Here is a 72,089-nt window from a genome sequence, read left to right as displayed (position 1 = left end):
CCACTTTCCTGCAGCTTCATGCCTTGGCTCCATGGTGACGAGGTCTTAAAATAAAAGAACTTCAGAACTAGGGGTGACCTATACTTTTAGACCAGACATTTTTACAGATGGAAGAACTGAGGGCTAAAGAAGTTAAGGACTTGCCCAAGGATATATTTGGTAACAAAGTTGATCTTGGCTTCTGAGATTCCCACTTCTCCGGTCTGGGTCATTCTACTATGCCACACTGCCAGCTAGGATTAGTTATTTCATGCATGTTTGTTGCCAATATGTGTATTCATTGATCTCAGACGTTACCATGAAATCACGTACCTGCATTATAATTATATATTATGGTGCCAGTTGCTGTCATTTCCAAAGAAGACATCAAACCTAGACCCATGTCTTTTTGTCATGTCATTGTGTTGCTACTTTTGGCCGTGAATATTATTGGACTCCAGGTTTCTATTGGTAGTAAAATGATATGTTGTGTCTTAACAGCTGAGAAAACAATGTTCATTGCTACTAGAGCTGAATATGAAAATATAATTTTGCTAAATTAGGGCCAGCTGGCCAAATCAATTCTGGTGCTGTCCTAAATATGACAAAGAATATGATTGGGCCTTTTTATATTTTACAAAATGTTGACTGATATATTTTTTTAACGTACCGCTATTTTGCTAGCAGTGTTTTTATAGTATATATTTAAGGTAACTTTTTGTTCTTCCTTCTAATAAATGTATACTTTCATAAACAATAGAGAAAATCTTTATAAATAAAATAAGTTACAGTATAAAAATTAATTACATTTTAAATATTGGTATTTGATTGGATTTCTACTCCTTCAGTTTCCCAAAATTCACTTTAATAAATTTTTATTACCAACTTTATTACTAAGCTCTGATAATTATTACTGAAAGTAGTAGTGAAATATGAACAAAATTATCTTTGTCTCAGCATATACAATAGTTTTACAGTTTGTCTACACTCAATTTCTATTCATTATCTAAGAATTCTTCCCCATCTCGTGACTCTTTAAAACTACTCATCCTAGGGGCTAGCCCCGTGGCCGAGTGATTAACTTCATACGCTCCGCTGCAGGTGGCCCCGTGTTTCATTGGTTTGAATCCTGGGCACAGACATGGCACTGCTCATCAAACCATACTGAGGCAGCATCCCACATACCACAACTAGAAGGACCCACAGGGAAGAATATACAACTATATACTGGGGGGCTTTGAGGGGAAAAGGAAAAAAATAAAATCTTTAAAATAAATAAATAAATAAATAAAACTACTCATCCTCAACATCGGCATTCTTTACCAGCCTGAACATAAAGGGTATAACAGTCAGCTTTAGGATGGCCTTTGAATTGTGTGTTGAAACAACGGAGGAAGCCTTGGTAGTAGAGAGATCAGCACGTACAAGACTCAGAAAGGTGAAATCGCATTGAATTCAGGGAACTGCATTGGTGGGATGGAGATCCAGGCAGAGACGCCTATAGCCAATTGGATAAATACGTCTGAAGCATATGAGAGAGGTCTAGGCTAAAGATGAAGATTTGACACTTAAGCTGTCATTAAAATCATGAAAGTACGTACAATCACCAAAGGAGAATGACAAGAAAAGAGACCAAAGACAGAAGCCTGAAAATCACCACCCTACTAGGTGAAAAGAAGAGAAGGATCTATGAAGAATGATTGCAGGAGAAATACCAGGCCTGGTGTGTCTCTGTGTAGAACTGAGAAGTATGGCCAGTACTTATCTGGAATGCTGCATCCTAGCAACAAAAGGAGGAAAGTGGAGGCCAAAGATCTCCCCTCCAAGGCAAGAGGAAAACTGGGAGCACTGACTCAGCTATCACAGATAGTTCTGGAGAGGATAGCAGAGTGTGTTAAACATAGTGCATGGAGAATACAATATACTCTATGCTAATTCTGGAAATGGTGTTTAATCTGTGGGATCAGTAAAGATAGAAAAACATCTTGACGTCAGTCAATATTTGGGAATGAAGTGACCTAGTAACCATCCTTGAGAATTTCACGCACGTGTGGCAAAACCCTAGCAGAGAACCAGGGACACAGGAACAGGCTGTATCTCTGGTAACTTGGCAAAAATTAGGCAGTACTCCAGCACGTCAGCCAATGAACCAGGGCTCCTGAAAGAGACTCAACTGTGGAGTAGAGACGGAGGAATATCACAGGGCAAATGATCAGCATTAAAAGATCTGAGACAGGGTCTGAAGCCCTGTTTTAACAACCAGGTCTGTGCGGGAAAAGGAAGGCCAAGATTTTGTTCTCTGGATGCTCAATGTGAGTGACAACATGAACATTTACTTAATGTGGACTCCACCAGTAAGCTTTTAAAAAACTAATTTAGGGGCCGGCCTGGTGGCGCAGTGGTTAAGTTTACACGTTCTGCTACTCGGCCGCCTGGGGTTTGCCGGTTCGGACCCCCGGTGTGGACATGGCACCACTTGGCACGCCATGCTGTGGTATGCGTCCCATGTATAAAGTAGAGGAAGATGGGCATGGATGTTAGCTCAGGGCCAGGCTTCCTCAGCAAAAAGAGGAGGACTGTCAGTAGTTAGCTCAGGGCTAATCTTCCTCAAAATAAAAAATAAATAAATAACTAATTTAATGCAATCAGGTAATTAACAAATTGATAACACTACTATTACCAAATTTGCAGAAGTATGATGTTTATACTCCTTTAGCTCAAAAACTGCTTTCTTTAAAATAAACACATGGAAAGGAAATAAGCTGGAGGGCTTAAATAAAATTATTGGATCCATGAAGGGAAAAAGTCTTGCACATTACTTATTTTAGGTGAATTTTCTTAATTATTCTCAGAAATACCGGGTTTATACTCAAAAGAAAAGCTTTAGTTTTAGTGAAAATGTAAAATTATGTTTTAAAATATAGCCTATTGAATGAATTCAAGTGGAATAGGTATATTTATTTAAGGCAAGTCATTTTGATTAAAAATTTCGAAGATTAAAATCAGAAATATTGGGGGCAGGGAGGAAATGAGCTCTTTAAAAAGTCAAATAAACAAAAGGCTACTCTTTTAGCAAGGGAAGTTTCTGGTACAAAGAGGACATTTTGAAGCCAACCTGTTTCATCAGAAGTGTTGGTCAGGTTTGTCCTAGAAGGTAGGAGAAAATTGCTGATTTTATCTTGCCTGCTACACTCCCAGTAAATACAAATATGATCAACATGTCTCCTAAGTGGGCTAAGAAAAGTATGAATGTGTATTTAAATTCCAAATATCATCCAGCGCCCCCGCCATCAGCCGATCCTTTGACTTCCAAAATAAGCAAAACAAGTGGTGTATGAGGAGATATACTAATAGGTATGGCAATGGGAATCATTAAAACAATCTATGAAACGTTGACATATAGTTTGTAAAGATTTTTTATTTTATAGAATTTAAAGCACACCTATAAATATCATTTTTGAGATATAAAGATGAAGTCTGTGAAGCAGATACCTCCCTTACCTGTTATCTGTCTGCTTTCAGTCTTATTGTACTCGTGTCTGCTATGTACTCATGGGAAAAACCCCCTTTGAGCCACATTTTACCTTATATGTCAGGTTCAAAATAAGGAAAAAGAAGTTATTAACAACTGATTAGATGGGAAGATCTGAACTATTTTATTGTAGCAAAGCTCACTTGTGTATTAATGGCTCGAGTACCAATGGTGCTTCGGTCAGAAAATTCTGTATTTTTTGGTAAGTGTTGAACTCGGCAATGATACTTTGCTTTAACTTCCTTCAGAATTTAAAACCCAACAATCATACAAGTGGTATCCTCAAATCTTGAAAATTAACATTACTTTTAAATCATTTTTCAGTGATATGAGATCTAACATATAAATCTATGCATTTATGGTACTAAATTAAGAATTTAAAACAATATCATTCTCTATTGTTGGCAACATCTTCATTCACTCATGCATGTACTTATTTAATGAATGTCTTCTAGGCACCAAGGATTTCGGCAGTGAACAAATAAGAAAAAAATCCCTGTGATGACAGAGTTTACCTCTTAGGGAGAGGGAAGATAAATAATAAACAAAAGAAATTTTAAAATATATTAGAAGGTGATAAGTGCTTGGAAAGAACGAAAATGGGAGTGAAAGAGGGAGTACTTAGAGACAGTGAGGGTCTGGGGTTTCACTCCAGTTTTAAAGAGACACTTGAGAAAAGGCATGACTGAGAAGACCTACTTAAAGAAACAGATAAGGGAGCAAAGCATGCAGACATCTGGAAGAAGAGCACCACTCACACAATGAGTGTTCCTGATGTGTTTGAAAAACAGCTAGTCAGCCAGGGTGACTGGAATGGAGTTTTGAGGAAGTGGAAGAGTAGAAGGGGACCATGTCAGAGAAATAAGACAGATCATGCATGGTATTACTCTGAGTGCATATTAATAGGTTGGAGGGACAATGATGAAAGCAGGAAAGCTAGTTAGGTGGCTATTGTAACCATGTAGGTGGCAGATGATGGTGCTAGCAAGAGAGGTGGTGAGAAGTGATCGGATAAAGAATATATTTGATAGTAGAGCCAATAGGATTTCCTGAATGATCAGATGCAGGATAAAGCAAGGCATGTAGCATAAGCGACTGGAAGAATGAAGTTGCCACTCATTAAAGTGAGGGAAACAGAATGGAGCAGTTTGGAAAGGTGAGAGGTATCAGGGATTTTATTTTGGGGCATGTTAAGTTTGAACTCTCTATTAAACTTACAAATAGAGATGTGGAGTATTCGTTTGGATATATACCTCTGGAGTTCAAGGGTTCAGATCAAGGTGGGTCATGGAAATTGGGAATTATCAATATTTGCGTGATATTTCAAGCAATAATATTGGATGAGACAATCAAAGAAGTGGATTTAGATGTAGAGAAGAGGTCCAAGAACCAGGACACTCCGTCATTTCGATAATAGGTCGACAGAAGCAAAGGGGGCTAAAAAGAAGTGGCCAGTGAAGTAGAAGGTAAATACGCAAGCCAAGTGAAGAGGGTGTGATCAACCTGTCAAGTGCTACCAAGAGCTCATGTAAAGTGAGAATGGAGAACTGACTATTAAATTTAGCAACATGTGGTAGAAATTTCTACTTGACAACGATTGCTCCAGATCTTGAATACCAGATGTTATTTAAACAACCCTATTTAGCCATTCTCAGGTTGCCGTGGCATTGAATGCTGTGGTGGTATGTTACAGGAACAATTAGAGTTTTACAAGTTGCACATGGGAAGAACTTATTTCCTCAAGGTTAACTATTTCATTGTAAATTTCTCCTTTCATTTTTGTTACAGCTTCATGAGGTATAACTGATGTACAAAAAACTGTTCCATTGATCTATGTGTCTATTTTTATGCCAGTACCATACTATTTTGATTACTATAGCTTTGTAATACAGTTTGAAGTCAGGAAGTGTGATGCCTCCAGCTTTGGCTTTTCTCAAGATGCTTTGGCTTTTGGGGTTCCATATAAATGTTAAGATTGTTTTCTCTGTTTCTGTGAAAAGTGCCATTGGAATTTTCACAGGGATTGCGTTGAATCCATAGATCACTTTGGGTAGTATGGACATTTTAATAATATTGTCTTCCAATTTATGAAGATAGGATATCTATTTATTTGCATCTTCTTCAATTTCTTCTATCAATGTTTTATAGTTTTCAGTGTACAGATCTTTCACTTCCTTGGTTAAATTTATTGCTAAGTATTTTATTCTTTTTTATGCTACTGTATTGGGATTGTTTCCTTAATTTCTTTTTTGGATAATTCATCGTTAGTGTATAGAAATGCTATGTATGCTATATGTTCATTTTGCTTCCTACAACTTTACTGAATTCTCTTAGTTTTAACAGTTTTTTTTTTTTGGTGGAGTCTTTAGGGTGTTCTCTATACAAAATCATGCCGTCTGCAAACAGTGACAATTTAACTTCTTTCTTTCCAGTCTGAATGCCTTTTATTTATTTTTCTTTCCTGATTGCTCTGGCTAGGACTTCTAGTACTATGTTGAATAAAAGTGGTGAGAGTGGGCACACTTGTCTTGTTCCTGATCTTAGACAGAAAACTTTCAGCTTTTCACCATTGAGTATGTTATTAGCTGTAGGCTTGCATATATGACCTTTATTATGTTGTGGTACATTCCTTCTATACCTAATTTGTTGAGAATTTTTATCACGAAAAGATGTTGAATTTTGTCAAATGCTTTTTCTGTATCTGCTGGCACACACATATGATTTTTATTCTTCATTCTATTAATGTGGTGTATTATGTTTATTGATTTGTGTATGTTGAACCATCCTTGTATCCCATGGATAAATCCCACTTGATCATGGTGAATGGTCTTTTTAATGTGCTGTTGAACTTCGTTTGCTAGTATTTTGTTTACCCAACCATTTACCATTTCCTGAGATCATAGTTCCTTTGTATTGATCTGAATTTTCATCTGATATTACTTTCTTTTAGCCTGGAGAACTTCCTTGAACATTCCTTATAGTGCTTGCCTGTTGGTGCCACATTATCTCAGCTTTTGTTTCTCTGAAAGACTCCTCTTAACTTTGTTGAAGAATACTTTCACTGGGTATTGAATTCTAGGTTTGCAGTTTTATTTTTCTTTTAGAACTTTAAAGACTCCATTCTGTTGTATTGTGGCTTAAACTGTCTTTCAGAAGGCTATAATCATTCCTATCTGTATTCATTCCTCTCTATATAACATGTCTTTTTTCTTTGACTCTTCTTAAGATTTTCTCTTTATTCATGGATTTCAGCAATTTGATCATGATGTGCTTTGTTGTGGATCTTTTGGTGTTTATCCTGCTTAGAAATTTTGAGCTTCTTATACCTGTGGATTTTTATTTCTCACCACATTTAGAAAGATTTCTTTCAGTATTTCTCAAAGTATTTTGCTTATTCTCCGTTTTGGGGACTAAAATTACATGTATATTAGAATGCTTGATGTTATCCCACATGTCACTGATACTCTGCTCATTTTGTATATCTTTTTTCCTCTCTATTCTATTTCTCTCATTCTATTGCTATGCATTCAAGTTTACTGATCTTTTCTTCTGTAGTATGTAACCCGCTCTTTGTCTCATTCAGTGATTTTTAAAATTTGAGACATTGTTTTTTAATCTCCAGAAGTTCTAATTAGTTCCTTTTATATAGGTTTAATGTATCTCCTCATTATGTTAATGTTTTCCTGTAAATCCTTAGACATATTTATAATAGCTATTTAATGTCTTTATTAGTTCCATCTGATCTATCCTGTCTGGGTCTGATTCTATTGATTGATTGTTTTCCCCCTGATTATAGGACACTTTTATGTTCCTTTGCATATCTAGATTTTTTTAATTGGATGCTATATGTTCTGAATATCAGGTTTTAGTGCACCTGAATTTTATTGTCTTCCTTTAAAAATGTGGAAGTTTGTATTTATAGTCACTTAAGTTTCTTATAAAATGGTGTAATCTTTTTTTTAGGCTTATTTAGGATGGGACTCTAGTAGCCTACTATAGGGCTAGTTTAGCCACATTTCTAAAGTATGACTGCTATGAATCTTTCCTGAGAGTCTTGGTGGTTTAGTGAAATCTCTCTTCTCTGACTGGTCTAAACTCAAATGTCTTCCAGCCTTGTGTAAATTTGAGGAATTGTTAAGCTTATCTTTGTCAGGCCTTATGGAGTTTCCACCTACACACACACAGCTTAGAGTTCAGTACCAGGCTCATAGGAGCTCTATGTTTGTTTATGAAGTTCTTTCTCTGTGTAGCTCCCTCATTTCCATTATTTTGTTCTGCTTCAGACTCCTCAAACTCTGATCAATCTCAACTCAGTGATCCTGTTTTACTCTTCTTGAGTGCCTTCTTCTTGCACTGTGATTCAGAAAGTGCACGTAGGCAGAGACTCAGGACAATCTTAGCATTTAGCTCCTTTGCCTTTTTTCTTTCTAGGATCACAGACCTGCTCTGCCTGTAGTCTAATGTCTGAAAATAGTTCTTTCTGCATATTTTGTTTACTTTTCTATTTGTTTATGGTGAGAAAGCAAGTCTAGTAGCAGTTGATTTACATCAACAGAAGTGGAAATTTCATTTGTCTCTCTTTTAAAATAAATGATGGCATTTAATTTAAATTTCACCATTGAAACTAAAATAAATCTCATCACTAGAATATCATTCCCCTTCTAACATCTCAGTTCAAGTTGTAATCCATTTTTTAAAAAAATTGATAGACAATTTTTTAGAGCCATTTTAGGTTTATAGAAATATTGAGCAGAAAATGCAGAGTTCTTATATATCCCCTCCCCTCTCCCCAGTTTCCCCCATTATTAACATCTTGCATTAGTTTGAGCACATCTTTTACAATTTATAAGCCAGTATTGATGCATTGGTATTAGCTAAAGTCCGTAGTTTACATTAGGGTTCACAGTTTGTGTTGGACAGTTCAATGAGCTTTGACAAATGCATAATGTCATGGATCCATCATTACATTATCATACAGAATAGTTTCAGTGTCCTAAAACTCCTCCTTGCTCCACCTATTCATCCCTCCTTTCCTACCCCCAAACCCCTTGGCAACCACTAATTATTTTATTGTCTTTATAGCTTTGTGTTTCCAGAATATCGTATAGTTAGAATCATACAGTATGTAGCTTTTTCAGATTGGATTCTTTCACTTTGTAATGCATTTAAGTTTCTTTCATGTCTTTTCATGGCTTGATAGCTCATTTCTTTTTAATTCTGAGTGATACTGCATTGTATGGATGTGCTACAGTTTATTTATCCATTTTCCTGCTGAAGGATATCTTGGCTGCTTCCAAGTTTTGGCAATTATGAATAAAGCTGCTGTAAATATCCATATGCAAATATTTGTGTGGACATAATTTTTCAACCCATTTGGGCAAATACCAAGGATAGAAATTGCTGGATTATATGGTAAGACTATGTTTACCTTTGTAAAAAACTGCTAAACTGTATTCCAAAGTGATTGTTCCATTTGTTTTCCCACCAGCAATGAATGAGGGCTCCAATACTCTACATACTTACCAGCATTTGATGTTGTCAGTGTTTTGAATTTTAGCCATCCTAGTAGATAGGAAGTGATATCTCATTTTTATTTTAATGTAAAATTCCCTAATGACATATGATGTTGAGCATTTCTTCATATGTTTATCTGCCATGTGTTCATCTTCTTTGATGAGATGTGTGTTCACATCTTTTGCCCATTTTTTACTTGTATTGCTTGTTTTCTTATTATTGAGTTTTAAGAGTTCTTGTATATTTTGGATGTAAGCCTTTATTATTTGTGTTTTGCAAATATTTTTCTTCTAGCCTGTATTTTCATTTTTATTCTTTTAACAATGTCTTTCACAGAGCATAAGTTTTTAATTTTAACGATGTAGAACTTTAAATATTTTCTTTCATGTATTGCTTTTGGTGTTGTATCTAGAAAGTTATCACCAGGCCCAAGATCACTTAGATTTTCTCCCATGTTATTACCTAGAAGTTTTATAGTTTTACATTTACATTTAGATCTATGATCTCTTTTGAGTTAATTTTTTGAAAGAGTTAATGTCTGTGTCTACATTCATATTTTTTAATGTTGTTCCATTAAATGATGCCCAGTTTTTCCAGCAACATTTGTTGAAAAGACTATTCTTTCTCAATTGTATTGCTTTTGCTCCTTTTTCAAAGATCAGTTGACTATATTTGTGTAGGTCTATTTCTAACCTATTTATTCTGTTCCATTGATCTATTTGTCTATTCTTTTACCAACACATTATCTTGATTACTTTAACTTTATATTACTTATATATATATATACAGAGAAGGAGAGAGAGTAAGAGTCAGGTAGTGCCAATTGTGTTGGCTATTCTGGGCTTTTTTCCTTTCCATATAAACCTTAGAATCAGTTAACCCACAAAATAACTTGCTGAGATCATGTTGAATCTGTAGATCAAGTTGGGAAGAACTGATATCTTAACAATATTGAGTCCTCCTATCCATGAACATGGAATATCTCTGCATTTATTTAGATGTTTGATTTCTTTTATCAAAATTTTGTAGTTTTTATTACATAACTCTGGAACATATTTTTTTAGATTTATACCTAAGTATTTTTTTTTGTGGTAATATAATTGGTGTTGTATTTTGTATTTCAAAATCCAGTCATCCATTGCTGGCATATAGGAAAGCAATTACCTTTTGCATATTTACTTTTTATCCTGAAGTATTGCTCTAATCATTTGTTAGTTCAGGAGTATTTTTGTTGATTCTTTGGGATTTTCTACATAAACAATCATATCATCTGTGAACAAAGACAGCTTTGTTTCTTCCTTCCCAATCTGTATACCTTTTATTTCCTTTTCTCATCTATTGCATTAAATGAATGTCAAATAAGAGAGGTGAGAGAACTATCCTTGCCTTGTTCTTATTATTAGGAGAAAAATATCTTTTCTTACCATTAAGTATGATATTAGCTGTAGATTTCTTTGTAGATGTTCTTTATCAAGTTGAGGAAATTCCTCTATATTCCTAGTTTGCTAAGAGTTTTTATCATGAATGGGTGTTAAGTTTGTCAAATGCTTTTTCTGCATCTGTTGGTATGATTATATGATTTTTCTTCTTTAGCCTGTTGTTGTGATGGATTACACTAGCTGATTTAATTAATCTAGTTTTCACACATGGAGCTTTGATTTTCTCACCTGCTTTGGAAATTAATCCTTACTCTGTAGTCAATTATCTTTCACATTTGAATTTTAAATTGCTTTTTATGTGAATGAGTATATTTTATATCATTTTAGTGGGTACATAGTAATACACCATAATTTAAGCAGTACTTTATTATTGGATTTTTAGGACTTTTTTCCTAAATTTTATTTATTATTAACAATAATGAACTGAACATCTTTACACATTTTTATTTTTGCCATTGTGTGTTAATTTTCCTGAATACATTTATAATATATAATTTTTACACAAAGGATGGAAATAATTTTAAGTTTTGAGTCATATTGCCAGAAATTTTCTTCCAGAAATGATATTTGAATTTCAATCTCATGAGCTAAAGTCTTTTGTAAGGAATTAATTGAACATTCCAGTTATTTTTTCTAACCAAACTTCTCTGTCTATCTCCTAACCATATGGCCACTAACAAACACTTTAAGTATCTACTGTATGGACAGCAGTGTGGTAAATTCAAATTTGTATAAGATATAATCCTTGTCTTCCAATGGCTTACATTTTCTTGGAGAAGATATATACATACATAGCAAGGTATACCAACAAAGATACCCAGAGCTCTTTGAATGTAGAACTATTGTAATAATCAGAATATGACCATTTACTAAAGAAGTAGGGATGTCTAACATTGTTATGCAGAATATTGCACTCCTCTGGAAACAGCTTACTCCAAGTATTTACAAAGGGGATTCAGGAAAGCTGATCTTAGTGGCCTGTGTGAGACTGGTCCAGGGCCCTGAGACTCACCCCCAGTAGATGTGCAGTGGGGTTTTACATGGCAATAATGAAGGAAGAGGCAAAGACATGCCTGGTTTATACAATCAAACTTGTTGACATGAGTTCTAGGAGTTAGGAAAGGGTAAGATATCTACAGCCACAGTCATCTTAGGTAATGTGCAAAACTTAAGTTATAAAATGTATTCATTGAATTATGAATTAATACAAAGATTGTCAAAATAGAAGCATTTCTTTGCTAAATGATTTTGCTTGTGCGGTTTGTTATAAGCTTCTAATGATAACTAAATTTACCTGTAAACTGAAAATTGCATTGCATTAAACCTACAACTCCGTGAGTTAAATGTACTTCATTTATAACTGCTCAGTGAGCAAGGAAAGACCCAGGGGCATTTAGGAGGCAGAGAACCTGCCTTTCTCCTGGATGTCATAATAGTAACTGCAGTACAAAGAGTAAATGATAAATGAGACAATGATAGATGAATATGGTATGAATTATATTTAGAAACTCAAATATAAACACATCATATTATTTTGTGCCAGGATTTTTTTTTTTCCAGCCCAGAGAAGGAAGCCTATTCTTATAAAGCAAATTGAAGAAGAAAAATTGAAGACACTCACAAATGAATAAAAATGCGTGTGGAATTCAAATATGCAAATGACAACTATTCCTTTTGTACACACAGGAGATGGAAGCACAGAGTACATGATCACAGCTGGAATTCAGGCTGAGAGATCTTATACAATGTAATATTAGCAGCCACCTTCAGATCAGGCACACCCCAGCTGTTCACTTTACAGAACTACCTGCTCCTTTTCCTCTCCCTTCCTCTCCAGGAGCTTTCCTTACTTTTTAAAAAGGGCAGAAATGAAGCCAAAACCTTTTGTGTAAAGAATAAACACTACAAAACAGAAAGTAAACCCTAAGCAGTTATTTAAAAAAAATGATTTTGCTTTAATAATTAGAAATTCTTTCCCTCCAAACCACTACTACTTCAAAACACTTATTCTGCATTTCAAAGGCAGTCATTGTCTTCTGTGCATGCTGGAGCAGTTGATAGGAACCTAATGTTGTAGTGGATGAATAACAGGATAAAACTTTTGCATTGTTTAATCTCCACTCTTTTGTGCTTGATTTTTGCATTTTGTTTGAATAAATGTATATCTAATTATGCTGTCACATGAGTATTATGCTTTGCATAATTTACAAAAACTATCTAGTACAGAAAAATCCTTCCACTGCCTAACATATAATTGGTTTGTGACTACAAGCAAAATTATTTTTTCCATGGTGTAGTGAGGTGAATGATACCCTCCCAAAAGATATGTCCAGGTAGTAACTTCTAGATTTCTGAATATTAACATATATGGCAAAGGACGTGGTTAAGTTAAGGATCTTGAGAGGAGTTTATCCTGGATTATGCAGGTGCGTTCTAACTGCTACCACGTGTATCTTCATAAAGAGAGAGGCAGAAGGATTTTTGAAGAGAAGGAGGCAATGTGACCATGGAAGCAAAGATTAGAGTGATGTGGCTACAAGTCAAGAAGCTCTTGAAGCCACCAGAAGCTGGAAGAGGCAAGGAAGAGATTTTTCCCTAGAGCCATCGGAGGGAGTGTAATCTTGCTGACACATCGATTTTGGGTTTCTGGCCTCCAGAGCTAGGAGAGAATAAATTTCTTCTGTTTTAAGACACCCAGTTTGCGGTAATTTGTTAAAGCAGCCACGGGAAACTAAATCATTTGGATTTCTAAAAATAAATGCTATTAGTTAGCTAAAGTTTTGTGTCTTAGCCTGGATTCTCCAGAAAACAGTTCTTGAGGTAAGAATTAAAATGTGGATGCTTTTGTAGGACATACAAGCAGAGTAAGGAAAAAATGAAGTGGAGGAACGTGAAGCAATGTAATGTGATGTGTTACTATAGTGGCTACTGCTTATGACTGGATTGTAGGAGAGAAACTATGTGGCTCAGCAGTTGTATCAACCACATTTGGACTTCTCTGGAAAGCTGCAAGGAGGAACCTTGTAGTAGTTCATGGAAAGGTGAAAGGAAGGAAAAATTATCTGCCTGGCTCCATACTATCTCCTGTTTCCTATGGTCAAAGTTCCCTGACAACAACTCAGTTCTGAGACAAGTGAACCAGCCCCTCAGTGATGGCTCAGGAAACCAAATCCTGCACGATGGGATGTGGTATCTCACACACGTCGAGAAGCATACGCGCAAATCAACATAGATAGGCTTGGCATGTGGGGCACAAAAGCCATTCAGGCTGGAGGTTTCAATTTGGAGAGATGGTGGCCATGGGTGGCTGGTGGCCGTGGTGGAGGGACAGAGGAAGAAATCTGAGGAGCACACAAGGTTTGTGCCTGATCTCTCTCTGACACCTGGGACGAACCGCTGGAACTCATAATCATCACGGAAAGTGATAGAAACACAATTGTGATCTATTTGACGTTTAGATTGAGATTTGAGAAAGGTATATTTTAGGATGCTTTCCAGCATGAAAGGGCATTAAATAAAAATAAAGTCATTATTTGATAGAAGTCATCACTCAACATGCATTGTTTTCCCGTTTATTTTGTCTATCTAAATGTTACTGTGTTATTGTCAGTAAATGATGGTGGTGTGCCAATAAATGTTTAACAACTGGCTCTTTTCTGAAATGTGTGGATATCTATACATACGTGACTTTATAATAAATTTTACTTATATAGAGGATGCATAGCCCATAACTTACAAATAATAATTATATATACCCTTTATTATAAATTCCATCTAGCCAATTAATTCTCACAGAATGCTTTCTTTGATTTTTGCCAATTTTTGTAGAGTAGCCAATCTATGGTTGCAGTTGACGAATGAGCATAGTTCTGACATGAAATGTTAGTTGATATTTTCTTTTACATCAATGAGTAAGACAAAAAAGAAACAATGCAGACATACGTTGGAACTTCACTCATTTATCAATGACGAGTGACTGTTTCACTGAATGGGATAATAGCTTTCAAATATTGGAAGAGTATTTATTCAACTTTATTGTGCTATTCACAGCCTAATGGCTATAGATGCGGCACTCATTTAAGCTTAATCTTCCTTATTAGCATTTTCTCTATCATTTTCTAAGTCTAGACAATCAACACAACAATAAATCAAGCCATGGTTTGTAGTGTTTTCCAATTTTAGTGGTCTAAATACTCCCATTGTAGCTGATTTCAAGCTACCAACATGATGTCATTGCATGCGGAGTTCGTAGCACACTATTATGTAATATTTTCACTACAGAGATTCAACAGGCATAAATAAACCAGAGAACATATATAGTAAAATGTAATAAAATAATTAGGAAGTGATGAATTTTGAGTATTTCTAACAATTTTGATAAAATTTATTTAATTATATCTAGGTTATACATATGATTTATCTAAGTTTTTAATATTGTCTGTGCTTTACAACTAGCTTGTAAAATTCCAAAAGAATTTACAGTTGGCTCTTGCTGGCTGGTAAGAGCTGGTTCTGGTAGACTACTGGGGATGTCAATGAATTAAAGGAAAACTGCTAATGGCACCTCCCTGGGTGGTTGTGAGAATCAATTAAGAGATTTTAAGTGAAAATATTTTGACACATATAGAGGTGCTAAATAAATGCAATATATTCTTACTGAAAATAATGACCAAAAGGCCCAATTCAAGTATGCTAAGAAGCAACTATTTGGTTTTGGCTCTTCAGGAAAATAGGTATGGATCAAATTGAAATGAAAATTTGAATTCTACTTGTTCCATACACACAGAGAAAATTTGATGCCCAAAATTCCCCTTACTACTGAAAAACAGAATGTTAGGTGTTTTTAGGTTTCCTAAAAGTAATTGTAAGTTTTTGTTCACTAAGTTTACTAAGAGTGATCATTTATTATAGAATGGGCAGAAAAGGATGGGAAGATCAAATCATAGCTTTTGGTTTTGGTGACCTAAGTACGAAATCACATAGTTGTGTCACATCTTTGCTTACTTTTTAGTATCTATTTACCATTATTATGGTTAACAGTTGTAATAAATGCTCATATTTATACATATCTCTAACATGTTAAAACACTCCATTTACTTAATAGATATTGGTTGAACACTTACCAAGTATAGTGTGCTATTTCATTCAGCAATTACAATAACTTTTGTGGAATAGGCAGAAATTGTTAATGTCCTTTACAGCTGAGGAACCCAAGGCTCAAAGTGGCTATGTGATTCTCTCCAAAGTCAGAGCAGAACTTAGCAACAACCTTAGTCATCTGTCTCCTAATCCTGTTATTCTAATAGCTTCCATGTTATAACTGGAATTTAGTGTTGCAGTACGGTAGTTTGTGTTGAATTGCAGAGAGCTTTTAATGCCAACATGAAAATTTTCTTATTAACCTTAATTCGATTATTTTTCTGATTAGGAAACTATACCATATGCCCTGTAGAAAATTTTATAAATATAGAAGAAAACCATTAACAACAACAACCACAAACAAGTCAGCTTTTTTACCTTAATACCTTTATGTAATCCATCACTAACATTTAATGTTTCCTTTCACACACAAAACACATACACACATATATACATGTATGTTATATAATTGGCATTATCATAAATATCATTCATTTATATACTTTTTATATATATACATTTTATACACTTTTATTTAACCTGTATAAAACATTAACATTTTCTAATGTCACCACATATGCTTCAAAAATACTTTATATGTTGCATAATATTTCATTGTATAACTGTGACATAAATTAACTTAGCTGGATGTTAGGTTATTTCCAATGTTTCATTTTTATAAGTAATACCATAATGAAAATCTATACTAAAACTTTGCCAAAACTTTCAATTATTTCATACTATTTCTGGGAAAGAGATTTTAAGTTCACAGGGTGTGAAATTTTTAAAGGCCCTTGGTATCTATCTCCATTTTCTTTTCTGAGAGCTTGAACCAAGTTGCCCTCCCAGAAGTACTGTGTAGGAGTGTGCATGTCCTTCCACTTTTACTAACACTGAACATTCATTTTTTTAAATCTTGCTATTTGAAAAATAAAAGATATACTTTAGATTTAATTTGATTTTTTTGATTGCCAATAGGCATGACTTTTATATGATTATTCATCCTTTTATGTGTTTTCCAGTTATTGTTTCATTGCCTTTTCATTTTATTTCTTTTGAGGGTCTGTTGAGATATTTCAACTTTTCTCCCCTATTCTGAGACCTCTAGAAAAATTTTGAGCAGGGAGGTGATATATGATCAGATCTGTTTTCTTTTTCTACTGAACAGTGTAAAACATTTTGAACAAAACATATGGGGATAGTTTTAAGCATATTTACATAGTACTAATCTCGCATGTACTGCATTTCTCCCTTTTTAAATTAAATTAAATTAAATTTTTTAAGCTGCCAAGTGGCACAGACTGGCAATATACATACTCTTTAAGTTACACAACAGTCAAGCAGCTAAAGTCACGATTTATGTATGTGTGCCCAATTAGAAAAGAGGCTAGTGCCAAGATAATCACAAATTTGCCATAAACTAAAGTTTATTGCTGTCACATGAGAAGAGATATTGGAAGGACTTCTTTTATTTGTTCCAATTGTCCTAAAAGAAGAAAAAGATTACGAGAAACACATTTCAGATAAAGGTGCAGGTAACATTTATTGGATGTTGACCAGACATGTAAGCATTTCTAAATATTTCACATGTATTAAGTGATTTAATCTTTATAACAACTATGGGATTGCCCTCATCTTCAGCTCCATTTTATGGATTAGGAAATTCAGCTTAAAATTCAAGTGACTTTTCCAAGATGATTAGTAAGTAAGTGGCAGTGCTGAGATTTGATGGCAGGCCAATGGGATTCCAGAATTCATGTGTGTAACCTTCCCAGTTAGAAGTGGAATAAATAAATTCCATGTAACTACATTTATTAACATCTGCAGTATACTAAACACTGTACTCAAATTAGGGAGATAGAAGATAAATAAGGTATGGTTCCTGCCTTCTAAATGAAGGTCGCATGCTCATAAAGAGTGATAAACACTGTGACAAAGTCAGAGAATTCTCTGGAAGCACAAGAGATACTTCGCTCTGTCTCCTGGAGATATCTGAGCTGGGGCTTGAAGAATGAGTAGAAGTTAGCCAGGTGAAAAAAGAGGGAAGAACAAGCTGAGTAGATGGAACGGCTCAAGCAAAGGCATAGAGGCATAAAATAGCTCTAGCTATTCCCTTGAGGGTTTGGTGAAACTGTGAGATGTTTGGTCTTACTGGTACCCAAAATACAAGGTGTTCAGTGTTAGTAAAAGAGCCTATAGAGGTAGGTAACTAAGGGATGTTTAGTCAGCACCTCTCAAGTGTTAGCTTTGCGCTGAAAGCTGGCGATAATATCACTGAACAAATCAGAAAAGTTTTCTACACTAAAGAGGAATGTATCAGTTATACAATACATAGGCAATGGGCAAAATACAGATTGTGAAAGATGTTGGGCAGGAAGTAAATAGGAAATAGGGTGCTAGAGAGAGAATGACTGAGAATGAGTTTTAGTGAGGTGTCCAGGGAAGGACTGTCTAGGAATCAGTCATGTGAAGATTAGGAGAAGAACTTTCCAGGTAGAATCGATGGGAAGTATAAAAACCCTGAGGTAGGAGGGAACTTAATATGCTCTTGAAAGTGAAAGAAAGCTAAAGAGGCTACAGCATAGGGAGCTAGAAGTAAAGTGGCAGATGATAAGCTTGAGATGTAGGTGGAGTCAAATCCTGCAGCCTCTTGTAGTTCATGGGAGAGAGATTATGTTTTGTTCCATGCACAAGAGAAAGGTATTAACAGGCTTTTAAATCAGGGTCATGGCATTGTGGGGGACTGGCATTGGCTGCCCCAAGATATGTCTCTTTGGCATGAGGATTATTTGGGGCTGGTTACTTTTAATAAACTGGGACAGGAAAGGAGGCTCTGAGGAGTGGAACTTGCTTGCTCTTTGTCAGGAGACATTTACATTTGTAAGAGAAATCTCCATCTATAAAGGTGCCTCCCTCTCTGTACCAGCAAGAAGAGGGGGATGACTTTATCTCTAGAAATTCTTAATCAATGCCAAAGGCAAGGACTTAAATCTGCATAATAATCTTATTCCTGTTTCTGGTAACCTCCTGTAACTGACTTCCCCCACCCCCAACATCCTCCTTTGTCTTTAGCTGGATATGATATTTAAGGTGGTGGCTTCAGCCATTTTGGGAGTTGCTCAGCTTGCCTGAGCCTCTCCCATGTATACATGTTATAAAGCTTTGTTTAATTTTCTCCTGCTATTCTGTCTGATGTGAATTTAATTCGTTCTCTGGCCAGATGAACCCAGAGAGGGTAGAGGAAATGTCTTCCTCCCCTACAGCATCATCTCATTTCTCACTCAGGCTGTTTTGGGTAGACTGAGTTAAGCAAGGCACAAGAAGAAGCTGGGAGATCCTCAAGGAGGTTCCACTCAGTGATGCAGCTGAGAGATGGTGAGAGATCCGATGCCATGGTAAGAACCTTGGGCTTTCTCCTGCAAGTGACAGAGACCCTTTGAAGAATGTTTTAGCTGGGGAGTCTTGTGGTGAAATTTCGGTTTAGATGTATCACTTTACTAAGGTTATGGACAACAGGGAAACAAAATCACTTGTGAGGAAAACCTTTTTCAATATGTGTAAACGTAACTGTGAATCTATATGTGTGATTGTAAATATGTATATTCTTTTCCCAAATATAAATTTCTTCCTGGAAATACAGAAGACTCTCAAAAGAAATTGTAAACTGCTATATCCTCTGACTTCTTTCTCTCTTACATGAGGGTTCAGAACTCCACAGAGCACTTCCAAAATTCATTTTTGATCATTTCTAGAGCCAACATCTAGATTTCTACCTCTTCTAGAGAGGAGATGATGTTACTTCTGTAGGAGGAAAAACAGTGAGGGAGGGCTGTTATACATTTGTTCTCTTCCCTGTTAGTAGACAGTTGTCAGTGACTCTCTCTAGCACGGCTCATGAGGCCTTTGACAATCTGGTCACCATTATCTGTCATTTAGCAATTTGATTCCTAGAGCTGCCCTGTTATCCAGGGACTCCTATCCTTGATCCCTATTTTGAGGGCCCTACGTGTTTTCCGATCAGTCCTTGGAGATAGCACAAATGTAGCTATAATAAATAAACAATAAACTACTTCCATAATAAAGTGCTGTTTCCTAGAAGTTCTCAGCATTCTTCTTACTGCTTCTCTCCAGTTTGTAATTCTGGAAGCACTCACAAGAAATAGTGCTGTATTCACTACAGTTGTACTCAGAAGTAGAGGAACATATTGCAATGGTAAACAATTTACGTTACTCTTAAATTTGTTATATGTAGGTGTAGATGTAGCAAGTGTGAGGCATGCTACCAATTTTTTGCATTGGCAAATAGATAGACATGGAAACTAGAATTGTGAATAGTTTCATCTTTGTGAAAATATTTAATAAGATTTATTGTTAACATTCAAAATTATTTTTAAAGTTAAAATTAATTTTAATTAAAATACTAATTTTAATTAAGACTTTTAATTTGAATTAAGTATATTAATTAAAATATTTTTAAAAATCAAATAAAATTTTCAGCTTTATTTAAATCTTTTGATTAAAAATTTGATGTTCCCTAACTATGATTTGATTTTATTTTTCAATTTTAATAGATAATTTTTAATATTTTAAAAAGAAATGATTTGGAAAATTTATTAAATAATTTTGATTTTTGCATTGACTTTGTGCTCTTGATGAAAGTATATTTCATTTTTTTAGACATTGAAAACAATTGCACTTAATTTTGTAATTCTTTAAGTTATTACTGGAATACAAATATGTTAAAATCTTGTTTATAACATGGTGATTTTGCTGAATTGAAAGCAAGAAAACATCATGAAATAAATACGTAATAATTTATGAATTGTGTGCCTTTTTGCTCATCAAAACATTGCTGGTCCTTCCCCAGAAATGTTCAATAATAATTAAATTTAGCTGCCTTTTCTATTTTGCCAACTTTTTGTTACATAAAACCGTAGTTTTGCGTATATATTTCAATTTTATTTTTCTAAAGATATGTTTTCAAGGTAGGAGTTGGATTTTTTTATTTCACAGCTTTTTAAGCTTGATTTATAATTTTTAAATATTTAGACATATGCTCTAGGGGCCTCCATCTGTGCTCTTGCCTTAGGCCCTGCATATGTTAGTGGAGGGCGTGCTGATCCCCACACATCCCGCCACATGGAGGCCTCACAGCTGCCGGCACACCCTGTTCTCCTTTGCTCGACTCCCTCTTCCTCATCCCTCAAGGCTCAGCCCCAGCGTTGGTATTCTCTGATTCCTCTGTCTAGACTTACTCAGTCCCTCCTCAGGGTTCCCACTACACTTCCTCTGTTTCCCTGTGATTATCCATTTACACGAGTCCCCCTCTTCCTCTACCCTGAGCTCTTTGAGGCCAGGGATCCTCATTCATCTCTGTATTACTAGTGTTTGTCACAGAGCCCAGCCTGTAGCCTGTGCCTTCCATACCTGTCTGATGAGAAAATGAACACTCACCCTGACTCTCCATCTGCAGAGAAAAGCTGGTGTTGACACACTGCATTTTCTCGTGGGTGATGGGACACACAGGCACATGCTCGAATACACACACTCTCTCCCACATGTATAAGTTTTTGGGAATCTGCTTCCCAAATCAAACAATGTTTTTGTGATATACATTTTAAATTTTGTGATACAAAAATTTTAAATGTATTTAAATATACATCCTTTAAATTTAAAGGATTATTTCCTTTGTAAGTCAAATGCAAACTTTCCTCTTCCTACTCTTCAAGTGGCAAATACAGAGTTGGCATTATCATCTATTCTTAAGGTTGAGTGACCCTACCTTCTTTTTTGCTACTTTTGTTATTATTATTATTATTATTATTATTTTAACAGCTTAAACATTTTTTTGTTTGCAACTCATCTTGTTAACACTAAAAAATAAAAATGTAAAAAGAAACAGTTTGCAATTTTGTTTAGATTTAATTCGAAGACATTTATTAAGAAAGAATCTTCAGATGTCAGTATTCCAGAACTTTTCTCTACACCAGTGAATCCTCAGACCACACCTACCTTGCTTCATGTCCCCGTGCTAAACAATTCTTTAACCAAGTTTACTTTCCTATTTCCATACCAAACAATACTGGGGTCAGGCAAACATGTTTAGCTATTTGCTCCAGGAAATACTTGCTCCTAGAAGGTAAGACTTGAACCAACTGGAAGAGATAACATCAAGACTAACAGCTTACTCATCAAACCCTGTTTTAAAACTCCTACCTCACTGTGCCCACCAATCCAAGTCTATTATATCAGAAAATCTGCAGAATCCTGATTAATATGCCTCCTTGCAAGACTTCTCTTAAAATCGTCCTATAAACCATATACACCTTATAAATAACCTTTTCAGACATCATCCTTCCCAGCCCAGACACTACTTAGCCTCTACCAAGGTGGTGGTCTTCTTTACTGTGTTACATTGAGCAAATTTAGCTTCACTTGATCAACGAGTTTTTCTGGCGGTCTTTTGGGGATTCAACAGTAGAAAATCCTTGAGAATCTACCAAATTATGGTGTCTCAAGACTCTGGAATTGGAATTGCATACTCCTAGGAGACTCCTTGAGTTTCCCATCTGGGGTCTCTCTGACTGTGATGGATAACAGTTTCCTCGGTGGGCCAAAGTTGTGATTTCTTTATGATCAGCTCCCAAGTGTCTTGAGGAAGAAGAAATCCTTGTTTAAGAATCCTTTGATTATCTGATTAGATTTGAAAAGTCTTTTTCTTGGAGGAAAGCCAACTTTTGACTAAAATTACTACTGTCTGTTCTCAACATTTTTGTTGAAAGTAAGAAGATGATCAAAGGAGGAGGATGGATGTAGGTCTGATACCTCCACCTCTTGAGGAGTTCAGACAGTCTTCTCACACAGGCTCCTTATAGGTCAAACTTTATCTTGGATTACTTGTTAAAGTATTATGAGATCTTTCCTCTGTCTTGTCTCGTTTACCCATGAGAGTCTGGTTCAAGGAAAGTTCTCTACTCCAAACCTTCCAACTGCATTTGAGATGACCAATGATTAGGTTGGGGGCTTCAATATGGACTGAATGTTTTTGTTTCCCCCAAATTCATATATTGAAGTCCTAACCTCCAATGTGACGGTATTTGGCGATACAGCCTTTATGAAGGTAGTTAAGGTTAAATGAGGTCATAAAGATGGAACCCTGGTCTAATAGGATTAGTGTCCTTATAAGAAGAGACAGAAGAGTTAGTCTCTCTCTCTGCCATGTGAAGACACAGTGAGAAGGTAGCCATCTGAAAGCCAAGAAGAGAGCTCTCACCAGAAACCAAATCAGCTGGCACCTTGATTGTGGACTTCCTTGCCTCCAGTATTGGGAGAAAACAAATTTCTGTTGTTTAAGTCATTCAGCCTACAGTATTTTATTATGGTGGCCTGAGCTGACTAATACAGGGGCCTAAGACACAAAGCACACAAGCAAGGTCTTCAGAAGATCATTGCTTTCGTGATGATGTCTCAGTCTAAGTTCATGCCCCACTGCAGTCAGAGAGACCTCAGGGGAGAATGCTATTCCAAGTCAAGGTCTTTGAGCTTCTGGATTTCAGCAGAACATTGGGAATTTTGTTTCCAAAATGTATTTTCACTATAATTCATTTATTTATCCATTTAAGCGGCATAATTACACCAAGGATAATTTAGAGTTACAGGGGTTATTCTGGTGAACTTTCAATTTGAAAGAAATTATTCATTTGAGAGGCAATTTAGAAAGGAAATGGTCTGCATTTTTTATTAGCATAAGAAAACTTCCAAAAGAAATCTAGTTTACAAAATTAATACTTTCAAAAGATTCCTTAGCCAAGGAAAATGAAAAAAGTAAAACTCATGAAACCATTTCTCTTAGATTCTCCTGATCTGCAGTCTGAATATATTCCTTCATTCTTCCTCCTTCTTCCTAAGCTCCTACATTCCCCTTGCTCCTAGCCTTCTTCCTGACTCAGCTCCTTTCCCTTCTGGCCAACAGGAAACTCCTAAATTTCAAATGTTTCTTAAATTTAAACCCACTTCAGAATAGATTATGTTTTGTTGTGGTTGATTTTAAAAGATTTTATTTTTCCTTTTTCTCCCAAAGCCCCCAGTACGTAGTTGTGTATTTTTAGTTGTGGGTCCTTCTAGTTGTGGCATGTGGGATGCCGCCTCAGCATGGCCTGATGAGCGGTGCCATGTCCGCGCCCAGGATTCGAACTGGTGAAACACTGGGCCACCGCAGGGGAGCACGTGAACTTAACCACTCAGCCACGGGACCTGCCCCCTTGTTGTGGTTGATTTTAAACCCTGGTCTTTGAATTGAGAGCCATTGTTAACCACTCTCAAAAACCTACACACATAATAGAGACAAATTTACAAAGGAATATAGAGTTGTTTTACGATCCGATAATTTGGAAATCCCAGATTTATATCAATTGGTTCATTTGTTATGAATTGTTATTGAATCTCAAATGCAAAAACTTGGGTGGAAAAGTCAGAGTGGAAATATTCTGAGGCTGACCTAATATCAGAGATTAGAGAGGTTAGAAAAGCTGTAGATGTTGAGCAAGAGCTGTAAGAGGCCATCCTCAAAGTCTGTTCTTTGAAAATAGATTGCCCTATAATCTTGCTCCACAAGCAAAGAAAGGCTTAGTCTATGGGTGACTTGGGGAATAGGTTCTTTAACACCTTTAGACAGAATTCAGGAATAGATCCTGAAGCACATGTGACCCCTAACTCTTTGCTTTCTCTGAACAGCCTTAAGCCAGAGCCAAGGGATTTAACATGAAAGCAAAAACAGGAATGGGAAATAGCTCTGTGACTGGGTCTCCAGCTAGTCACTATACATCTTGAAATAGCCTTAAAACAAAATCAGAATAAGATCTAGAATAAATTGGTGATCTTACAGACAGATTGGATGTTTTCACTGCAATCACAAGAACTAGGGTAAGGAACTTATTGATATAGACACCTGTAGACAATGTAAGCAGAACAATGAAAAATTGATTGAACTGTGATAGTCAAGAAACTGAAAGAAAGAATGAAAGTGGGTAGACAGGGCCAATACTTCCAAAGCGAAATTCAGTGTCCATTTTTCCGTTTTTACCCTCACATTCACATAGAGAAATTTCTGCAAACATTAAAGAACAGTCTGCCAAATTGTTTATTGATAACACAAGCTCTGCCACCATTACACTATGTTTCTCTTAGAGTCAAGAAGCTAATAATCTCTAGACAGACATTCCTTTATTTTAGTCTATAATCTTCACCCTCAACTTTTAATTGAATAACATTGTTTTCTTCCTCTGTGACATCACAACTGTGAAGTTAATAAGGAGTGGTCTAGTGGGCAAATGGAATTTTTAGACTAAATGTACTATTGTTGGCTTCTTTCTTGAAATTCTGAGGACTATCCTACTTATAATTAGATAATAGATAATAATAGACAATTTAGAGATTGATATATTGGTATTTTTTTGTTTTAAATGAAGTTTGAATTGAAAATCTTCTCAAGATATAGGACTCCTTGTGGTGAAAAAAAAAAAAAATTCTGCTTGTGTTGGCAAGATTATCAGCACCAATGTCATCGAGGTTCAGAATGATTCATACAAATCTCTATCTAAGCGTGCACAATAGTTTAAAAGAAGAAATTAAGTAAGACTAAAATCAGTAGTTGAAAGACTACTAGAGAAAGGATTCACCTCACTTAATACCAGTCCTAGTGATAAACTTAAGAGGAAAGGCTATAAGTGCATTCAAGACTTCAAGACCATAAATAAAGTAACAAAGTAATCATTCCCTCTTCTCTTCCTTGTGGTATCAACCCCATTTGTTTTACTTTTTGGTGTCACTTGAGGCTACCTTTTTTATTGTTATTGATCTGTGTTCTGCCTTCTTTATTTCTTTTTTGAATTTTTAATTTTTTTATTGAGATATGATTGACATAGAACATTATATTAGTTTCAGGTATACAATGTAATGTTTCAATATTCATATATATTTTGAAATGATCACCACATTGTTCCTATCAAGCTAGTTGATACTTGCTCACCTTTTCCTGTATAGGCAAAAATACCCCTGGGCTTTTCCATTTCTGGCAAGGATGGAGTAGCCCCATTTGTCCCAGGTTCTCCTTACAACTAGAAAACCAAGGACATTACAAAACAAACAAATGTAGGAAGTCTCTGGAAGACGGAAAGCAGAAGGTGGACTGTCTAGAGACATCTCAACTTGAGAAATGACATGGCGACTGGTCACCTAGGTTTCCTTATTGCTCCCATATATCTCATACAGGAATTTCCAAAAACCTCCATCCCAGAATCACCAACAGGCACAGACAAAACAACTCAAAGAAAAGCCTGCTGCCCCTAGCCAGAGCACTGGGAAAAGGGTAGCCTAACAACAAAAAGCTTTTTGGCAATACCTGTCCTACACCAGAGAAACACAAAAAATGTCACATTCTTCCACTACAGTTTCAGTAGGACTGAGTAGAGAGCTGGTCTTCCATGCTGCCTTCCCACCCTGAGGATGCAAGTGGTGAAATTCAGATTCCCCTGCTGAGGATGTCAGCAGACCTAGGGGAAGCTAATCTATCCCTTTCCTGGTGGAAGTGGGTAGTGGTGTTCCAATTTCCCTGCCAGGGTAGTGTCAGAGGGACTGAGTAGGGAGCTGATCTCCATCCTCTGTCTGGCAGAAGCAGGCAGCGCTCTGATTTCCCCTCCAGGCAGTGCCAGTGGAGCCGAGAGTCCACTCCCCCCAAGAAGTGAGACATAAGCAAAGGTGCAAGGCAGGCTGGGCTAGTCACTATTAGGCTTCACCATCTACTGTCATTGTCAGCAGGACCCTGCAAGGAGCCGAGCCTCCACTGAGTCCTGGCATTCATGAGACTAAACAAGGAGGTGTGAACTGGGGCCAGTCTAATTAGTGCTCCACTTCCACCCGTGGTGTTACTGGGGCCCAGTGGGGCCCTAAACCTCTGCACCCACCTGGAGGCAATGAGACTGAACAGGCACTCTGGTTACTCACTCTCCCCCCAGGGTCAGTGGGTCCCAGTGGGGAGCTGAACCTCCACCCCCCTCTGGGATCAAGGAGACTGAAGGCAGCAGTGCACATGAAGTGGGATAGTCAGGACTCCTCCTCCAAGCCTTGCCCAGAGCTGAGCATCCACCCCTACCTGGATCAAGACAATGAGGGGATGGGAGGTGGGGCCAGTTGACATAAATGGATGTGGTTTTGTGTCAATAAGTTTTGCAGTGGTTTATTAAATAGCAACAGATAACTGAAGTAGAATTTGGGTCCTGGAAGAAGGATTCTGCTATAATAAATCCTAAAATATGTGGCATTGATTTTGTGAGTGAGTGGCAGGCAGAAGCCTGACAGTACTTAGGGAGGTTGCCAGTGAGGGCATGAAGGTATGAAGGTATTGGCAGCAGTTGTCACCTGCAGTAACATGGAAAGTAAGAAATGTACTTGACAAATTCCATGGCATGAGGAGGAGAGTTCCATATGGTACTGAAGGCACTGTGTGGCCTCTTCCAGCTGCTTGTAATAAAGTGTGAGAGGAGAGAGATGAATGAACTATTCCATTTTGAAGCAAGATTTAGAGGAAATGTAGAGGCTCCAAATGTTCTTTAAATCTAGCACATGGTTCTCAAAGTAAGAAATAGCTGTAGGGGAGGAAGACATTTACTCTACCCTCTCTGGGTTCTTCTGGCCGGAGAAAGAATTATATTCACATGAGACAGAATAACAGGAGAAAATTAAACAAAGCTTTACAACATGTATACATGGGAGAGGGTCAGGCAAACTGAGCAACTTGCCAAAATTGCTGAAGCCACCACCTTAAATATCATCTTCAGCTGATGACAAAGGAGGATGTTGGAGGTGGAGGGGGAGTCGATCATGGGAGATTACCACACAAGTACAGTAAACAAATACAGATTTAAATCCTTGCCTTTAGCATTGATTAAGAGTTTCTAGAGATAAGGTCAAAGTTCATCTGCCAATTCTTCCTGGTACAGAGAGGGAGACACCTTTACAGATGGAGATTTCCTTTACAATGTAAATGTCTCTTAACAAAGGGTAAGTAAATTCTACCCCTCAGAGCCTCCTTTCCTGGCTGCAGTTTATTAAAAGTAACCAGCCTAAAATAATCCTCATGCCAAAGAGACATATCTTGGGGTGGCCAATTCCCGTCCCCCACATAGCCTATGGCAAAGATCAATTTCAGGGTATTAGCAGGAGAAAATAAAGCCAAGAATATGGCTTCAGAACCTCTGAAACAGTTAGGTCAGCACATCAAAGACCCTTTCAACTAGACAAAATGTCTTCCAAGGATCATAAGTATATCTGCCTTGCATACCTTCTCCATTAAACAATAGGACTTCTAAGCATCTCAAGAGCATTGTTCTATAGCAGCTTCAAGAAGATACAGGGAGAGAAGAGCCTAGTCTGAAAAGATTTGTGGGTGTGCTTCTGTCTAATGGTATGGATTATAAATTGATTTGTAAGAAACCTGCAAAGTTGTAAAAATTATACAGCACTGGGTGGGTCAGGGTACGGCAGAGGCTCCCATGGCCCAGCCTGACCACCTCTACTGCTGAGGTCCTCATCACCTGCACCGTCCGCAAGCCCTGTCGCTGAGAGTCAGGGGCTGAGTGGAAGTGCCCAGTCTAGTGCTTCTCAACGGGGTGCACGGTCTCTTCTTTTATTATCTTGAAAAAAAAAATCCAAACCAAAAATCCAGTAAACGCTGACTCAGCTCTCTCTCTACTTGTGTGCAGTGACTGACTCTCATTTAGCTTGATTTACCCAATTTATTCATATCAATTAATTGGATAATGAGTCACCAGCAGTCTTCAGGTTTTGCAGAGCCATTATCCTCATTTCCTAAATTACCTCAAGGGAAATGATGTATGTAAACATTTGCTCAAATATTAGGATAGTACAACCATTTTTCAACACACATAAATTATTACTTTTTTCATTTCAACTCCCATCTCAAAATATGCAAAAATATTTTGTGAAATCCTTTCAGGACCTTTGTCTATTTGCAACTTCCCTTCCCCCATCCTTGACACTGTTTTGATGAGCTCTTTCAAAGATGCAAATCTGATTCCCTCACCCTCACTTCTAGGCTTAAAAGCCTTCACAGACCCCATTGTCTTCAGGATAGGATTCTAAATGTCCTCCACGCTGTGTGCCCTGCCCAGCTCTGTCTATCACTTAACACTCAATTTCAAACTTCTGGCATTTTGGGGACCTGCATTTTCTCCCCTCTCCTCCTGGCTGTTTCACAAATAGGTCCCATTGTTTGGATGGCTTTTCCCGTGCCTTCTCCTGGCAGTCTTCTCTTGAGCCCCACTTCTTCTTAGAAGCAGTTCCTGGTAACCTTTTCTTCTATCTTTCCTGGTGGTCTAGGTGTCCCTCTTCTGAGATCCCCTCTCAGAATTGCCACATTGTGTGACTATCATTGGCTTGGTGTGATATTGTGATTTATAAGATATATATGTATTTGGTCTTCATCTATGGTTCCTAGATCACAGCTCCCAAAACCTTTGGATAACAGCAATGGGAACATCTTTTCTTATAATATTTAGTTTCTTATCTTCAATTCCTGAAGCTTCGGGGCCATAAAGGTGAAATGGGCGTCTTGTTTATGGTAATGAAGGTGACTTTTGGACCCCACCCAAGGTGGGGGCTGGATGCCAGGAGAACCAGCCATGTGATCAGAGGATGGGAACTTTCAGTCCCAATAGGGAGGCCGAGGGTGTGGGTGGGGGTCTGAGGTGGAATCAATTGCCAATGGCCAGTGACTTGGTCAATCATGACTATGTAATGAAGCCTCTGTAAAAAGCCAAAAGGACAGCTTGTCAGACCTTTTTCGGAGTGCTTCTACATTGGGGAACCAGAAAACTTCCATGCCATGTGCCACCATGCCAGGCCCCAAGCTCCACGAAGACAGAAGCTCCTTTGATCAGGACTTCTTCATATGCTATGTGTGATATGCTATGTATCTCTTCATCTGGCTCTTGATTCATATTCTTTAATATCCTTTGCAATAAATCGGTAATCCAGTGAGTAAACAGGTATTCCTGAGTTCTTGTGAGAGACTCTAGCAAATTAATCCAACTCCAGGAGGGGGTCGTGGGAACCTCTATTTTACAGCTAGTGGGTCAGAAGGACAAGTAATAACCTGGCCTTGCAATTGGCATCCCGAGTTGGAGGGAGTTGTTGGAACCTCCAGGTTGTAACTCATGGGTCAGAAGCACAGGTAACAACCTGGGCTTGGGATTGGTGGCTGAAGTGGAGGGTGGTCTTGTGGGCCAGAGCCCTTTACCTGTGGAAGCTGATTCTATCTCCAGATAAATAGTGTCAAAATTGAGCTGAATTCTCAGACACCTTGCTGGGCATCTGAGAACTGCCTATTGATGTGGGGAAGCCTCTACACATTCCCCTTGGAATTGGATCCAGTAACCCTTTGCATTTAGTTTTCCCATCTTTCCTATTTAACAGGATGTTCTTGGACAGGACTGCCTTTCATGTGTGAATGCTCAGAGCTCTCACCAGTGCCAGACATATAGGGGGCTCTCAGTTTCTTTTGAATGAACAGAATGAATGATTCTAAAGAAGCATGTAGACTTTCACAAGTGATGTCCTATTACAGAGGGAAGGAAGCTGCCTGTCTCCCTAGTTTTGGGGAAACTTCTGTATCATCAAGCTTCAGATATTTCAAAGTCAGTGTTTTTAGGATGAAATAGCCCATTGGAGCCCAGAAAGCTGCAAGAAGTGACGGGCTTGTAAGAGAAAGACTGCCTTTTCAGGTGATCAGGTGAGATCACTGCTGGCTCGTGGTAACGGGGCACAGAAAGACTGTCCCTTTGTGTTTTGTTCATTAATTTAACAAATAATTTTTTGAGCACTGACTATGTGCCTGGTCCTGGGGATTCAATAATGAACAAGATATATGCTGTCTGTTCTCACCAAATTAAAATGGATCACAGGAGACAAACATTAAAGTAATTCACAAACAAATGATGACTGAATTCCAGTCAGTGGAGATAAAAGCTTTGAAGGAGATGTAGAGTGCTTTGAGAGGCTGCAGATTTTAGATTTTTGTAGAAACATTAGTGACATTTCTTCATTCCAAGAGAACATTTTATGCAATTTAACTTGATATGTGGAGGCAGTAAAAGCTTCCCCAAGAAAAACCTAGGAATTTAGGGATAGTGGGTGGGCAAAATGAATTCAGGAACAGCATGCACAGAAGCTCTGCAAGAGAGAAGGGAAAGAGGCCATTATCACCGGAATGTGGTGAGCAGGGAGAAGAGCACCTGAGATAAGGCTGGAGAGGGAGCCACAGGCTGGGTGATGTCCCTTGTAACCTCTCACTGAACGAGTCCTGAGCTTTTTGAGCTTTTGTTGTCTTTGCAACAAAATCTTGCAAATTTAATCCACAGAAGAAATAGAAAGCCTCTGAAGATCTTCGGCAGGCGAGTTCCAAAGTTACATCCATACTCATTTAAAAGTATCATTCTGGCTATTATGTGGAGAAGAGTTTGGAGTGGCGCAGCAGTGGATGTGGGCAAGTGGTGAGGCAGAATATTTATCTAGGCAGAATCTGTGAGCGTTGCTGTGATTGTTTGCCCATGGCAGGACATTCTGTCCTGGCTTCCTCAGTGATTTTCTATATGGTTCTTGGGCCAGAGGCAACTCAGTAGCTGAGTGCCAAGTACCAGAGCCCTGGGCGGAAGGGGATACATCTTACATGTTGCTCAAGACTGCATCCTTCCTGTTGCTCAAGGCTGCATCCTTCATCTTCCAGGCCCTGGTATTCACCAGAGAGGATATCACAGGAAGAAGGGCCACCTTGTTGAACTTAGTCACACATGAGCAGCCATTTGGAGATTCTAGAATTGATGGTATCTACAAGGAAAAGGTGTTAATAATCAAGTCAACGTCTACCTTGACAATTAGATGACTTAAATAGCCCACCTTACATTTAAGTAATTGTCTTGTGCTGCTGAAACCTTGAGGATTAAGTAGAAAGGGATATTATTGAATAACCTTAGATACTTATAAACTTCTAAAGGAGAGGAATATATGGTTTTTTATTATCTCCTGAATGGCCAGGTCCTGATTCATCTTTGTGTTTCCTAGCACCTGGAAATGCCAGGCACTTAGCAGTAAGTCCTCAATAAAATGCAAAGCCTTACAGCATAGTTAAGAGCTTGGGCTTTACTGGCAAATAAGTGTTCAAGTCCTGGGTCCACTATTTCTCAATGGTTTCTTGGCAAGTTAATTAACCGTTACAAGCTTCAGATTCTTTTATCAGCAAGATAATGATTAAATGTTAAATTTTTAGCTCATTGCCTAGCAAATATGAGGGACTCAATATATATTAGCTCTTATTATTAATGTTTATTGAATGCATGAAAGAATCTATGATGAATCAAACTATTTATGAAACGTGATAAAAAAAGCAAAATGTGCTAAATTTACAGGATCCTTATATTTAATAGGCTTTGCAATGTCTGCAGTTGTTTTGTTTCTGGGATAAGATTTGATGTGTTTTATGTACTAATTCCCACAATAATAGGTCTTTTTGTGGTAATCAAGATATAGCCTGGATGCAAACCCAAGCGTGTGTTGACTACCTTCCAAAGTCTAGCTGAGGAGCCCAACTTCTGCTGTTTGGATCCACTATGGAACATTGGTGTAGCCATGGCTTTGAGATAATGGTGTGATCTGATTTAACCTGGTCAATCAGGTAGGAAAGGCATTCGGCCAGCTTAGAGTGGGGTTGGGGGAGGAACTTAATGCGGCTAAGTGCACATCTGCCTGAAATGGTTTTTGGAAATATTTCAAAGTCAAATACAGATAGCCTTGCATAAGCTATTGTTATTTTCTACTTTGATGTGGATAGACTGGGTGATGCAGTGAAGCAATTTAACTCGGAGCTCTTGAAGAGAAGATGAGTCATTAAAATTTGTGATTATTGCATAATTCTCAGATCTGAATAATTTCTAAAGATGGATTTTGGTTAGAGCACCTGTGTACATTGTGTTATTAATGTTTCGTATCTCCTTCTCCATAGGTTTCTAAAACTACAAATTTTCAAATTTTACAAACTGAAGTAAATAAAATAAAATCACCTATACCTCATAATCTTAACATAACCCTAGCCAATGTGAGCATTTGGTATATTTCTTTTTTAAGTCATTTTATCCATCTACTCTTTTTATTTCCTTGTAGTCATTGTGCACATAAAAATTTATATCTTTCTTTTTATTTAGCATTTATTATAAACATTTCCTTACATTATTAGTTATCTTAAGCATCATTTTATTTTTCATTATAAAAACTTAATCCTATTAAATGCACATGGTGGAAAATAGTTTTCAATTAGAGTTATATCTTATAGGAGCTTAAGTTATAAGGCCAGCATACAGAACAAAAATTGGTTTTATATGAATTATTCTTAGGACTTAATATTTAAGATTGTAAAGTGAACATATGGAACACTAACTCTTCCTCAGTCAACATTTTTCTATGACCTTCCATTCTTCTCCAAGAATGTTGACAAAGTCATACCACTTATTTATCTGATTACAGAAATATTTTAAGTTATAGTCACAGAGAAAAACTTAAAAACATGCACACGTGTTTTCCACATTTCCCTCAAGTAATTGGTTATTTCGGGCATGACTGCATCTACTGCCAGAAGCAAAGGATCATCGAGAGATGGCTAGTAGAATTGTCAGCATTAAATCTCTCTTTCTCTTTTTGTCTCAGATATAGTTGATTTTACATGAGTTAAACTGAAGTACCATGCAACTCTGTCATTGAAAATACTGCTTACCTTTCGACCCTCTCTCCCTCCCCAAATCCCAGAGGTAACTACCTTTGAACATTTTTAATGTGTAAGCCTGTTGTTTAAAGCCCTAACATTCATTTCATAGATAATCAAGGGTTGAACAACTAATTGAACAACTTAGTATGCTTTTTGCAAAGTAGTTTTTTCACATGCAGTGAATGGGTTCCATAAAGAATAACAGTAATGACCATAATAATAATACACAGTTTTTGAGGACTTACGCATCAAGTTCTGGATAATCACTTTACGTGCATTATTTTGCATCATCTTCACAAAGACCTAATGAGGTAGACACTATTATGAGAGTTTAGTAACTTGCTCAACATCAAGGAGCTAATAACTGGTAGAGACGAGTCTACAATCCCAGGTCTGTATGACTTCCAAGAGCAATATGCTAACTGCTGCTATTAATATCACTGTACACAAATAATATGCTGATACCTCTGTTTCTTTTTTAAATTTTATTTGTTGTAATTGAGACATAATTGACATATAACATATTAGTTTTAAGTATACAACATAATTATTTGATATATGTATCTGTTGTGAAATGATTGCACAGAAAGTTTAGTTAACATCCATTACCACACATAGTTACAAATCTTTTTTTCTTGTGATGAGAACTTTTAAGACCTACTCTCTCAGAAACTTTCAAATATATAACACAATATTGTTAACTATAGTCACGATCCTGTACATTACATCCCCAGGATTTATTTATCTTATAACTGGAAATTTGTACCTTTGACCACCTTCACCCATTTTGTCTACGCCTGACCTCACATCTCTGGCAACTGCTAATCTGTTGTCTGTATGAATTTGTTTTATTTTTAGATTTCACATATAGGTAAGATCATACAGTATTTATCTTTCTCTGACTTACTTCACTTAGCATAATGCCCTCAAGGCCCATTCATGTATTGGTTCATCCGGTAGATGCCTCTATTTCTTGATTCATATTTTTTTCTATTTCTAGCTCCTTGCTGTTAAATCTGAGAAATTGCTTATACTTCTAGGGGGACCAACTTGCCCAGGTTTGTCTGAGACTTTCTCTGCATCCCAGGAAACCCGTTGGTCTAGCGCAAACTGCCTCTTGGCACATGCGTTTTACGTTCTAAGTTATTTTACTAGTTCTTCTAAGTATTAACTTACAGTTACTATTAACTAACAGTTCTACTAAGATTTTAAAATATACTTACTTACCTATCTGTTCATAAACATTAGACATATTTCTTGCTTTCCGTTACGCAAAATGAGGAAGTTAGTTCTCACGCATCACCTTCCTCTTTCCTCTCCTTGCCCACTTGCAGACTGCTCCAGCTATGTGTCACACTTTCTGTTCTGTATTCCTACCCTTCAGTCTTCGTTGTCTAGAGGTTGATTGCAAAAATGGAAAACTTGTAAACAATATTTGTGAATTTGTGATTGTTCATTTTTGTCCGAGTAAGTTAGGACCCCTAGAAGAGGAAATGCCACTGTTGTCAAGCTGGAGCCACTTACAGGAGTTTGTTCCTTAAAGAAGTTTTTTCTCTTGAAGCATCAAAGTGAAGAAAAGGTCATTTTCTTTGCCAGTTAATTTTTCAATTCATGTTACCTTTCCATTTGTTTCATATTTGGAAAATTTTTGCTCAAATTTTTGTTTTCATTTTCTCTGGAATTTCTAATTGTCTTCTTTTGTTGGCCAAAGAAGCACATGCCTTTTTCAAGTTATTGCTAAGATCTTGAAGCTTTTTTTTTTTGAGAAAGATTAGCTCTGAGCTAATATCCCCAGCCAATCCTCCTCTTTTTGCTGAGGAAGATTGGCCCTGAAATAACATCCGTGCCCATCTTCCTCTATTTTATATGTGGGATGCCGCCTCCACATAGCTTGATAAGCAGTGCCTAGGTCTATGCCTGGGATCCCAACCGGTGAACCCCAGGCCGCTGAAGCAGAGCACACGAACTTAACCGCTATGCCACTGGGCCAGCCCCAGATCTTGCAGCTTTTTAAACAAACATCTGCTGAATGGAATCCTTTATATTCTTCATGAGGAGCTCATGGTCACAGATCACTGCCTTCCACTCCCAATCGTGTCGGTTGTGTTCTAGGGGCGCTGTGCAGCTCTCCTAGAATTGTTTTGACATTCTTCTGGATTTGTTCTGACTGTTTGTTTTCTTTTTACTTTGCATTTTGTCCCTATGGTTTTCTCTTTCTTTTCATTTTGCTAGAGCCTATCTTCAGTTAATATTTTAGAATATGTACATGGAGAGAAGACTCTCTTATTTCTTGACTAGCTGAAAAAAATTATTTTCACCCACCCCTTTAATTGATAGTTGAATGAGAATGAAATGTCAATTCAACAACATTTTCCTCCAGAACTGCAAAGACATTACTTCATCATTGCTGATAAGATCATAAATATAATCATTCCTTTCTAAATAGTTTTGTTTCTGCTGACTTCCCACCCCCTACCCTGATATTATTTTCATCTAATATAATTTTCCTGTTTGATCTCTAAAGATGTTTATATTTGCATATATTTAAATTGTCATTTTGCTTAAAGAGCTTGAAGATTTTATATATATATATATATATATATATATGTATGTACACACATGCGCACATGCTCATACACGTATAATTCTTTTCTGTCAGCTAGCATAAAATGTTCAGTAAAGTTTCAGTGAGATCTAGTTGCAAAGACTATTCCCATTCTTGGCTTCAGATATTATTCTAAATCAAATCCACACCTTCATCTTCTATTCTCTCATCTACGGACCCTCATGCCTTTATCATACACTCATATTTCAATACGTATTTCATGACTATAACACTACAACTGGCAAGGTGCTCTATTTTCCTTCCCTTTAATGTACCAGACTTTTTCAGAACATTTGGAAGGATAGTAATCATTCAACTTCTCATGGCATTTTTGATAAGTGATATAAAGTAAGTAGAAAGAGATGCCTTTCAAATGGAGAGGTAGGAGATTTTTGTGTGTGTGAATGTTTTAATAAGATTTCGCCACACTCTTCCCTGTATCCTCACAGTTTTCCTTCAGTAATGACACGGATATAAAGGCTCTCCTAGATGTAGCAATTTTAAAAGAATACTTACATTGTGAGATTGGAATGGCCTGGAGCAATGCCTTTATTTCCTTGTCAAATCTCATAAACTGAAAAGGTATTAAAGAAATGGTGTTGGGGACTTTGAGAGAAGAGAGTCTTCTTTTTTGATTCTCTTTCTTCCTATTCCCTCAACACTGCCCTGGTGGGCTTGAGACTGCCACAGGGGTTGGCCTTTGAAGAGCCAGGCAAGTGATGCTCCCTTTCCGAAGATATACTTGAGGTAGATGCTCTGACAGTGTGCGGCTTCCTCACAGACGGGAGGATTGGCCATTCTGCTGTACAGGAATTGGGAGTTGACATCTACTAACACTAAACCCATGAAATTTCTCTGAGAAGATGGGACAGCAAATGTGTCAGTAGCTCTCATGAGATGAGGAATCTGATACATTAAATAATGATAATAATAATGACTAATAGTAATCATAATAATGGCTAAAGCCATTGAACACTTGTTGTGTGCCAGCAGCAATGTTAAATTCTTTATATATATCATTTTACATAATTCTTACAATAAGGTTATGGGGTTAATGACTCTCATGGTCTCCACTTAGAGAGAAAATGTGGCTTAGAGGTGTCAGCATACTTGCCCAAGGTCACAGTTAATAAGTGAGGCAGCAGTGACTCAAATTGAGTCATTGGACCACAGAACCTGAGCTCATAACACCACTGTGTCACTTGCAATTGCTAACTACTATTTGCCCAATGAGTTCACAGAAGGGTTTTGTTAGGAAAACAATTTTTCTAATAAAAAGATTTATGCCAGGAATTAGAAGTCCAAACATCAGATTATGATAACCACTTTCCTCAGAAAGCCAACAAAAAAAGACCTTTCTGCAGTTATTTTGATATAAAATCTAGCAATAGCTGTTACTCTTCCAACCTCTGAATATCTTAATAGGAATAAGTGGTTTTAGGCATTTTTACTTTTGGAGGTCACCATACCTCTAATCATATCAAATGTATTTTAATGTACTCACATCCCAGGCTAATTTCTATATAAAAGTATAGGAATTGAGTCAAGGGGCGGTCGAACAACGAGCTGACTAAGTAGTTGACACATTACATTTCATAGACATTTAATTAGATTTTCATTTTGTTCAGGGAATTTTTTAGCTAAAATTCCAACCAATACATGTTTTTCAGATTCAAGTACTTTTAGACACCCTTGCATAGCTCCTAGAATCAAGTCTATAAGAAGAAGAGATAAAAACAGGCCCTTCGGTGGAGGATGGGGTGGCATGGTGGAGCCTGCTAGTTGCAAGAGCACTAACTGCCAATCCCTAGCTGGAGCTTTAGGGAAATCAACTTAACCTCTCTGGGCCTCAGTTCCCCTGCTTAAATGAAAGGCAAACAGACTATTAGAATGATAGTTACATCTATAATTTAAAACTATTTTTCTATTCAAAAAAGTATTGAATGCTTATGACGCACAGAGCACCACTGTACTGTTGGGATGCAGCAGCTCCCAGTGATGAGCGGGTGAGGACCACAAAGAGCCTGCCCTCTTGGACATTATATTCTAGGAGAGGAAACATTAGTCAACATCGTATGCACTCTCGGGTAGTAACAGGGCCTGTGAAGCAAAACGAAGTAGGAGAAAGGGATGGACAGTGCCAGGAGCCTTTGCTTCAGACAGACGGTCACCAGAGTCCTCTTTAAGGAGTCTCCAGAGTGGAGACATTTAGTCAAAGCATGTGTGCCTAACATTTCCCAGAGGACAAGGAATGATATAGAGATTGGAAGTAGCAAAAGGGTATTGCGGCAGCGTGACACAGACATGACACAGATGTTTCTAGAACTTTATGCCATTTCCATGACTCCCCAGGCTGGCTCTTTTCTGAGAGCTTAGGAACTAAAATAGCACAGAATCCCATTTGGTGTCCATATTCTCAAGAAATGTGTTAGAAAATTACAAAATCTTGTGCAAAAGAGTTTTTTTTAAAAAGTTTACCTGATGCAAATTCAAGTCTGTGAATTTACAGTAAATGCCAATCTAAGTTTGCAGTAAATTATTATGGAAGACATAAAGTAATACATAATAATACTGAGAAAGACAGAGTGATAACTTAATTTCCCTCTACCGTACAGTGGTATAGTAGACAAAATGCCATCAACACTATTTCACAGATGACACCTGAGGTTACATGGATAAGTGGGTGACAGTGAGTCATGATCCTGGCTTTACCCCATTATAGAGTGCTTGTCCTTACACCTTAGCAACTTTTCAAAACATATACCTTGGTTTTACATACAGACTTTTAAAAAAAACTGTGTCGTTATAAATGTGGGTCACTTACCCATAGAAGCAACCAGGGTAAGGCTCCCTAAGGGAATCCAAACAATGCTTCAGCTAATAGATGCTTATGTGAGAGTTCCAGCCAATGAACAGAGGTGGCAGAGATACGAGAAGAAAGCTGAGGTCCTCAGGGAGAAGGAAAGTATCACAGTGACAAAAATCAAACACAAATGGGTATCCAGAGTATGTTTCTCTTCTCATTCCCCCTAAAAAAAATTTCTGGTATTGAACACTTTGCATTCCTCATTTCAAGCTCCTGAACTTTATCGTGAGCTTTGGGATGGGAACAAAGTGAGAAGCTAAAAGATTTACACTGGAGAGAAGAGGGGAAATGATGACCTGTGCTCTTAACCCTGGCTGGACATTAGAATCTCTCAGGGAACTTGGCAAAATCCAATGCCTGGGCAACACTGCAGACCAATTACTTCAGGATTTCTGAGGTGGGTCCAAGGCATCAGTATTTTTAAAGCACTTCCATGTAGTTCCAACTGGCACTCATGTTTGAGAACAACTGGACAAACAGAAGGAAAACGAAAAATACAAGAAAAGGGGAAGGGGTTGGACTGTGAAATGAACAACCTTGTAGTTTAGGCTCAGGGCATTTTGAGGATTGAAAGAATACATCGGTAAAAAGAAAAGATTTAGAAGAGCATCTGTCATGATAGGGTTGATCCTGAGAAAGGCAGAGCTGGAGAGAAAGGAATTTTAAGATATTTTGCTCTGCAGTAATAATATATTCCCTTACCTAAACCCAAATCCTCCAGTAGTTTTTCAAGAATCAAAGTAAGAACAAAATTCCTTTCAAGGTTTTTATTTCCTCTGAAAGATTGCTTTTCTTTTACTCATACCATGCAGAGGACACATGAGGCCTCATTTATTTCTGGTTACAGAAGTTGGAGGGGGTGAATAAAAACAAACAAAAAGTAAATAGTTATGTAAGGGTCCATTTGCTTCCTGATTATAGGAGAAGGAGCAATAATGATAATCATAGAATTATTAAACAATGAGCATATGTCAATATTCTTCTATTAAACTTAGTAACTTACATAATTGTCCCAATCATGTGAGGTGGGTACTACTGTTATTTCTATTTTTGAAAGAGAAAGTGAAGCAAAGACAGATTAAAGAAATGTCTCCAGGACAAACAGCTAGGGATTGGCAGAGACTAAATTCAAGTCCAGACAGTTTTATTCCCAGGGACTGCCTTTAAACAGTAAGCTCTCCTGCCACAAAGGAAGAGAAGCATGATAACTCAGGAAAAGAGAATTATTGAGGCATGGATAGGAGCCAGTTAGAAAAAACAAGTTCAGAGGACTGCAAGGGGATGGATTTGAAGAGTGAGAGGATCAAGGGCCAGGAGGCAGCAAATGTGGGTAGGCAGGAGAATGGTGATATAGTGGAAGGCTTCTGGCTATGGCTAAGTCAATGGTTTATAAATCAGGAGGAATTTGTAAACCAAACAGAAACTGGAAATTGCTTTTGCCTGTATCATGAGTCATTAATTTCATCAACTTCAGATAATGAAAACAGTGACCTTGGATCCAAGGAGTTTAGGAATTTAAAAAGAGAACACAAAGCATAATATGCTAAAGAAATTAAGTGAGAGAGGAAAGTTTGGAGAATGATGCTTAGCCTATGTTATTGAATGAACATCACTGCAGTGATATTGCAGACAAAACTAAAGAGATATGTCACAAATTTCTGCCTTACTCTTCCATCTATCATTCAGGGGAGATAGGAATCTGAAAATTTATCTGCTGTTACTCAGAAGTTTATTTTATATTAAAAAAAACTAAGGTGTTTAAATTATCTATAATAGTCTTAGTTTATTAAAAAAAGAAGACAAATGCCTTATGACAATCCTGAAATCATTTCTAACATAATTAAAAGTATGAATTATGTTGAGTTCCTTCTGAAATTAGGCATCATCCTGTTTATACTAGATTAAGTCTCTAAATAAAATTAATGAAAAAAGTATATTCATGTACACAATGAGCAAAGAAGAATAAACAATGAAGTAAATTCTCTCTAATGACTCATGAGCTCGGTTACCTTGTTTGTAAAATTAAGTGGCTGATGGCTCTCTTTCTGATCTAAAATGCTATTTGCTTATGTTTGCTTTGTCAATGTCTTTTAACTTTATTGTACACAACTCAAAATATCAAGAGCCCTGGATAGACAAAGCACAAATCAATAAGCAATCAGATGCCTTTTCATGTAAAGAGGCAAATTTTGATTTCCAAATTTTATTCCAGGTGCTTCAGAGATTCTTCACATTTTTATTTCATTTTCATTGTTTTAACACATATTATTAAAAAATGCAATGAACAGCAACATGCATACTTAAATGACAACAGACTAAGTTGCTGACCAGGTTGATGAGATAGGCCGTTGTCTTTGGCTGAACTGCCTCACGGCGTTCTTGTGCATGCATTTGAACTATTTGCTGAGTCACTATTAAGATGGTTATGCTTCTGCCCGCATGTGCCTCCTCCCATAACACTGTCCACTGGAGGGTGCCAGGCAGCACTTGCTCATCCCTGCTTTTGGAAATGCTCACCTGGGCTCAGGGGCTTGGCCTCCATGTTGGTGCATCTCGCGATATGTGTGGCCTGGGACACAACAAAAGGGAGCACTGACTACCTAACACAATATCTCTGCCCTGTGGAGAGTTTCAGCACTTGCTCTCAGTTTTGAGGGCTTCCTGCATGATTTTCATGTTGCTAAACATGGGAGTCCATAAAGAATATTTGTGGCGACTGGTCTTTAGAATCAGTTAAACCTAAGATTGAATCCCCACCTTCCCACAGGTAAATTCTGTGACCTTGGTGACTGACTTAACCTCATCTGCATACCAGAAATAATAGCAATGCTTTAGTATTTCACGAGGCAGTTAAAGTACCCAGCACAGGGTTTTGGCACATAGGGAGTGTTTGAGAAATAGCTGCACTCACTATTATTATGACTGCGGAGATCAGATGCAGAGGTGGAAAATTAGGGACCGTACCCTACCACCCAATAATTGAGTCAGAGGTGGCAGTGGCTTCTAATGGTTAAGGAAGTTGTGAGATCAAGACTGTTTTCTTCTCTGAGGAGGAGCGACCATGAGCAGCTCCTTGACTATGATCAGCGTTCATCAGGCTTTTATGGGAGTACAGGGTCTAATCTGAGGCCCTTTGTTTGAAGCAAGATGGAGAAAACTTGGAGAGAGCTCAAAAGAGAGTGACTAAAAATGATTAGTTTAGACTATGGGTCCTGGGAAGAAAAGCTAAAGATATTTGGGTTATTTCGCATGACGAAAAGTATAGTGGGAGACGGGGAGAGGGGTAGGGAAATGTAAACACAGTGGATTTTATTTCAATTTTGATTTAAATCATTAGGCACAAGAACTGCACTTTAAAGTGTGGTTCTTATGAAAAGCCCACTCCTGTATGTTGTTTACAATGCAGATAGATGCCTAGATGCCAGGGTTTTTTCTTCAGAAAATATGTGCTATACGTTTTAAAGCAGTAATTTATTATTATTTTTTTTTACATTACTGCTGCAGTAACAAAAGAAAGTGGAGTGTTTTGTTTCTCTTTTTTGAGAGATTATGAAAATCAATTGAAGCAGAGACTTCTAAGTTCTTTGGGAGGAAAGGTGAGTTATCTCTTAATTCAGAGTTTTCCCCTGATGTATGAAAACAACCACCTTCTCCCAAAATGAGGCATGCAAAAATATTTATCCAGACAAAAGTATCAAGCTTCCTGTATTAGATTTACATTTGTTTTTGCCAGCAAATGACATTTTTAATTACTTCTTAGCAAAATAAGCATGTATATTTATTATTTTAGTCACACCTTGGAATTGCGCTTTTTAAAAAAACAAAGCAAAATAGACATCATCTAGTCAGATCAGTGGAGGAAAAGTTGAAATATTAAGCTGTGTGGTGTACTGTTGTTCTCCTTTTTCTCTTTATTCCTGTCCTGGGAAAACAGGAACCTCTTTGTTTTTTTCAGTTCCTAAATGTTTTCTCAATTTAGAATAAATTAGTTCAATGGAAGTAAACATTTTTCCCACACCTGTGAAAGAGCTTCTGTTATTAAAAAGTAGATTATTGCTTTGAAGATCTGAGGTGAATTCAGGTGTTTACACACCTGTCCCTAGTCTGTCGTACGAGCTTCTTTGAAATCTGATCCACAAATACTGGTCTTCGATGGCTCATCCTCAGTTGTGAAGCGTGTTCTCCTTAGATTTGGAGGGATGTGCTCCATGTTCCCCTCCCTGCCAGCTCTGCTCAGAAGGGAGCCTGATGTACCAGGTGTAGCCAGAAAGGAGCTAGAGGTAGTGTGGGGTGCCTTAAGACCTATTCGAATATTTTTCTTAAAAGGTACATGAATACATTATACTTTGTAATCCCAGTTCTGTAATAATAATCTAAGTTTTGACGCATTTTAAACAGAAACTGGTTTTGCCTGGGTTCAAATTAGTTTTAAAGAACAAGAAGAATCAATAAAATCTCACATCAGTAAGTGATTTTTTTAAAATCAACATTCTCATTTACGCTAAGCTTTAACATGTGAAAGTATAAAACATATGATAAATATGACAGTAAGTTTTGGTTTACTGGTTTCCAGTGAAAATAATAAAAATGGATAATTATAGTCTAAAGCTGAATTAGATCTTGGCTGGAGTCATCTTTTCATACCCTTTAATTAAAGTGTTAGAGAGAGGGAGTGCTCCCGCTAAGCAGGTGCTCCATGGAAGCTCTCCCTGAGCAGATGACTCAGCAAAGTTAAAGGATTCTCATGGTGCTTTGCAGCTAGCTGGGGGCAGAGCAGGTATGAGAGCCCAGAGTAGTGGGAATTCACTGGACATGATTTTTCCCACCACCCAACACCATTGCTTCAGTAGAGACTGCGAATTGTATAATCTTTTTTTCATCAGATTTGACATGAAAGATGCGTGGTCTCACGTGCTATCCTGGGAGAAAATTTTGTACTTGACCGAGGTGCGTCATACAAACTCCTTGGTATTAACTTCTGAAAAGCTTAGGTGGTACTTTCTCTAAGGGGCCTGGGATAGGACCTAATTTGGGCCTGAATGTCCTGGAATTTTCCTCCCATCTCTGTGTTGGGGAGCTGAAACAGCTCTTTGAAGAACAGGCTCTAACTTCTTATTAACACTGCAGAGAGTATACTGCCCATGCAGCTCTAGAAGCAGCTTTCACTGCATAGGGTTTAGGCAATCGAATTAAATATAAAAAAGGCTACCACATTCTGTCATTTCTGGTATCCAATCATACTACGGGAGCTATTTTGAATTCACAGAAACATTAATAAAAATATCCCCTTGAAGTAAATAGTCAGAGATGAATTATGATTTGAAACCTCCTAAATCATACACATTTGCAAGTTAATACATTGGATTGACTTTGGTAAATTCTGAAAAATAAACAAGAACCAGATTTTCAATGAGGTGAGGCTATGTAGTGTATGAGTCAGGATTCTCCAGAGAAAAAGAACCGGTAGGATATATATGTAGGAAGAGAATAGTTGTGAGGAATTGGCTCACACAGTTATGGAGGTTGAGAAGTCACATGATCTGCCACCCGCAAGCTGGAGCCCCAGGAAGGTTGTGTAGTTCAGTCTGAGTCCAAAGGTCTGAGAATGAGGTGAGCTGGTTATATGAATCCCAGTACAAGGGCAGGAGAAGACAGATGTCCCAGCTCAAGCAGGTAGGCAGGAAGCAAAAGGGGCAAATCCCTCATTCTTCTGCCTTTTTCTTCTATCCAGGCCCTCAATAGATTGGAATACGCCCACCCACACGGAGGAGGGCAATTTATTATACTGAGTCCAGTGGTTCTATTGCTAATCTCGTCCAGAAACAGTGTGACAGGCGTACCCAGAAATAATGTTTAATCTAGGCACCGTTTGGCTCAGTCAAGTTGACAAATAAAATTAACTTACTCATATAATGAGAAAACTGATGTTAAGGATGGAATCTTCTTGTAGAGGAGAAGGGAAGATCTTAGTGTTTTCAAGTGTTTGATAAAAATGTAGAGAATCTTCAAGGCAACTAAAACTTGAGTAAGTGCAATAAGCATTAATTATATTTTTTTTGCCATGTTAAACATTATTGTTAAAATTGGAGTATTTATTATTAGGATAATTTATTATTAGCCTTATTTGACTTCATAGTCAGCCCTTCGCCTAATTTCTTTCCTCGCGTATGCATCCAATCAATGAATGTGTATGTGTTGAATACTTGTATCCCTCCATACTGAGAAGGTTCTCATTTAAGTATTTGACGTTTAAGTCCATAAAAAGACCATTAAAAGTTCACTCATATTGTGGTCTATTTGTGAGGTATATATTTTATGGTGCATCTTACCATTAGTACATGTATGTTTCCTCCAATCCCTCACAAATGGGTTATCATATCCACATAAAAAGAAAAAGATTCTAAAGTGTACAGTTTTAGAAAATTTATCCTTTCCCCATGTCAATGAGGAAGATTACTTTATAAGACAGGAGTAAAGTATGACAAGATGCTGTTAGATTTTTATTTTAAAAACCTTTATATTTTTATTACAATTCAGATTGTTTTAAAAAAAATTCCCCTTTGTTTTCTATTTGAAATGAAGGAGTTTTCTTCATCATTGATTCTATTGTTTCAAGCCTGGAGCCATTTAAATTAATTTTTATATACTGTACTCCATTTAGTAAAATATTTAGTGCCTTTATAATGGTGTAAACCATTAGGCTGTAATTACACTAACCTGGTACAAAGACTAATAGTTCTGTTGGAATATAACAGTGATACATGATGGGCTTATTAATATAATAGTCCTGAAACACTAAGAATATTAAAAAAATTAATCATTGTTACAGTCTGTATTTAGTTACAGGTTATAAAGAAAACTACTTAGAATTTTACTACTGTCCTTACAGCCTCTTGGAGAGGCCCTAAACAATTCCAGTAAAGGTTCAGAAAGTTTTGAGTATGGTTTCAGTAAACTGTTGATGATATGGCTGTAGTTTAGTGAATTTTAAAGCATCAATAATGTTACAAATAGGAGCCAGCATACTTTAGTAATTAATTAGGGTTGATCCATTCATTCAAATCTGTCGCCTCATGGCTAATATACGGCTGCAAAAGAGGCAGACGGATATCAGTGGAGCTGAATTCTATAGCCTACCTTGTTCACCATCCCCAGTAGATTGCAAGCTTCATGAGGTCAGGGTACTTTCTATGTCTTCTTCACCAGGGGCACCTGATACGTGGAAAGGACTTAATGAAATGTGTTGTGTGAATGAACGCCTAGAGTCCAATACGTTAATCAGGCTGTCTTTTCAGTGAGTGTGATCACTGTGTGTTCAATGCCTTCTACTCTTTCTTGCTTCTGACCTCTTCTGCTCTGCCGACCCAACACCTTAGCTTTCCTCTTTCTCTTGACATCTTTCCAGCCAAAGGGTGAAAATGCTAAAACTCCAAGACTTATATTTTGGATAATGAGGGAAGTATGTGCATCCATTTTACTTTATAAGAACTCTTTACTGGAGTGCCTAGCATTCTTGAAGCTATTAATAAAGTGGAATTTTGATTCTTAGTTGTAATTTTGAGTAGTTCTTGCAGGTGGCCAGACTGTACTCACTAGATAGCCTGCCATCTTGCTAAACCATCTGCCTATTGCATATTTTTTGGACTCACCAGCACTACCACCTCGCTGCAGATGACCCACTTGCTTCTCTAAAAGCCTGCTTCTCCTTCTTATATAAGCTCCTTGTTCTGCCTTCTTATTTCTGACTGATCTCACTATGTTTGGGCTTTGACAATGTCAGCCCACAAGATTAGGCAGAATCTATTTTTCTAGGGAAGAGAACTAATGCTTATTTCTCCCTTTCTGCATTATTGTATATAGTAACCAGTGTCTTTTCTGATTTTAGCTCTTAGCACTCAATAATGTTGACCGACTGCCTCTCTAAGTTTTGACCAGGGTTCTAAATGAGAAAGGCCTTGAGAATTTAGCATTTAAACAACTTAGTGATTGCACTGAGCATCTCTTTGGGAATTAACTTCTCTAACATCACTGTGTAAAATCCATCTATAACTACTTGCAGCAATACATAAATGTAAAAATTAAATAGCATAAGCTACCATAAGCCTTATGATTGCCTCAGGGACACCTGACATGAGGACTTTACCGGCAAGGACAGGTAGGCTGGATGATTTTCTGGAAAACAGTCTGCTCACAGGTACAGAAATGAAGTTTAATTATTTAAACACAGACTATTGAGCCCCTGCTGTGCATAAGGTGCAAACTTGCTGGAAATTAAGAGATAAATAATGATGACTCTGACAGTGATCTCACCATCAAGAACCTTCAATCTAGAGGAAGAAAGAGGCATATTCATTAGTATAAAAATGTATACACTGTGAGGAGTAAAGCCCGCTAGAGGAGAGCGATTGCCTTGAGGTAGAACACAGAAATTCAAGGTTGGAAGGGGTTTAAAGTTTAGTTCATCCATTCTCCCCTCAACTTCCCCAGCATGTGGCTATCCAGCCTTGACTTGAAAAGCACAGGAGATAGGAAATACACTTCATCCCCCAAGACAGCCTGTTCCCATTTTATGTCTTAGAGCTCAAATCTGTCTTTCTACAATTTCCACCATGGTTCCTACTTTAATTGATGGGACCCATCCAAGGTTCAATCTAACTTATTCTTCTGGCAATTCTCAACGTGTTGGATAATAGTTATGACGATATGGCTAATATTAATTGAGCAACGAGACAAAGACATTGTTTAAAGCCTTTATATCTGTTAATTCATTTAACCTTCACAACAACACATGAAATAAACATTATTTTTACTGCCGTTTTACAAATGAAGACATGAAAGCACAAGAAGCTTAAGTGACTTGCCCAGAATTGCCCTAATGGTGAGTCAGGGGGCTGAGATTTAAAGCCAGGCGTGCGGTTCCACAGCCTGCACTGCCTCCTTTCCTTCAGAGTTATTTTCTAAGAGAAATCTCCCTAGTTTTTCACGTGGCATGATTTTAATCCTCTCGTTATCTTACTACTATGATCAGAACTTTTTTTTTTATGTAATTTGAAGTATGTACCCAGTGCAGAAAGGAATGTTCCAGTTGTTTCCTGACCAGCTTAGAGAGAAAGAGTAGCAGAATGTGCCACTACGAAGTATGTCATTTTGGCACAAGGATGATTTTGAGTGGAAGGTAATTGAGAAGAAGCAGATACAAGAAAATCTCTCTGCCCTCTTTCTATTTGCCTCAAAGCAAGACATAAATTCGTAAAGGTGTGGTGTCCCCTCTGCTCTCCACCAGAAAAGACAGAAGTTAAATTACTGCAGACAACTCTAGACACTTGGCAGCCTGGAGACCTTGCCAGAGGAATCTATACAAAATATCCTGCTAAACTAACCCTTATCCACCATTAGTTCCCAAATATTTGCCTTCTCACAATTTGCCACCCCAGAAACTCAAAGCCCTTTTCCTTTGACCTGTCATCTCTCTAAAAATTTATTGTTCTTTCTTTAAAATGGTATATAAAGCCAAGTTCTAACCAATATTTTCAGTTACTCATCTCTGCATACTCCCATGTGTGTGCGTGAGGCACATGTTAATAAACTTTCATTTTTCTCTTGTTAATCTCTTTTTGTCAGTCCAATTTTCCATGGCCCTAGCCAGAGAACCTAAGATGAGTGGAGGGAAAAGGTTTTTTTCCTCTCCTACAGAGTTGAGTGTAACTTTCACTTCTGTTCACTAGGCATGCTGTATTCATTACTCAGTCCTGTTACTTTTCAGCCTCAACTTCCAGCATCTCCCCTGACCCCCAGCCCTTTGCACAAGCTGTCTACAATGAACAGTAGTTCCTAACATGTCTTGTTGATGTGGATAAGGTGCCCACTGAACCAGGAATCAAGAAATGGTTCCTGGAAGAGATCATGTAAAAGTAGAGTTTTGAAATATATGTATAGAATTTCTTGAGCAGAAAATTGTGCATGGGAAGGAAAGGAAGGGTATTTCAAACCCATGAACAGCTTGTGCAAAGTCATAAAGATACGAACCTGCATGGAAGTTTTAAAAGAACTGTAAACAGGTCAGTGTTATTGAGCAAGAACCGGCAGGAGAGGGGTAGAACTGTGGAGGATCTTTGATGCTGTACTGATATTGCTCAGAGACTCTAGCCAGTGGTTTAAACAGGGTAGAGGTGTGTTGAGAACTGTTAAAAGATATTTTTTTTAAAAAAGGTAAAATCCTGATTGTAGCACAGATATAAAAATGAACATGTGTTAAAGATTTTATTTAACTCATTCAATGAGGGAACTAGGCAGATATTATAACTGGGTCGAAAGAGAACCCAAAGAACAGACACATTTATAGACCGGGAATATTGAAATGAATATGTAAAAGGAGGTAAAGCTGGTTTTTCCACTGGATGGGAGGGAAGACAATTGAACCTCCACCAGACAGGACAAAATTTGCATGTCTCCAGACAAAAATTTTGCATTGCTAACAGTTACCTAAGGTTTACTGAGTTGTAAAATACCTCCTAAGTTTCAACATCAGATAAGGGCAAAGAGTGCTGTATAAACAATGAATAGTTTTTCATTGGTGTAAAAATTTTTCCCTAGAAAAATTTGTATTTTAGGAAACTTCCTTTCTGGCCCTTGGAGGACAGAACAAACAGAAACTTTTACTTTTTTAGAAGATTCTTTCAAATTGTCCTTTTATTTGTTTGTTTGTCTGTCTTTGTATATGGTAGAAATCATGAGAAACAATGAAAAGGAGAATAGTTTTTCCAATTGTTATATTTTTTCCCATGCCCTTTCACTTGATTACACGGCATGAGGGGGAGTAGGGTCCAATAAAAGAAACTTCCACACAACCCTCACATGCTCCTTCATTCCCTCTCTATTCCAATCAACAAGATGGGTTTTTTTCCAAACAAGCGAATCTTGGAATTGTGTTATCTTTTAATGATGATGAAGGATTTTATAATCAGACCAACAAAAGAGTGACTTAATAATTGATAAGTATGGAAGGTCATGCAGAGAAAGAGAGCTTAAAAAAAAATAAGGGGAAGTAGAAAAAGAATAGAGCCATTTTTATCTCAAACGCTTATGGATTTTGCTTTAATTTTGACAAAGATTCTCTCCTTGACTGAACTCTAGTCAGGCTCCTCTGAGCTCTTTTTCAACTAGGCCTTGACTTTTGCACTTCCATGTTCATCTCTACGTTGTCCGTTTTTAACAAGAATCCTGTTAAGTCAGTTTAGCCCTCCTTGATATCTGATTGGGTTCCTCATTCTCCACCACCCTGATTGTATGTGATCACCCTGGCCCGCCCTCAGCAAGAATCCTATTACGTTGGTTTAACCAGAACCCCCCCCCTTACCCCTGATATTTCCTCTTAGTAATTTTCCATCCACTGACTGCCCCACCCCCACCACTTGACTATAAATTCCTACTTTTCCTTGTGTTTGGAGTTGAGCTCAGTCTCTCTCCTCATTTCAAGACCCCATTGCACTGATCCCTACAACTATCACAAGAGTCCCCTATTGAACAAAGTCTTCACAAGAGTCCCCTATTGAACAAAGTCTTCCTGTCTTTTACAAATGTCATGAATACTTTTTTCTTAACAGTTAAAAGGAGAAAAATTTTCATTCCTGTGTTAATTTTTACATATTTTGGGGATCATCCCATTTTCATAGTGATGGCACAAATCATGCTTAAACAAGCCTCATTTTGCTAACAGCATAGTTTAAAGGCATAGTTTAAAATCTAAGGACTAATCTTTACATGAGTTGCCTTAGAAAGTTCTAAAATGTGTTTAATATACAAAAGCTTCTCTTTGAAGCTATGATTAACTACACACGATACCTTTGGATGAAGCTAGGGTTCTGATCAATATTTAATAATGATTTCATGGTAAATGGGTGGGTGTGCTCATTAGAACAGTGAGAAAAGGATGCATTTTAATGGAGAATTAACAAATGTAGCTCGAGGGCAGGGGATATTTGCTGTGGAAATTTGTTGTAGTTTAAAATAAGGTATCTTAAATATAGCATTCCGTGCATTTCTTTTAAATGACAAATTGTGTCCTAGATCTAAAAGTGTTACCATTATTATGATGGATGTGATCTGAGATGAGGTCTGAACAGCTTATATAAATTAACATTGTGAAAACATGGCTCAAAACAATTTGGAATGACTTCAGCTTTTAATTCATTCAGACACAAGATGTATTTCCTATGTTCTTAAATTCAGTAGCATAAGTTAAAAGTCTGGAATTTTAAGTAAAACTTTTGGTAAGTCCTCTACTTTTTTCCCCACTTCTTTTCCGTGGAATAAAGTTAACTCAAAATCTCTTTCCCCTTGGCTACAAATTCAACCTTGTGAAAATCTTAGATCTAAAGATCTTCATTGATTTAAAAAAAAATAGGATTAAATACTGTAATATTGTGGCAAACTGAAAGAGCAAGCTCGACCACTCATTACTATACAACACGGTAACATGTGTTGACTAAACAACAGTTGATCTGAAAACAGAAAATTTACATTCCAAGTTAAATTACAAAGAGAGTGAAAGGAGAGACTGAAGCTTTACAAAGACTGCTGAGAAACTGAATTAGCATCTGTTCATTTGTAGATAAGTTCAAACTAGTTAGAATGGAGAACTTGGAAAATGAAAGGAATATATTCCCCATAAAGAGCAAACTGGCCCTGAGGAAACAACCAGACATACTATGGATCTTCACCCTAAGGTGGAGACCACTTTAGGGGAATCAGGCTGATTACTGACGGCTTGAGCAGGCTTTCTTTCCTCTATCTAAAAGGGTATGGAAAATGGACTTTCTCATGGAACATTCCAAACAAATCACCCACCATAGTTGAAGCTTCTCTCTGTCTTAGTAAGATCTGAACTGGGGGGTCTAAATAGATTATGTTATCATATGTGTAGCAGTGAGACAGAGACAGAGAGAGAGAACAAGCTGTGAATGAAAGCTTATGATAATAAATCCATTGAAAATCCAAATTCGTGCTCTTATTTGCTTCATTCTAAACATCTTTCGATACTCTCATTTGTAGAAATGATCCTCAACTCTGACAGGTTTCCCTAGTAGGAATTCAGAGGGAATTGAGAGAACTGAACTACTAACATAGCTGACTTCCCTCTAAGCTAACAGCTCAAATTTCCCAAGAAAATATTAGTGGTATTCCAAGGGAAAAAAATCTAAACTGACAATAAACTTTTCTAAGATTTATATACACATTTATATAAAGTTGTTTCATCATCATACACCCATTCACCTTTAAGAAACAGTGTTTCATATACCCGAAGAATTCAGGTAATCGCATGAGACCTGACGCACAATTGCAGGGTCTTCAAGGTCTGCAACGAATGCTGCATTGGAGTTTTACGTTTATTTGATTATCGCTGATCCATGTCACATATTTCCTCATACTTTCGAGATATATTTGTGATATTATTAAATATTTATAAAGAAGATAATTTTAAAACAGAATCTTGTAGTTTTTAGGTTGTCTCAATCAAATAAGTAGCATATTTGGATCTTATTACAGCTTTTGGAGTCTAGAGAAATGAGGAAATGAACTATCCAAGATGAAACCATTGATGGTGTTTGGACCATTATGATTTAAGCATTACAGAATTTGGCGGATATGTAGTTTACATTCTTCTTCTTGCTGTAGGATATCTGCGATAAACCAGTTTGCCTATAAATGTATTTCATAGCATTTTGTAGAGAAAACAAAAGACAAGAATGTACTTGGTACTATATTTGATATGAGAGTCTGATTCAGTGACATTGTTCCTTACTTTAAGAAGATATTTACAAAAGAAAAAGACTTAAAAATACTGTTCATATTAAAAATGCTTATTTTATAATAAATATGAAATGAAAGATGATTTGCTTTCTTTTATTTTGCCTTATTTTGTTTGATTTTGTTCTTATTAAAATAAAAGGGATTAAACTACTTTAATTTGCTCTACAGTGTATTTATTGTATCAAAACAAGAAATTAAAACATATGGATTAAATTTCTAACAGCAATACATGTTAGAGATCATTTTTTAATCTAAACATATATATCCATCAAGATTCTATGATACGTTATTTTTGGACATTTTAGTTGTAGTCAAGTTTATTTTATTTAAAGTGCAAATAAGTTATTTGTTTATAATCAAGTAAGTTTAGGAAGAACTACACGACTGCTGATGTAATTGTCAATTCAATAAAAGTGCTTAAGGACTTTCTGGGTGTCAAAGAGGTGGCATGACATATCAGAAAGAGTCCAAAGTTTGGGATTAGGTGGACCATGGGTCAAATCCCATGACTCATGAGTGTGCAATGTTGGAAAATCACAATCCTTCGAAACCTCAGTTTTCTTATCTGTAAAATGGGGCTAATCGCATTAGCATAGCAGAATTGTCAGAGTAAATGTTGAATGAATCCTCACCTGGCATTACTAATTTTACATGGATACCACGTTTTAATTGGGCCAGAGGCTGGAGTAGAATAAAGTGGTGATGACTTTCTTATTTCACTCACATGGGAAAAAGAGTCAGTGGAGGGAAGGAATGTCTTGGCAAGAAAAATGGCTTGCAATTTCTTCCAGGCAGGAGTAAGTCACTGTTTCTTCCCCACCTGTCCAGCCTTTTGACCATGGTAGGATGGAGAAGGAGAAGTGGCTGAGACATTTCCTGTGAGGGAGTAAGCTCCGGGATGAACCTTCCCTCTCCAGGCTTCTGGAAGGAAGAGAGTTCAAACATTGACCAATCCCACTTGGACTCTGTTATGGGCTGTCTGTGTCCCCTTAAAATTCATATGCTGAAGCCCTGACCCCCAGTACCTCAGAATGTGACTGTATTTGGACATAGGACCTTTAAAGAAGAGATTAAGTTAAAACGAGGCCATTAGAATGGGCCCTAATCCAATCTGATTGATGTCCTTATAAGAAGAGGAGATTTGGACTCACAGAAGGTCCATACACCACGGGGGCAGGCTCACAGGAGGGACCACGTGAGGACACAGTGAGAAGGTGGCCATCTGGAAGTCAAGGAGAGAGGCCTCAAAACCTCAGAACCAAACCTGCCGTGGACTTCCAGCCTCCAGAACTGTGAGATCCTGGACTTCTGGCCTCCAGAACTATGAGAAAATAATTTTCTGTTGTGTAAGCTGTCTAGTCTGTAGTATTTTGTTATGGCAGCCCTAGGAAACCAATAAAGACTCGAGTGTTAGCATCGCTCCTCAGCACACTTGAAACTTTACCCAATACCATAATGAAGAATAAAATATACTTGACCCTGGACTCTGACCCATTCGTGGGGATTAATGTGATGAGAGGGAATGGAGAAAAGAAGAGACTGTCTGTCTTTCTTCCCTGAGCGCCATGTTCAGGATGCTATGGGAACGTTAGCTTAACCTAGGGAGTAAGGGAAGGACTTCCGGAGGAAGTCGCGCTTGGATTGAGTCATGATGGATGAATAAGTTTCAGTCCGATCGGTAAATCTGGGAAGGATGTTACAGACAGAGAGCTACCTGAGTGAATTCATGGAAGCAAAACATAACGTGATATTTCAGTGACAAAACTATCTGTAATTTGATGTTAACAGAGAGTTAAGCCTGAGACAGGAAAGCATGGAGAAGGAAGTATGGGTAGTTGCTATAGGGTTATTCTCTAAGCTGCAAGAGACTATATCTGGGTTTTCAGCCAGAGACGGAGTAGTCCAATGTGTATTCTAGAGAGACCGCTCTGGCTGACATGCTGAGATGAATTCAAAGTGGGCGTGGTTAGAAGAGAATGGGTTAAGCACCGTGAGCAGTCATGCAGCAAGAATGAGGCCTCAATTTGGGCAATGATGCCACCCGTGGAGTGGAGGTCATGGATTCCAGGTGTGCTTCCAGACAAGCCAGGAGAACCTGGAGATCAACCAGGTGCAGTACAGGAGTCGTGTGGATGGATCCTGCCACTGAAAATATTAAGAGGAGCAGTTGTCTTTTATTTTGAAGCTAATATGTTGACTTCTCCATTTATTCCTTTCTTTTCATTTTGTTAAAGTAGACACATTTTTTCGGATTTTAAAAATTTTATTGTCATCTAATATATCCAAATTTCTTTAAAATTTGTCATCTGTAAACTTGATGAGCATACTTTCTAGGTCTTCATCCAAATCACTGATAAATCATTGAATGAGAGAAGGCTACATCCACCCTGATCTGCTTCGTGTTGCCTTGAATCCTTTGTGTTGATATTGATTCAATAGTGTAAACTTTGTAAACCAATTAACTGTAATATTTTTGAGACCATATTTTCCTTTCCTATCAATGCCTTGCTGAAATCCACATAACTGTGGATTTCACACCCCACACCCCACCACCCCACAGCTCCTGAAAGATCTGGGTAATACAATGACCCTATTTACAAAAGAAATTGTTCATGTGCTATACTACATCTTATAGACAACTGTGAAGAACATATTTAGGTCTAGTCTACATTGGAAAAGATTGTTTGTTAGGAATTATGTCCATTTAAGTACCTGGCAACTGATGGACAAATATTTATATCTTTATGACCACAGTTTAAATATATATTGGCAAGAGTTCCATTTGAAAAATATCACTATTTCTATGTGATTAATTCTGTGATTCTGTGTGAGGTAGCTTTGCTACTGAATAGATCAGGATTTCTCAAAAGACAATCTAGTCTTATGAACCAGTAAAGCACAAAGATTATTATACCTTCATTTAGAATGTGATTTCCTACAAAGTGAATGGCTCATAAATTCATAAGGTAGTAGAAATCAAAACCAGAGCTGTTAATTTCACATTTGCTTAAATATGTATGTATACTAGATTCTTCATCACAAATGAGTTGATTGATCTTCTTGGGCAAGGAGGTCACTTTAGAGCAGTGATGTTGCTCCCAGGGGATCTTTGGTAAGATCTGGAGACATTTTTGGTTATCGTGACTGGGGGGCAGAGGGGTAGGGGTGGGTGCTACTGATATCTATTGAGTAGAGGCCAGAGATGCTGCCAAACATCCCATGATGGACACAACATCTCCCAACAATAAAGAATTATCTGGTCTAAAATGTCAATAGTGTGAAGGTTGAGAGAGACCGCTTTAGAGGTGCCTGATTATTGTGCACTGCTTTGTGGGGTACAGCACTAATAGCCACATCTAGGCCTCCATCTAAAATATAAATTTTCTTGGGAATAAGCTACTATTATAGCCCAAAGCATCCAATTCCTTTTCAGTGGAAATGGCTGTTTACTTAAGGTCTGTACTATTGTTTTCTGCTAAATCATTTTTTTTCAATCTTCTAATTATTTTTCCTAAAATTGCTTTAATATCATTTTGATCAATTATTCCATCCATTAGTTCTTCTTGGATTAATAATTTAAATTTTACATTATTATTGTATTGTTAGAACTAAAATAACCTAACTGCCCTAATCTTACCGCAAATTTTACATTTTGCTTGTTGTTGTCCAAAGTAAGCCCATAAACCCTCTTGTCCTAAATCAGGTTTCCCAGAAGCGGTTCCTGAAATGCAGATTCCTGTGCAAATGAGTTTTTGAGAAAGTGTGCCCAGGAGAAATCAGCCAAGCAGGAGTTGGAACAGGGCAGGGAAATGGGAACGTAGCCAAGGAAGGAGGCACTTTCAGGCTGAGTACTGTGGAGGGACGCTTCCGCCTTATCTGGCAGTGGCACCTCTGAAGTGTGAGTTAAGCATCAGCCTTGTCCACCCCATTGCAGTACCGGAGAGCGGAGGTGTCATCCACCCTCACAAGTCACTCACGGCTCTAAGAGCACCTTCCACGGTGGTACATGCCCAGCTCTCTGTGCCTGTGGGCAAAGCTACTCCAGTTACGTGTGAAGTCCTCTCAAAGAAGGAAGACAAAACACAGGGAAGGCAGGAAGGAGGCTCCTGAAAATGGTAAAAAAAATTCAGAGGGGATCTGGGAGGATCACTGACAGCGTTTCCTTCATTCTGAAGTAACCATTTATTGGGAAAGTTAATCAAAATGGGAGTGCCGAGTACTTTCCCTGTGGGACAAATATCTATATAAATGTTCAGACTCACAAGGTAATAGTTTCCCAAGAAAGTTAGCTTAAATTTTACTGCATGACTCACTGTCAATTTATAATAATTGCATTTTATATCATACTTTTAATATGAATTTCCCATTTCCCATTTCTCTTCTTATATGTTCTTAATCATAATAACCATAACTTTGTACTTCAGTGGGATTAGCATTCCCCCATGAACTAGAACTATTAAATCGTTAATAGTCTCTCTATGATTTTTCTACTTGACTTGTTATGACACTTTAGTAATTTCATCAGAATTTAGGTATTGTGAAATGTTAGAATTTATACTTCTGGGCTCCAGACACAATGCATCCATAAAGCAAATTCTCCAGTGAAAATAAAATATTAAATAAGTTAATACTACATGGAAAACAACCACATAAATTACTCTACAATATTACTTATTTATTTTTTAATTTTTATTTTTAATTTCACCTTTTATTTGATTGGATGATAATCATCCCAGATGCTTTTTGTGAGGTTTTTTTTTTGATTCTTATATTCCGTGTTAACACCTTTTGTTGTTATTATCAGTACTTGCCTCAAGTTTATCTCCTTCCTTCTTCTTCTCTATCTCAGATAAATTGTGTATATTCATGCTTCCACATTATCTATCTACCATCTCTCTCTCTCTCTTTCTATCTCTCATCTAACTTATTAATGTCCGTGATGGATCAGCCAGTTCAGAAGACTGATGCTTAGTCTAGGCTCTCAGCCAGTGAGCAGTAAGGAGTCTTTCAGAGAATGCTTTAGTTTTAATGGTCCTGCACTGTTTTCTCTCTCACTTCACCTTTTCTCCTCCTTGGTGTCTCCTTATTCCATTATTTCCTCTTTTGGTGAACAGCCATATCTGACAAGATGAATACAAGCGGTGCTATTGGAGGTACTGCAAAATTCCAAAAATATATACCATAAAGTTTTATATATTCTATGGCACATTCAAGGTAACAGTCAATGAATTCGAAAGCAAAGATCAGCAAACAGAGATTGGGAGAAGTACTTTCTACCTTATAAAGTGCATCAAATAGATGACTACGGCTTAGCGGATTGATCTGCTGTTGTATGAACACTGTGTGAATGAAATTATGGCTTGAAATGTGTCATGATTTGAGAGGATTTAAAGAGAATTCCAAAGCTGCCTTAATGTATGTTGCTTGCTATGTGGTCCCACGGGGATCATGCCAGAAAGACAGCTCATATTGCTTAATCATTCATTAGTTCATTCATTTTCAGAAACATACATCCCACACTAAACAGAGGTAAATCTATATTATATTATCAATTCTTCAAGGTCCCATTCAAAGTACCCTTTCTTCTCTGCAACCTCTGTCCCTGATTAGCCTCGGCAAAGGCAATGGTTTCACATTTTGTGGTAGCATAGCATCTATACTTACCTTGACTATAGCTCCTACCATATTGAAGTGTATATTTATGTTTCCCTAAATACATTTTGAGCTCCTTGGGGGCAGGGATCATGGCTTATTCATCTTTGTATCTCTAACACCTAGCATAGAGCTTGACACATAGCAGATGCTTGATAAATATTTGTTGAAACAAAATAAAATATTTACTATAGTTCTCCATTGAAACTCATAAAATTTGCACTTCCTTCCTCCCCAGATACTCAACCATCTATGTGAAGGGAAAACTTGATTCAGAATAATAAATAGAAAATATTACATTATCTAGAGCTAGCCCTGAAATAAAAGACAGCTTTCTGGCTTCCACTTCTCTCACTCTTCTCAATGACTCTCAAGACCACCTATGACCTAAATTCTGGATGTGATGAGAACGATTTTTCAGCCCTGGTCTTGCCTTCCCACCCTGCCGTATTGACACAGTTCACTACCCGCTCTTTCACTCTCTGTCTTTGGACATTCTTTCATGATTGCCCTGATGTTGCTTCATTCTGATTTTTTTCTAACCCTCTGACTGCTCCTTCTTAGTTTCTTAGTAACTGTCTGCTTGCTGTCCTTCATTCTTCATCACTCACATCTTCTCATTCTACATATGCTTTTAGTGAAATCGTTCCTGCTTGGATATTAGTTATTATGATATATTGCTTGCTCCCAAATCTCTCTATTGAACTCAGAATTATATAATTGCCATCCATCCGGATGTTCAAAGAGAACGTCAATATAACATCCTCCTACAGAAACAAAAGAACTTCCTACAGTATTTTATATCACAATTTTAGTTCTACCAATCACTCCAGCCAGAAGTCTGGGAGGCAGTGATGAATCCTTGATCTCCCACATAGGATCATTCATTCTTCCCTGTTGAAAAACCCTCTCCTTTCTACCTCCCATCTCTCGCCTTCGTGCACCACAACAGCTTCTCCTTTACCCTCCTCCCACCCATGCTCCACAGTCTTGCCAGACCAATCCCTCTAAAATGTGAGCTGGTGATGTCACTCTTCTACTTGAAATGTGTTAATAGATCCCTGTTGTAATAATAAAGAAATCTAAATTCTCTAGCACAACATAAAGGCTCTTCATAATTCAGGGCATTTCCTGCCTAGCATATGTCTTGGCCTCCTCATGTCTTGCTCTAAGTTCCTTCCAAGCTGGAGCTCTGGTGCCTGCCTAAAGTGCCCCCTTTTCACCTCCTGCCTTTTTAGATGCTGCTTGTCCACTTGGAAGATCCTTATCCCACTTGTGTTTCACTTAGTAAAGTGCCCTGCTGGAGTTAATCAATCATTCACATTTATTCAACCCATATTTATTATGTGTTTGAGATACTCTCTGGGCTCTGGAGATAACTACTGAACAGATTTAGTCCCTTCTATCATGAAGATTACATTCTAACAGGGGAGACAGTAATTAAACGGATAATTATACTAATAAATATGTAGCTACAAGCTTAGGCAATGGTCATAGGAAAAAGCAAAGAGTGTGCTGAAAAATGACTACAGTGGAATTTCCTCTTCCACAATAATTATCATATTGCACTGAAATTGTTTACTTTGTCAAGCTCCCTAGCTAGGCTGTGAGCTCCCTGTAGGTGGGGACTTCTTCATTATTCCTCTTTATACTTTTAGTGCTCAAAAAGGATTTGGTTCCCAGAAGGTAAGGAGTGGCTATTTCTTGAACTAATGAAACAAAATTTGTACACGTAAGAATAAAAGTTGGTAGGGAGTTGGCTGTCTTTGGAAGTGCTGTGCGTTATGGCATAGGTGGACTGCCTGTTGCTTATGATTCAATGGAATCAATTTCCATACTTTAGAAAAAGGGAATGTGTTGATTTCAAAGATCTCTTCCAACTCTAAATATTGTGAGAAGTTAATGACATGGGATTAAATGACTTATAAGAAGGAATCTGCCTTGTGTAATTTGCTGATACAACGTCTAGGACAGTGCTTCCTATGAATGAATATTTACTGTGTGGAACATGAGAACACATATGCCTGGTTTTTTTTTAAAGCCCTCCTTGTTAATTTCAGAATAATCCAGAATACAAGGAGGTAGTCCACAAATGGACTCAGAAGTGATGTGGTTTGGTTAGCGAAATACTAGCTTGAGGGCTCAATGGCTATTATTATTTTTAATATTTTAATATTTGCTTTGTTAATTATAACATTTACCTAGTTTATGGGTCTGAACTGCCTTATGGGATTGTACCTTACATGATATAAACTATTAGAGAAAAAAAGAGGCAAATTGCAATTTTCTGGGCAGGCACCAAAGTGCAAAACTAGGTGACATTTAATAAGCCAACTCTCTGTCTTCTTCATTTACTGCTTTTCTCACCATGGAAGCAGAGACCTGCATTCTGAAATGGACAAGAATTGAAAACTCTTTGTTACAGCATGAGATGCCTGGCCCTATTCCAAGATATTCTGTCATGATGTCCATAATACCCACCCCCTCTTTCTTTGAACTGTGCTTAACACAAGACATTTGTGACTCGCCATTTTCGGGCATGGAAATGACTACTGCCTGGTAGAGGAAAGAATAATTTTCAGTGGTTTTTGTTTTTACTTGTTATGGCTCTGAATTTTTCCTGCTTTGACATGACGGCTAAAATGTGCACAGCATTTCTGTGCCATCCGCAAACATATTTTCAGCATGCCTGTTTTCATGAAGAAAGTGAAGGAAGCATAAGCTTGGCACGACACTAAGTATGGGGTGTGTACATGGAGACCATCTGTTCCACATACACTCTGCTCTGCTCTGACATGCAGGAGGAAAGAAATCTAAAATCAGAAGGTGGATTTTTTAAGGTGTTAACTACCAAATAACTTGGGTAATGGTTTTCAGGACACCACTCATATTGTTATTTATTGAGAGCTCTCTACCCCTGACCTCTTAACCCCATTCCGGTTAGCCATGGTCAGACCAATATTTACTTATTAGGTCAATTCTTCATATGGTGAAAGCTGTGTCATCATTCTTATGTTAGGATCGGACGATGGAGGGCTGCAGAATGCTAGGTAGCAACATATTTCAGTTAAAAAATATGTCAGCTAGCCATGCCATGAGGGAGAGGTGCTGCTCTTCCTACACTTCTACTGGAACTGGATGATCTGAGAAAAGATACAACTGAGACTTTGGAACCTGCCCTGCGGCAGAGCCATCTTCATTAGTTTCTGTTTGGGGGGCTGGAATTCTAGGGGCTGATGCCAATGGCACCAGAAGTGACAACTTCTTCCTATGGAACTATATTCATTCCATGGAACTATAGCACTGGTCTCAACTATGAAAATGAAGATTTGTGTCCTACTCATTAATATTCAACGTGATGAGAAGCCAAACACCAGCTTTTCCTGGAAATGGTTTCTCCAAGCATTGGCTTACTATCAACTCTCTTGACTTAATGTACTTGTTTCAAATGAAATTCTCATTCTCCTGGGCTAATTCTTGATCCAGATGAAAAACTAGAATTGGTGCTCAATGAAAGAGAGAGAGAAAATTGCACCTCCATGAGGATCTTGTATGACGTAAATGGAGGCATGATTAAAACATTTTTCTTTTTGTTTTTCACAGAAGGGAAACTTGAGTGGAGCCCAAATCAGACTGACTCTTACCAGGCTTCCTGGTCACAGAAATGATAATCTGGTGGCAACCAAGCTTCAGTTTTCCTAGGTGTCAGTGTTTAGGAGACTGAGAACTGGCTGATTTGAATGAACCTAGACTGAAGCAAGCACAAATTTTGGCTGTCTTCTCTAGGTAGTCGATTCTAATACCCTGGACTCCACATTGCAGGATGATAGCCAACGACGTCATTAATATCTCTGAGAAATAACAAGGCCGTCCCCTGTAGTGCCTGGACACTGTTCTGTTGCTTCACTTAGCAGCTTTCTTCTTCTATAAAGACTGGATTTTTATTGCATTCCTGAGCCCAGCCCACAGCTCTTTTATTGAGGAAAAATATGATTTAAATACAAAGAGACAAATTGATAAGTCAGAGTCTGTCCCCAACAACCCATCATCTGGAAAATTACACTGAACTATTTTCAAAATCTATTTCTATAATCTTAACACAGGTGGAAAACTTACCGAGTTAACGTCAGGGGTGAAGAATGGGCTCTATCAATTGGATTTAATTGACAAGCATTTTTTTCTGTGGCTCAGAAGGGAACTGGTATCAAGTATAACATAAAAAGAGGAAAAAGCACCTCAGTTCACTAAAAAATGGATGTTTTAGAGCACCTATTATGTAACTGCTGTTCAGGATAACAATTTGAACAAGATGAAGTTCTTGTCTTCAATTTGCTTATGGTCTTTTGAAAAATAGTTTACCAAGCCAACCTGTGAAATTGCTCTAATGGATATGTTCTCAAGATAGAAAGAAGCAGAGGGAAGGGAGACTGAAGGCTACTTGGTTGGGGCAGTTTTGTGGAGGAAAGAGTGCTGGGTCTTGTTAGAGGACCAGAAGCGTGGTGTGGCAGAGTGGAGGGTGAGAAGTGGGGTTTCTTAGGAAATCTAGAAAAGATCGAGCAGATTTCAAAAAAGCAAAGAGTTTGGTCTGTCTAGAATTCTTGGAGCTGACGATGATGTGAAAGATGAAATTGAATAGAGATATACAGTGGCCGCATCATATGGAGCCTCTAATAGCTATTTAAGGCTCAAGTTTTCCTTTAAAAAAGAAATAACAAAGACGTGTCGGTGTGGAGACACTGATCTGCCTGGCTATATACTCCTTAAGCCTATGGCTTTTCTCTTCTTCGTTCAAAGAGCTTGGATTGTTGCAAGAAGGCAGAAAGAAAAGGAGAGCTATACCCAGATTCCTCTTTCCTCCTCTTCTGACTGCTCTGCCCTTGAGAACTAATCCTGAATGGCATTTCAATGGTCTGATTTTTACATAGAGCTTCAATATAAATCAACTATGACTGGGAATAAGGAAGGATGGCATCTTTTGAGTAAATATCTTTGATGGTGTGAACCCACAGACAGGGACATCACAGAGGGACCATATTTTAGGTCTGGCTACCAAGAATAACACAGTAGTAGCAGCTTTCCACAGTCAGTGCAAAAACGCCTTTTGCTAATATGACCATCTCCTTTGCCTGCTTCGGTGTTCATCATTTGGGAATTTAGTGAAGCGCACCAATTCCAGACAAAATAAGCTTTTACATTTTGCTTTCCCAGTTGTTACTTGATTGACACTGGGGAAGCAGATCAAGTTGGAATGAGTGCCTCCTCTTCTCCTTCCTTCCTCTCCACAATCATTCAATCCTATCCTCCTTAAAAGAAAAGAAATGACTTTTTTTGACTAGGTACTCATCCCATAGCTCTCTGACATGGGCAAGTAAACCTTCTATTTTCTATCAGATTAATGAGAAAGCATCCTATTCAGCAGGCATCCAAGATTGGAGGTTGGTTACCAAATGTGCTTATTCACATTTTCACAGTGCTGGCTGGGCTGCCTGCTGTCCTACATTCTGTTTCTATCACTAGTTTCCTTTTGCCTTTAGCTCCTTTCTTTGCCTTTATCTATCTATTTTAGCTTCTATTTCCCCTGTTTATCTAGTGTAGATTGCAAATTATATTTGTGATGAAAAAAGTTTTCATTTTGATGGTTTTGATTTTATTTCCTAACAGAACTAAAGCAAAATAGGCTTTACTGCCTTTTTTCTTGTTTATTGATTCAAGCTAATTTCAGAAGTAACCTGTTTGGTGTGATCTAGCCACATCACACATTCTAGCTTATCAGAATTCAAGTCTCATGACTAAATGAAATAAAAATGTTCAAATATATCCAAGCAGAGTTAGGTTTCAAATTTAGATGAAGACCTCATGGTGTCAATCAAATATACATGATATACGTAACTTAAATTCTTAGTTATTTCAGTGACTTAGAGAAAAGAAATCAAGGATCAAGGCGGTTTCTACTGACCTATTCCTGGGGTGAGGTTTATAAACCTTATCATTGCATTGCCCATGTTTCCATCATGAAATAGAAGGACATAATTTTAATATTTGAACAAAGGCATTGGATCTATGATCTGGTACTACTTAGTAGGTTTCAATAGGCACAGAATATTTCCAGGGTTTCACATGGTTTCACATCATTTCTCTTGATATGTGAGATGGGGTTAATCATGTGTTAATATTCAATGAAAATTCGCTGGTGGAAAGAAATCTTTACCAATTAATGGCTAAGCTAATGATTTCCTAATCTCTACAAGAAAGCCATGGAAAGAGTTCACAATTAGGCTTACAGGAGAAGCTGTGATACTCTGAAGACAAGTTAATCATATCTTAGAGTATGTCTAAATTTTACTGGCTATTTGATATCGATGTTTTGAGCCTTTGATATATGGATAACCTTTTCAAAAGCATTTTGTCTTTAATAACTGTAGAAAATTTTATTTTTTCATTTACCAAGTGTATAGAGTCTAATCTTAAAGCATCTTTTTTCTTTGAATACAGTAAAAACGTAGAAATTAATCAACTTAGTTCAAGTACTAATGCCTGTATTTTCAGGTAATAAAGGTGTTGAAGGATTTGATAGCGATAGATATTATATAATGACAATTTTGGTTACTGAGAATAGCCAGACTAATAAGCTTAACATCTGCCATGATATACCTTGACTTTTTCTTTTTGCTTGCTGTAAAATGAAATAGAGAGGCTTACAAATGCTCCAAGAAACAGAGAACTGACTTATGGAGGAGGTTATTTTCCAGATATAACTGGGAGCCTGCAAAACAGGGCACTGCTGGCGTTGGTTGGGAAGCTCAGTGATGGTAGAGTCACGGCCTCCATATATCTCTTGACCTTTTCCTCATATGTCAACTCATGGTCACAAAGATGGCTGCTGCACTTCTGTCCATGATAATGGACATATATTCCATGCAGGAAGAGTGGAGGTAGCTGAAGATCGCATGCCACCAGAGACTTTTTATTTTAAAAATGTATCCTAGAAGCCCCACCCAGATATTTCTGCTTTTACATCTCATTGGCCATAACTAGGTCTCAAGGACATCCCCCAAACAACCCCTGAAATTGACTTGGGAGAAGTCATTGTGAGTGGGGACTAGGATAGAGTACCAACAATGTCTCTCCAAGAATGTGCTAAGCACAATCATGGTGGTGTGATTTATTTATCCATTTTTATTAATGTCTTAAATAAGAGCTATATGATAGAGAAAAAAAGTGGGGTCCATCTAGTTGGTTTTTCATATATCTCCCTTTTATGTCAGAGTTTCCTATGATAGTTCTTTGGTATCTGGGTTGGGCTTAACTAAATATTCCAAAAATTAAGTATAGAAACCAACACAAGTTGTGCTACATGGCGCAATGTGACAATTAAGTCAACTACTGCTGTATGCCAAAATACGTTGCATAACAAACAACTAAAACTCATGGATTAAGACAATAATCACTTATTCTCAGGTGTCTGCAGGCAGCTGATTAGTCTGGGCTATCCTAGGAGCTCAGCTGTGCTCCAACTATTTCTCATCCGCCTGCTGGAACCAGCAAGCAATCCCGGGCATATTCTTCCAAGTCAAAGAAAGGGGTGCAAGAGAGCAAGCCCCCCTTACCCAAAGCACTCTTTAAACTTCTGCTTGCATTGCGCCTCCTCACTGGCCAAAGCAAGTCTCATAGTCAAATGCAGAATCAAGGAGGTTGAAAAATAAATCCCCCCATAGAGTGAATATTTCTGAAACTAACCTACTTTGCCACAGTCTTTCCATCAACTTTGGGCTTGGTGACTGAAAAATAGTGATTGCTCTGGCACATCCAAAATAACATAGCACTATTTTCACCATGAGTTTGAAAAACAATGACATAAGGATTGCCTCATATTCTAACCTTGTATTCTTAATCGATAGATATTTTTAAACACTGTGGGAGAAAAATAAAACCTGCTTTCCTACTCAGGGTCACTATACAATTTCAATGAAACTTGCCTGGCTGATACACACTAGTTCCAATGAAGTTGGCAGAGTCCCAGACCTCTTTAAAGAAGGAGCCCCTAGAAATGCCACTTTCCAGGCAGATGCACATTTCAAAATCTTTATGCAGGAAAGATCTGGCTGGAAAAAATGAACTCAATATTATATAAATGTGCAAATGTCATGAAGAGTTCCTTCTTTTCCAAAGGTTGGACACCTGTCTAAGGAGAGAATGACCCTGAAACATCATGCTTCCTATGCTGACAAGATTTATGAGATTTCGTGATCCCTTCATAAGGAGCTTTATCCTTGTACTTTAAAATTCTTACTTGCCTATAATCATCAGCCTCTTACACAGCTCATACCCCACGATTGCAGAAACAATGACCCTGGAGCCTCAGGTCGAGATCCTCTTTATTGTTTTTTCTTGCAAAGCTGGTCAGCTATGCTTGGTAACACATTTAGGCCATACAGCAACTGCGTAATAATAGTAAGAGTAAAAATAAGATGATATATACAATTTATCCAACACTTCAGGCACTTTACTACATGGGATAAATGGTATTTTTTCTCCCTTATAATGAATAAAAAAGATAGCTGCTTTGAACACTTATGCAGCTTGCCTAATACCATGTAGTGGGTTTCATTTACTTAAAAACTGAAGAGTCTATAGCTTTTAAGTTCAAGATAGAAATAAAATACAATTAATGTGCTTGATAGTGTATTGAATAAAAAAGTATATTAGCATTGAGGATGATGAATGTGTTCTTTATTACAAATAGATTAACTACATTTTGTACATAATACCACCTACAACACATAAATAAAGGGAAAAAATTATCATTGACCTTTGTGGTGCTTCATGAGAAATACAAATGCCAGTGAAGAGGACTCCAAGGTGATTTCGAAAGAAGACGAACAACCTTAGAAAGGAAATGTGGCCCAGAAATACTTTCGAAACTCTGATGCAAATTCACAGCTCTGGTTCATGCACTCATTTGAGGAAGAGGTGGTCTCTGAAAGCTGATGGGATTGACCTGTAGAATTATGATAGAAAGAGTTCACAGTATGAAACTACTTTTGTAAGTGGAGAAGAGACAGAACTCTGTTTTCTGAAAAATTGATGTGCACAGTAAGCTGAGTGAAAATCATCCATAAAGTCAAGAGGAGCTGAGCTGGTTGAATGGATAGGGCACATATTAAATTGATAGTGATTAATTAGTTTTATGTCACTTTGGTGCTTTTAGACTTGTTCATGGTGTGGTTTTCAATTATTTTAGTATTACTGGAAGAGCCAAGATTAGACCATAGTTATTAGAATTAGATGAGTTACCTTATTTGCAGAGTAGGATAACCTTTGCTATTTTCCTTTCACGTGATCAGTGCCATTTGCGAAGAAAAGAAAATGAGGTAGTGAGAACATATACAAAGGCTTAGCAGTGGGCTAGATTTTGAAAAACACGATCAGATAAACCATATGCTCAAGATTCAGAAAGATATTTAGATAGGTTGTTTAAATTATTATTGTCACTTGCTGTCATTTTTTAAGTTAGTCATAGTAAGATGCAAAAAAGGCAAAAAGGAGCTGGACTTCTGAACTTTTTTTTTTATTCCTTTTTTTAATTCCTTTTTTTGTTTGTTTTTTGAGGAAGATTAGCCCTGAGCTAACATCTGCTGCCAATCCTCCTCTTTTTCTTTTGCTGAGGAAGACTGGCCCTGAGCTAACAGCTGTGCCCATCTTCCTCTACTTTATATGTGGGAGGCCTGCCACCCCAAGGCTTGACAAGCGGTGCATAGGTCCACACCCGGGATCCGAACCAGTGAACCCAGGGCTGCTGAAGCAGAACGTGCGAATTTAAACTCTGCACCACCGGGTTGGCCTCTGAACTTCTGAACTTTTGAAAACAATTAGAAAATGAAAACACCCCCAAATTCTCACCTTTAATTCAGAAACTATTTTCCCTGTGATGTCATGCAAGAGAATATGCTTGCAGATTTATCCATCTATCTATCTTTCAAGATATAGATATCTCAATATAGTCGTGTGTCACTTAATGACAGGGATACATTCCAAGAAATGCATCCTTAAGGGATTTTGTTGTTATGTGAACATTATAGAATATACTGAAGGGGAAGAAAATTTGCCACCCCAAAATGTGTCTCTTTAATGTGAGGGTCATTTTAGGCTGATTATTTTTAAGAAACAAAAGACTCCGAAAGTTTTTCTTGTTACTTGCCCCTTAACTGCAGACAAAAAAAAAAACCTGTCTCAAGAGGCCAGCTATTACCTTAGCATAACATGAACTAGGTAATAGGGAGGAACCTAGAAAAGCCTGTTTGTTGGGCTTCCCTCTGAGTTCTTCTGCTTCTGTGTGGCCAAACACTTGTTTTCCAAATGTTTACCTATGAATTGTTTTCCTTCCCTTTGAAGTCCCTGACTCTCTCCATCCCTAATATATTCTTTTGTCTTTAGCTGAAAATGGTATTTAAGGCGAGGGCTTTGGCCATTTTGGTGAGTTACCTGGTTTTCCTGGGTTTCTTTCATGTATACATGTTACTAAACTTTTGTTTTTCTCCTATTAATCTGTCTCATGTCAATTTAATTCTTAGACCATCCAGAAGAATCTAAAAAAGCAGAGGAAAATTTCTTCCTCTCCTACAGTGCTTATACAAACCTAGATGATACAGTCTACTACACACTTAGGCTATATGGTACTAATCTTATGGGACCACCATTGTATATGTGGCACATCATTGACCAAAATATTGTTATGTGACACATCACTGCATATCTATATATCTATATATCTATCTATATATATTGATATATATATGAAGAGTCTCTCTCTCTGTCTATATGTATATAGACAGATAAACATATCTTTATATATCTATGTATAGAGAGAGAGGCTCTTAATGAGACTCCCAGAATTACATACAAGTTTCTGTAAACCACAGGAATCCACTGGAGTACAAAACTGGAAACTGTGTTTGTTACCAAGCTCTGTTCTACTGCATTGTCAGATGAGAAACGGTATCAAAAAGGTCAATAATCCTTTGGATGTTATCAGCTAAAGTGACACATAATGTCACACTTCACATAGGCAAGTGTATGTGTGACAGAGAGACAGAGAGAGAGAAAGAGATCTGGAAAGTGACTAGTAGAGAAATTCTTCTTTCATAGTAAGCCCCTGATGAAGGACACTTCAACTTGCTGATGTGAGCTCTACCCCCTGTCACTTCTGGACTCCCACTCCACAAATTGACCTATACTCTTCTATATATTCAAACTCTTCCCTTTTATCATATAAACAAGGAATAATCTCTTTCATTTTAAAGAAAAATAAAGGCCTGCCTTTGTCCTCATGAGTCATATCTCCCTTCTTGTTAGAGGTACTTTTCTGGAAAGAGTATTCTCTGCTTCCATGTTTTCACCCAGCGAAAACTGGCTGTATGTTCCAAAGTCATTGTTGATTTCTAAATCCATCTTTTAACACCCTATATAATTTAGTTATTCGTTATGGTTATGTTCTGTATTTCTCCCATTAGAATGTAAGCACCAAGAGGGTAGCTATCTTTATCTGTTTTGCTCACAGGCCTATCTCCAGATTTTAGAATGGTAGCGTATGGTGCTCAAACCATACGCACACATGGTGCTTGAACTAAATTTATTGAATAAGTGAATAAGTTAATGAGAAGCAGAACACTGTCTGTTTAAGCTGCTGATGCTGTTATTGCCTCCTTTCCCATCCAATGCCCTCTGAGTGGCAAATGTCCAACCACTGACTCTTTCTATCGTGGGTGCTTTTGTAGGTTCTTTACAGACCCCACCATTAGAAACCTCTACACTTCACCATCCACAGATGTGGATAAGGCATTTTCTGATGAATTGGGTGAAGTTCTTTCATGACAGCTCTAGTCTGGTTTCTTTCTAAGCATAGGAATTCATAAATCCTTGTACCCTCCTCACTCAAGATAATAAGGAAAAATATAATTTTGCTAAAATAAAGACTACATGGAGAGAATTGATAACTATAAAGAACTAAGGAATTAAGAGAGTAAGTTCGTCCTCTAAATATTCAACTTTAAAATTTAGAAATGAGTCAGAGTAGAGAGAAGGACAGTCCCTAAAATGACATAACTCATGGGCCAGTAATTGAAGATATTAACACATCAGAAAAAAATAATATGCTAAAGAGTTATAGGGATGGAAATATAGAAAGAGTCACATGCAAAATTTGGGAATAACCATTGAAGAGTGGGCAATTTTATTTTCTTCCTTGATTAAGAACATTTTCTCCTGAATGCCCGGTATCTTTGAAATAAGGACAATGTAGTGCAACTTCTTTTTAAGAAGTCAAAGAACTTAGAGTTAGAGACGTGTCTATGAACATCAAGAACAGAGCAAGGATAGATCCTGTGGCAGGTTAAAGAAAGTAGATGGAAATTATATGTGCCATTTCAGATCTCAAAACCTTCTCATGTTCTTCTCTACTCTTTCCTTCTCTGCTTTCCCAGTAGAGGATTCTGAAATGCTGGGGAAGGTAAGAAACTTCGGTCTTTGAGGCATGTTTGGAAAAAAGTTACCTGTCTACAAGCAGCCTCATTATACCCTTTGTTATTGTGGTAAGTCACTGAAATTTTGGAATTTTTCTTGTGGCTCTTAGACCAGCTTCGCCATAAAAGTTTTTACCTTGAAGTGAGGAATTAATGTAACAAAAACTCTAATATTCATAACATGAGCTTAACACCAGGTAGCAAAAAATATTTGGGAAAAGTTGGAAAGATGGCAACTCATGTTATGCAATGGCAAAGCATTTCATAATACCATCACCTATCCTATCACCTATAATAAGTCAGAAGACAGACCACGTACTTCCCGAACCTGTGTCTCTAGATTAAGGTTTCTCAACAGAAGCAGAACTGACATTTTAGACCAGATAATTTTTGTCATCAGAGCCTGTCTGTGCATAGTAGGATGTTTAGCAGCATCCCTAGCATCTACCCACTAAATACCAGTTGCATCTTCCTAGTCAGGACAATCAAAAATGTCTTCGGACGTGGCCAAATGTCCCCTGAGGGGAAAAATTGCCCCCAGTGCAGAATCATTGCTTTAGAGAAAGTGATTAGAAATAATAAGACTGTTTATTTATGCTGGCCACTATTGGCTGCCTTTGGCAAAGTATTAAAATAAAGAGATCAACACAAGAAAGTACTGACTGGTTTTTAAGCAGAAATAAGAGGGAATAGAGAAGACTATATATTTGGAGTTTCCAAGGCTGGGAAATGGTGAATTGTTCCTAGACTTCAGACAGTAAGAGAGAAGTTTGAAAAATACTTTGAGCATCAAAGTCTCAGTAAAACTTCTCAGAGAACAAAGAGATTTAGCCCCACAAAAGAGATCAGATAGAGTGTGATCTTTTCACCTCTTATTTCAGATGGCCTAAAGGTATTCATCATTATACTAAAAAAGAGAGGCAGGGTGGCTAGAAGAAAATAAATCAATTCGGTTTCAGAATTATGTCTAAGAACAAACTTAGGGTATGCTTACTGGCACATGAAATTGACTGAAAGCAAATAGATCAGAAACCTACTAAGTTTTTGATTGAATTATATTGCCAAAAAAAACCCACAAGCCCAGACTAAAACAACCTGCTTGCTGCCAAGCTTGCTTCAGCAGAAAGCAGGTTGTAGAAGCTCTTCTGCCCCCAGAGAGGGCACGTTCCCCAACATTCACTTCAGATATAACCAAGGAGAATGCCAGGC

General features: G+C 37.5%; 1 long non-coding RNA gene across 1 annotated transcript; it reads right to left on the bottom strand.

Annotated features, from left to right (window-relative positions):
* Window positions 1-24,724: 24,724 nt before the first annotated feature.
* On the bottom strand, window positions 24,725-34,726 carry LOC139079072 (uncharacterized). Its single transcript, XR_011532347.1, has 2 exons — window positions 34,658-34,726; window positions 24,725-31,503 (listed from the first exon to the last, which is right to left on the bottom strand). It is a non-coding gene; the product is annotated as an uncharacterized lncRNA (long non-coding RNA).
* Between the last annotated feature and the right edge of the window lie 37,363 nt (window positions 34,727-72,089).

This window comes from Equus przewalskii, chromosome 24 (assembly GCF_037783145.1).
Source record: "Equus przewalskii isolate Varuska chromosome 24, EquPr2, whole genome shotgun sequence".
NCBI lineage: Eukaryota > Metazoa > Chordata > Mammalia > Perissodactyla > Equidae > Equus > Equus przewalskii.
Note: the sequence above shows the minus strand (reverse complement) of the source record. Positions and strands in the feature narration are given on the sequence as shown.